The following is a 63,249-nucleotide window of genomic DNA, read 5'->3' as shown; positions in this document are numbered from 1 at the left end:
CATACACACATACACACGTATACACACGCACATACACACATACACACACGTACACACATGCACATACACACATACACACACGTACACACATGCATATACACATACACACACATGCATACACACACGCACACACATATACATACACACATACACGCACACACACACATATACATACACACACACACGCACACATGCAGGAGCTGTGAGAGTTGATCCCCTCTCATGTGAGAGGTGTGAGTACCAACGACACAAGGAACTAAGGCCAGAGAACACGTCTGCTAACATAGTATTTCCTAAGCCCTCGTGACCCCTCTGCAAGGACAAAGAGGTCATAATTCTTTGGGAATTGCTTTCTAGATTGATGGGGGACATGTAGAGTTCAGAGTAAAGAGATAAAAAGACACAAGCAGGCTAAATGGCACCCCAAGCTCATACAAGTCAGGGGTGCAGCCGAGGAGAGAACCACGGTCCCTGAGGACTGCTGGCTCACAGAGGACAACTGCTCTGCTCGGGTGTTAGGACGTGTTCACCCTCCACGATGATGGGAGTTCATAAGGAGGTGGTGACGACACATTACTCTCCAACTGTCCATCAGAACACTTCAACAGCGACATCAGCCAGGAGAAGGAAACACAGCAAAGAGGGATAAAGCAAGGAGAAGAAAAAATAGGGCAGAGTTAGTAACAAAGGCTACTCAGGCAAACAGAAACTTAATTGACATGATTACTTGATAATGTTTAAATGGGAAGTGAGAAAAAGAGAATAAAACCCAAAACACCTTGACTATAACCATAATAGAAATGTTTTCTTTTCTTTTCTTTTCTTTTTTGAGATGGAGTTTCACTCTGTTGCCCAGGTTGGAGTGCAGTGACCCAGTCTTGGCTCACTGCAACCTCTCCCTCCCAAGTTTAAACTATTCTCCTGCCTCAGTCTTCCAAGTAGCTGGGACTACCAGCACACGCCACCACGCCCAGCTAATTTTTGGTTTTTTGGTGGAGATAGGTTTATCACCATGTTGTCTGGGCTGGTCTCGAACTCCCGAACTCAAGTGATCCTCCCACCTCGGCCTTCTGAAGTGCTGGGATTACAGGCGTGAGCCACCGTGCCCAGCCCATAACAGAAATATTTTCTTTGTTGACATGTGCAAAATAAGGGTATTCAGTGGAAACCAAATGAAGCCTGAAAAAGGAAGTTGCACCCTTGTTTCAATGGGTGATGCTTCCTTCTACTGGGGGCTCATTTTATAGCAACTCCAGGCTGAAGTGGTACCTGACTCAAGCTCTGAGAACCATGAAAACAAACAACAAACGCTAACTTTATAAGGGCCTGTTTCCTCTATCGTTTGAGTGGATCACACTGGGTCACTAGAAATTATATTATTTGGAATTTTACATTATCAAAGCCTTGCATCTCCTCCACAGGACTGTCAGAAGAATTCGTGAAATTGGACGGATTCATAGAGAATTTTAAGTTTCGCCTGTGAAAACAGTGTGAGAAATACAAGATGATAATCATAAAAATAACTGTGGCTAGGATGGAAAAGGTGGGGATTGTATGTAATTTGAAAAAGCCTGCTCAAGATTATATTTATGTCAGGGACACTGGAAGTACTGTTTTGGGGATAAAACTATAAAAAGCACAGTTCAGCTGGGTGCAGTAATTCACGTCTGTGATCCCAATACTTTGAGAGGCTAAGGTGGAAGGATGACTTGAGCCCAGGAGTTCAAGACCAACCTGGGCAACACAGCAAGACCCCATCTCCACAAAAAATTAAAAAATTAGCTGGGTGTGGTGGTGCACACCTGTAGTCCCAACTACTCAGGAGGCTGCAGTGGGGGGCTCATTTGAGCCCAGGAGGTCAAGGCTGCAGTGAACTATGATCACACTGCTTCACTCCAGCCTGAGCAACAGAGCGAGACCCTGTCTCAAAAATAAATAAACAAATAAAAATAAAGAGCAAAATATGACCAGTTCTTTTTGGCTGATAGAGAGGAGGCCCAGAATATACTGGGATTCTTAACGGGAGGACAAGCCACCGTATCAGAGGCATACCAGAATCTGGAGAGGAAGGGGAGGGTGGATGACAAAGGACATATAACTTTTATATCTGCAAACCTCATATACATGTTTTAAAAGGTAAAAAAGCAAACAAGCAACCCCACCTCCCACAGCTGCTCAGGCTGTAGTCAAGACCGGCAGTGCGGGCATCCCCATGGAACTTGTTAGAAAGGGGGACTCTCAGGCCCACCCAGACCTGCAGAATCAGAATCTGCGTTTTGTCAAGATCCCCAGGAGATTCCTACGCACATGAATGTTTAAGAAACTTGGCTGGGTGCAGTGGCTCACACTTGTAATCCCGACACTTTGGGAGGCTGAGGCAGGCAGATCTCGTGAGCCCAGAAGTTCGAGGCCAGCCTAGGCAACTTGGCGAAATCCCATCTCTATAAAAAATTAGCCAGGCTTCATGGTGCATGCCTGTAGTCACAGCTACTTGGGAGGCTGAGGTGAGAGGATCACCTGAGCCTGGGAGGTGGAGGCTGCAGTGAGCCGTGATTGCACCACCTCATTCCAGCCTGGGCCACATAGCGAGACCCTGTCTCCGAAAAAAAAAAGAAAGTTTGAGAAACTTTAAAGACCGCTTGCAATACATTCACCCCACATCTACCACAGTGTATTGGAAAAGGAGCTTCACATCCAATGAAAATATTGGAAGCTAGGGTAATAGTCGACAAAAGCCGAGTGGCTTTTCCCAGTACAGCTTCCTTAAGTAACATGTCTTTCCTACGTTTTTATGCTGTGCACAGTCCTAAGTATTCTAACTACTTTGCACTAATTTGGGGATACATTATATCAGAAGTTTGCTCTATTGGGGCTGGGTGTAGTGGCTCATACCTGTAATCCCAGCACTTCGGGAGGCCAAGGCAGGAGGATCACTTGAAGTCGGGAGTTCAAGACCAGCCTGGGTAACATAGTGAAACTCTGTCTCTTAAAAAAAAATTAAATCTGAAAAAAAAAAAGTTTGCTGTTTTCCTTTTAAATTATGTGACTTGACATTTAGCCCTTTTTTATGTACATGTATGCCCTGAATGTCTTCCTATATAGGACACATGTACACCTATTGACATATGTATAATCAGTAGGTTTGCTTTTCTCATTTGTCATTGACACCCCCATTTTGCAGGTGTTGACAGGGTCCACCTGAGAATCTTTTTATGGCTGTGTCATAAACGACCCGTTCTGGCTCCTTTGCTGGACGGCTTCCCTGTCGTGGCCCTTTCTAATTCCTAATTTCTAATTCTCCACCACTACAAAGAGAGGAATTATGAATATTACTGTGCAGGTTACTGATGTTCCCCCTTCAGGTTATTTCCTGGGGGAACATCCCCAAAGAGATAAAGCACAGTTCCTGACTTGAGGAATCTTTCGTGGGCATATGGAAGTTGGCGTCCTGCAGGGCCACACACTTGGGCAAGTGTTGGACACACCCTCTGGCCCTCCAGGCACACTCTATCCTGCTCCAGCCCCAGGCCCCGCCTGGCCTTTAAGAACTCTCTCAAAGGGCTCATTTTCCTCCTGGCTTCCTGTAGGGCGGACTAGAAGGAGGCTCTAGGAGGACAAGAGAGAATGGGTGGAGACAAGGAAGACTCCCTCCCTGCCAGGCTACAGGTTGGCACAGGATCTGCGCCTTACCAATACTTCTGTCAGAAGGCTTCCCAGCACTCGAGCGACCCTTTCTTCTTGCCCCTTCAGGCTTCAGCTGGCCGTGGTTTCCCCAGTGCGAGCCACTTGGTTTCCCATAAACTTGCCTCCATCTTTGTGAAGAGGTTCTGAGGTTTTCCTGAATGGTCTATTTAGACCATACCTTCTTCTTGCCACCAGGAGCCTGCATGGGGCAACAGCGTGCCTTGGGACTATGATGAGAGTGTCTATTATTAATATTATTATTATTATTAATTTTAAGAGATGGGGTCTCACTATGTTGCCCAGGCTGGTCTCAAATTCCTGGCCTCAAGTGATCCTCCAGTCTCAGCCTCCAGAGTAACTGGGATTACTAGCATGAGCCACCAGGCCTGGCTAAGGAACTCTGACCAACAGGGATGGAGCTGGGGCAGTCTCTCTAGGAGAAATATCTGCTAAGCTGGAAGCTAAAAGGCAGGACAAGTTAGCCTGCCTGGGGCTACCAAAGGCAGAAATGTCGGGATCAAAACTGGGAAGGTGAGAAAGAAAGCCAGTGCTAGAGGCTCAGGATGGAAAGAAACATGGCTGGAGAGAAACAAGAGTGGTCATCTCAGATGCTACCACAAACCCAGGCACGTGCACAGGGGAATTTCATGGAGCTACTAAAAGTTATGTTCACCAGACTTTTTTTTTTTTTCTTTTTTATTTGAGATGGAGTCTCACTCTGTTACCCAAGCTGGAGTGCAGTGGCACGATCTTGGCTCACTGCAATCTCTGCCTCCCAGGTTTGAGTGATTTTCGTGCCTCAGCCTCCTGAGTAGCTGGAATTACAGACATGCACCACCACACCCAGCTAATTTTTGTATTTTTGGTATAGATAGGGTTTCACCATTTTGGCCAGACTGGTCTCAAACTCCCGACTTCAAATGATTCATCCACCTCGGCCTCCCAAAGTGCTGGGATTACAGGTGTGAGCCACCACACCCAGTCCACCAGACTTTTTTTTTTTCGAGACAGAGTCTCATTCTGTCGCCCAGGCTGGAGTGCAGTGGCACGATCTCAGCTCACGGCAAGCTCTGCCTCCCGGATTCACGCCATTCTCCTGCCTCAGCCTCCCAAGTAGCTGGGACTGCAGGTGCCCGCCACCTCGCCTGGCTAAATTTTTTTTTTTTTTTTTACTTTTAGTAGAGACAGGGTTTCACCGTGTTAGCCAGGATGGTCTCCATCTCCTGACTTCATGATCCACCTGCCTCAGCCCGCCAAAGTGCTGGGAATACAGGCGCAAGCCATCATACCAAGCCCACCAGAGTCTTTTTTAATGGCTGAAAACAAAGTTTTCAAACAAAAATGATGAGAGAGCTTGCCTCTCCGTGTATCAAAACTGACTATGAAAGCCATTGTAAACTCTATAGAATTGGCACAGAAACAGACAAATAGATTAATAAAAGAGAATAGAGAGCCTAGAAGTAGACTCAACAATCTATGGAAACTTAACTATATCATAAAGGAAGCACATCAACCTAAGGGGGGACAAAAACATTTATTTCATACATACTGTTGGCATGACTCGAAAGCATCTGAAAGGCGTGGCGCAGTGGCTCACGCCTGTAATCCCAGCACTTCAGGAGACCAAGGCTGGCAGATCATTTGAGGTCAAGAGTTCAAGACCAGTCTGGCCAACACAGCAAAACCCCATCTGCACTAAAAGTGGAAAAATTAGGTGGGCATGGTGGCGCATGCTTGTAATCCCATCAACTCTGGAGTCTGAGGCAGGAGAATCGCTTGAACCGCAGAGACAGAGGTTGCAGTAAGCCAAGATTGCACCACTGTACTCCAGCCTGGGCAACAGAGCACAACTCCGTCTCAAAAAAAAAAAAAAAGAAAGAAAGAAAAAAAGAAAAAGAAAGCATCTGCAAAATAAATTAATTAGATGCCTCCTTCTCCATACCATACGAAAAAATAAAGTCCAAGAGAGATGAAGTTGTAATGTCAAAAATAATCAGTGCAAGCTTTAGAAGGAAATACATGGGGGAAATGTTTTCTTGAAATAGAAAGGGTCTTAAGCAAAACCGAAATCTCAGAAGCCAAAGAAGAAAGATTGAGAGATGTCACTGCAAGAAAATTTTGCCATAGTGTCATGGTGTCTGCATGACAGAAAACACCCGCAAAATCAATAGATAAACAAGAGGCTAGAAGAAAATACTTCACACTATGATAATGTTTGGGTTAATATTAATATCTCTAATTTTATTTACTTTTTTAAAAATACGGGGTCTTGTGTTGCCCGAGCTGGAGTGCAGTGGCTATACACAGGTGTGATCCCACTACTGATCAGATCAGCACGGGAGTCCTGACCCGCTTCGTTTCCACCTGGGCCAGTTCACCCCTCCTCAGGCAACCTGGTGGTCCTCCACTCCCAGGAGGTCACCTTATTGATACTGAACTTAGTGTACACACCTGATCAGCATAGCACACTACAGCCCAGAACTCCTGGCCTCAATCAGTCCTCCTGCCTCAGTCTTGTAACTGGAACTATAAGCGTGCACCACTACACCCAGCTTAATATGTTTTAATCCTATAAATCAATAGAGAAACAACCCGAAGACATAGGACACATAATATATAGGCAGGCAACTCACACAAGAGGAAATGCAAATGACCAATAAGTTAATGAAAAAAAGGCTCAATCTCTCTAGTGATAAGGGAATTATAAATTAAAGCAATAATGAGGACCAGGTACGGTGGCTCAAGCCTGCAATACCAACACTTTGGGAGGCCGAGGCGGGCAGATCACGAGGTCAATAGATCAAGACCATCCTGGCCAACATGGTGAAACCCCATCTCTACTAAAAATACAAAAATTAGCTGGGCTTGGTGCTGCACACCTGTAGTCTCAGCTACTCAAGGGGCTGAGGCAGGAGAATCACTTGAACCGGGAGGTGAAGGTCGCAGTGAACTGAGATTAAGCCACTCCACTCCAGCCTGGTGACAGAGTGAGACTCTGTCTCAAAAAAAATAAATAAATACAATTTAAAGATAAAAATAAAAAATAGGCTGGGCACAGTGGCTCACGCCTGTAATCCCAGCACTTTGGGAGGCTGAGGCGGGCGGATCACAAGGTCAGGAGATCGAGACTGTCTTGACTAATATGGTGAAACCCCGTCTGTACTAAAAATACAAAAAGTTAGCCGGGCGCGGTGGCAGGCGCCTGTAGTCCCAGCTACTCGGGAGTCGGAGGCAGGAGAATGGCGGGAACCCGGAAGGAGGATCTTGCAGTGAGCCGAGATGGAGCACTGCACTCCAGCCTGGGCGACAGAGCAAGACTCTATCTCAAAAAATAAAATAAAATAAAATAAATAAGATATCGTTGACAAAAAGCTAAAACACTATCCGCATCTAGTCTTTGTGAAAATGTAGAGAAATGTGCACGCTCACACATTGCTGGTGGCAGTGTGAATTGCTCGATTTGCTCTATTGTTTGGAAATTAAACTGTCAATATGTGTTAAAATTAAAATTGGGCAAACCCAGTAATCCTACTTCAAGATATGTGTTCCACAGAAGTGAAAGCTTCAGTACTTACAGCTGCGTATCTATAATTCCAGCACTTTGGGAGGCTGAGGTGGGCAGATCACCTGAGGTCAGGAGTTCGAGACCAGCCTGGCTAACATGGTGAAATCCCGCCTCTACTGAAAATACAAAAATTAGCTGGGCATGGTTGTGGGCGCCTGTAATCCCAGCTACCCGGGAGGCTGAGTCAGGAGAATCACTTAAACCCAGGAGGCAGAGGTTGCAGTGAGCCGAGATCATGTCACTGTACTCCAGCCTGGGCAACAGAGTGAGACTCCATCTCAAAAAATTAAAAAATAATAAAAAAGCTTCAGTACTTAAATGTACAGGGTTTCAGTTGCAGTATTGTGCCCAAGAGTAAAAACTGGAAACAAGTTGAAAGTCTGTCAACTAGGGGAGTGGCTGAGCAAATATTTGTATACAATATTATGCAATGCTTAGAAGAGGTAAGTCTCAACATATTAATCCGGGAAGATATCCACAATATCCTCTTGAGTGGAAAACAATTTGCAAATTAATATGTATACTATGGCTCCACTTTTTAATATAAAACAATCTGATATCTGATTTGTGTTTCTAGAAAATAAGAAAACTGGCCAGCCTCGGTGGTTCACATCTGCAATCCCAGCACTTTGGGAGGCCGAGGCGGGCAGATCACCTGAGGTCAGGAGTTGGAGACCAGCCTGGCCATCATGGCAAAACCCCATCTCTACTAAAAATACAAAAATTAGCCAGGGGTGGTACATGCCTGTAGTCCCAGCTACTTGGGAGGCTGAGGCAGCAGGATGGCTTGAACCGGGGATGTGGAGGTTGCAGTGAGCTGAGATTGCATGACTGCACTCCAGCCTGGGAGACAGAGCAAGACACCATCACACACACACACACACACACACACACACACACACACACACACACACAAAGGAAAGCAAAGGATTCACTTGCAATTCCATGATGATGGGGCCTGGAGGGGTGTGGGGAGAAATCTAAAGGAAGGAAGGAGATCTAAGTGTTTTCTTTCTTTAAATTTTATTAATACCTTATTTTTGAGAAAGAAAGAGAAAGAGACTCTGTATTGCACCCAGGCTGGAATGCAGTGGTGTGATCATAGCTCACTGCAGCCTCAAACTCCTGGACTCAGGTGATTCTCTTGCCTCAGCCTTCTAAGTAGCTGGGACTACAGGCTTGTACCACCCCTGGCTAATTTTTGTATTTTTAGTAGAGATGGGGTTTTGCCATGATGGCCAGGCTGGTCTAATTTTCTTATTTTTTGTAGAGATGGGGTCTTGCTATGCTGCCCAGTCTGGTCTTGAACTCATGGCCTCACATGATCTCCTACCTTGGCCTCCCAAAGTGCTGGGATTACAGGGGTGAGGGACCTCACTCAGCCTTGTGTTTTCTTGATGCTGCTCTGTATTGTTTTAAATTGTTTTGATCAATATGTGGTACTTTTCTGATTTTTTTAAAATACCATAAAAAGCTGAGATAATTGTGTACCAGGTAGAAAGAGGACTGCACATTTTTTATACTCGTGATCCAAAGCAGCAGTGCACAGGCAGAGTGAAAAATCCAGCCACAGACAGCTGTGTGCGTGGGGAACAGAAGCCACAGTGGGACTGCAGTGTGGTCTCTGATTTAGAGGACAGTCCAATGCTCCATGTCCCTCGTGGTGTCAGACAGCAGCAGGTCACCAGCCCTAAATGCCCCAACAGTGCCTCTCTGGGTCTGCTGTGCTGAGAGGGGTACCTGTGTCCAGCTTCGGAGGCCCACTTTTCTACTCCAAGGTCACACTGCAGGTCCCCAGGCCTTTGGCCCCAGGTGCACCTGTCCTTTAACTTTCCCTTAAAATTAAATCTTAGGTTCTTACAAACCACTCCAATAAACTCAAACTTGTGTTATGAAATTCCTTTACTAGTAAATATGCTGTGACTTAGAGACATTTTGCTTGCTCAAGGCTGTGCATTGGCGAAAGGCCTTCGACTTATCCTTGCCATCTCTTCTTGAGGAATCACCTGCTGCAGACTTGGCTAATCATAAACCAAGGGGGAAAAAGTCAGAATTCACAACAGCGTTCACTTTAAATTAAAAAAAAAAAAAAATCGTGGGAGGAGAGGTGGGTATTACAATTTACCTCATCCACTTGATTATTCATTTGTTGAGTTTAAATTGAAGGGAAATTTGAGACTTGCACAGAGACAGGAACCTTTGATGGAGACTTCCATCTGGGGAGCAGATTTATGAGCCTTTGGAGATGCAGAATAACTTTCCTGTAATGAAGTGCAAGCAAGACCACCCCCTCCAAATGGCGTGTAGGGCCCAGGGAAAGCTAAAATGCACAAAGACACACAGACGGGAGGGTGTGAGAGGCGTTAGGGTTGAAACCTGAATAAAGCTAAACTTTTAAAAGTGAGTTTGTCGAAATGAGCTGTTCTGTATGTGCTGATTTTTTTTTTTTTTTTTTTTTAATGACTTCTCAACCAGGCTGCTGCTTGGAGCTTTGAAAGCTCAATTTGAAACACAGGGAAGGAAGTGACAGAGTGATGCTGCCGGGCAGGTGCCTGTCTCAAGTGGAACATGGGCAGACCGTTGCAGAAGAGCGGGAGGGCTGGCAGGAGCCCCAGCGTCGTGCCGGAGCGGCTGGCTGCTCTCTCCACAGCCTCCCCTACAAACCACATGTTGGCCAGTAAACAGAAAGACCAACCGCTTGACGTGCCCTGAAATGGAATTACCGGTGGGCGATATAATAGCAAGATTCAAAGCTGGAAGCAAATAGCTTTTTCTACAAGTTTATTGTCAGAAACATTTTTCCACTTTTTTTTCTCTTGCTTTACTTTTGCAATACAGTAATGAAAGAGGACCCCAAAATGCTATTCTGGGGAACTGGAAAGGGTATTAATTCTCAGTGCTAAAGATGACACAGAATGCAAAAATAAAAATAAAATATAAAAATAAATAGACAAGACTGAAAGAAGGAACTGGAATAGATATTTGTACCCCCGTGGTCATAGCAGCATTATTCACTACGCGGATGAACCTTGAAGACATTATGCTCAGTGAAACAAGCCAGTCACAAAAGCACAAATACTACGTGATTCCACTTGTAGGAGTAAACTCACGGAGACAGGAAGTAGAATGGTGGCTGCCAGGGGCTGGGGGAGTGAGAATGGGGAGTCAGTGTTTAATGGGTACACAGTTTCAGTTTGGAGACATGAAAAAGTTTCAGAGATGGATGGTGGCGATCGTTGCATAAAATGGTGAATGTACTTAATGCCACTGAGCTGTACACTCAAAACTGGTTAAGATGGTAAAATGCATGTTACATATGTTTTACCACAATAAAAAAAATAAGCAGGCCACGCACAGTGGTCATGCCTGTAATCCCAGCACTTGGAGAGGCCAAGATGGGAGGATTACTTGAACCCAGGAGGTCGAGACCAGCCTGGGCAACATAGGGAGACCTCGTCTCTACTTTTTTTTTTCACATTTTAAAACTAAATCTTTATTAAATAATTATTTCACAAGTTAGTAATATAATTATTGATATTCTTCTTCAGGGACTAGAGTTCCTATGCATCCTAAATGGACTTTTTTTTTTTACTATTATTATACTTTAAGTTCTAGGGTACATGTGCACAATGTGCAGGTTTGTTACATAGGTATACATGTGCCATGTTGGTTTGCTGCACCCATTAATTCATCATTTACATTAAGTATTTCTCCTAATGCTATCCCTCCCCCATTCCCCCACCCCACAACAGGCCCCAGTGTGTGATGTTCCCCTTCCTGTGTCCAAGTGTTCTCATTGTTTGATTCCCATCTATGAGTGAGAACATGCAGTGTTTGGTTTTCTGTCCTTGTGATAGTTTGCTCAGAATGATGGTTTCCAGCTTCATCCATGTCCCCACAAAGGACATGAACTCATCCTTTTTTGTGGCTGCATAGTATTCCGTGGTGTATATGTGCCACATTTTCTTAATCCAGGCTACCATTGATGGACATTTGGGTTGGTTCCAAGTCTTTGCTATTGTGAATAGTATCGCAATAAACATACGTGTGCATGTGTCTTTATAGCAGCATGATTTATAATCCTTTGGGTATATACCCAGTAATGGGATGGCTGGGTCAAATGGTATTTCTAGTTCTAGATCCTTGAGGAATCACCACACTGTCTTCCACAATGGTTGAACTAGTTTACACTCCCACCAACAGTGTAAAAGCATTTCTAGTTCTCCATATCCTCTCCAGCACCTATTTTTTTCTGACTTTTTAAAGATCGCCATTCTAACTGGTGTGAGATGATATCTCATTGTGGTTTTGATTTGCATTTCTCTGATGGCCAGTGATGATGAGCATTTTTTAATGTGTCTGTTGACTATATAAATGTCTTCTTTTGAGAAGTGTCTGTTCACATCCTTTGCCCACTTTTTGATGGAGTTGTTAGATTTTTTTCTTGTAAATTTGTTTGAGTTCTCTGTAGATTCTGGATATTAGCCCTTTGTCAGATGGGTAGATTGCAAAAATTTTCTCCCATTCTGTAGGTTGCCTGTTCACTCTGATGGTAGTTTCTTTTGCTGTGCAGAAGCTCTTTAGTTTAATTAGATCCCGTTTGTCTATTTTGGCTTTTGTTGCCATTGCTTTTGGTGTTTTAGTCATGAAGTCCTTGCCCATGCCTATGTCCTGAATGGTATTGCCTATGTTTTCTTCTAGGGTTTTTATGGTTTTAGGTCTAACATTTAAGTCTTTAATCCATCTTGAATTAATTTTTGTATAAGGTATAAGGAAGGGATCCAGCTTCAGCTTTCTACATATGGCTAGCCAGTTTTCCCAGCACCATTTATTAAATAGGGAATCCTTTCCCCATTTCTTGTTTTGGTCAGGTTTGTCAAAGATCAGACGGCTGTAGATGTGTGGTGTTATTTCTGAGGCCTCTGTTCTATTCCATTGGTCTATATCTCTGTTTTGGTACCAGTACCATGCTGTTTTGGTTACTGTAGCCTTGTAGTACAGTTTGAAGTCAGGTAGCATGATCCTTCCAGCTTTGTTCTTTTTGTTTAGTATTGTCTTGGCAATGTGGGCTCTTTTTTGCTTCCATATGAACGTTAAAGTAGTTTTTTCCAATTCTGTGAAGAAAGTCATTGGTAGCTTGATGGGGATGGCATTGAAATTATCAATTACCTTGGGCAGTATGGTCATTTTCACAATATTGATTCTTCCTATCCGTGAGCATGGAATGTTCTTCCATTTGTTTGTGTCCTCTTTTATTTTGTTGAGCAGTGGTTTGTAGCTCTCCTTGAAGATATCTTTCACATCCCTTGTTGGATTCCTAGGTATGTTATTCTCTTTTATCTATTGCGAATGAGAATTCGCTCATGATTTGGCTCTCTGCTTATCTGTTATTGGTGTATAAGAATGCTTGTGATTTTTGTACATTGTTTTTGTATCCTGAGACTTTGCTGAAGTTGCTTATCAACTTAAGGAGATTTGGGGCTGGATCTCATCTCTACTTTTGAAAAATAATAATTAATTAATGTAAAAATAAGCAGGGAAGAATACCTCTTACATGAATTCATCAAGCACTATGTGAGCATCTATTCCACGTTGAGTGCATACAAGCAAGCCAAGCCATGCATTGAGAAAACAGGACTAGTAATCTGATTCAGGTTTGGCTCACATGCTGCCAAACATCTCAATGAAAACAAAAGAAGGTACACTCAATTATGTAACTATCTCCCTCCCAAAGTTGGGAATCCTGAAGACAGAATACATGCTCCAAATAACTGATTTGTTTCTGTGCTAATTTCCAGGCTTTCATCATTTTTGCCTGTGGCCAAAAATGTGTTTGCAAATAATCAATAAAAATGCATTGAGGGTAGCAGGCACACTCTGTGTTAAATATAACCGTGACCCCAGGTACCTTCAGAAGATACTGAGCACCTTGGAGCCTTGCCCCTTCAGTCTGAGAGACTGGACCACATGCAGATCCGGCTTTCTTCAGTAGAAGGAGAAAAATGCAAAAGACTGAGAAGGTAGGGTCCGAGGGTGATTCCATAAGTCAACAGTTGAGTTAAAAATGAATCTAGTTCTCTTTAAGTTCCGGTTCACAAAAGAGCGTACGGCAGTGTGTTGTAGTGGGAAAAGCTAGACAGAAGTGAGTTATAATCTTAACTCCACCATGTAATTAATTATACGATCTTGGGTAAGGGCAAGTTTCTGAACCTTGTAGTCTCAGACTTCAAATGGGAAAAATACAGCTGACCCTTGAACAACACAGGTTTGAACTGTGTGGGTCCACTTACATGCAAATTTTTTTGCAATAAAAGTTATCCCGAGTGTGCCTGCCTCTCCTGCCTCCCCTTCCACCTCCTCCACCTTTTCCACCTCTGCCACCCGAGACAGCAAGACCGACACCTCCTCCCCCTCCTCCCCCACAGACTACTCAACATCGTGAAGACAAGGTTGAAGGCCTTGATGATGATCCATTTCCATTTAAAGAATAGTAAATATATGTTTTCTTCCTTATACTTTTCTTAATAATGTTTTGATTTCTGTAGCTTACTTCATTGGAAGAATATAGTATATAGTACCCATAACATGCAAAATAGGTGTTAATCATTTATGTCATCAGTCAGACTTCAATCAGCAGCAGGCAATCAGTAGTTAAATCTGGAGAGAGTCAAATCAGATATTCACATTATTTACCTTGCAGGGGTGGGGTCAATGCCGCTGACTCTTATGTTGTTCAAGGGTCAACTGCATTTTTCTTTTGTTGAAACAGGGTCTCCCTATGTTGCCCAGGCTGGAGTGCAATAGTATGATCATGGCTCACTGCAGCCTCAACTTGGACTCAAGCCATCCTCCCACCTCTGCCTCCTGAGGAGCTGGGCCCACAGGTGCATGAAACCATTCCCAGCTAATTGCTGTGTGTGTGTGTGTGTGTGTGTGTGTGTGTAAAGTCTTGCTATGTTGTCCAGGCTAGTCTAGAATTCCTGGGCTCAAGCAATCCTCCTGCCTTGGCCTCCCAAAGTACTGAGATTACAGGCATGAGCCACTGCACCTGGCCTGGTCAACTGTAATTATAAAAGAATGATAGATTATTTTATAATATATATAGAACATATATATAATAATAATAATATAATCTAGAATTATAAAAGAATTATTATTTCATAGGGCAGAGTTCTCAATGTGGGGGACTAGGGAAGGTAGACTGCACTTTCACCTCCCCACCTCTTCACAGAAGTCCTGCTGGGGGTGGAGGGGCAGATTGCAAATGACATGACCTCTATATTTTTAACACTCCCCCCCCAAGTAATTATAATATACAACAGAGGATCATTATCACGGTAACTTTGGGAGGATCTAATGTGGAAAGATGTTGAATGCATCTGGCAGAGCACCTAATAAGCAATCAATATTATTTATATTAGCTTCTTGCAGGCCTCTAAACAAAGTGCTTCTGAGTGAAGTCACTTCTGGTCAGGGTCTATCGTTCTTTTCTGTACATCTTCAAATCTCTCCCTTCCAAGCTCTTTGGCGTTCATCATGCATGTATTTGCTCCCAAGTTATATTTCTTGAGCATCTCGTATGATGAGTTGGGTGGGCCGTGGCGGCCTCCTGTTGGCTGTTGAAACTGTGGAAACTGGACAAGGAGCAGATTTACTTCTCAAGGACCAAGCATGCGGGCATGGCCCATCCCCGAGCCACCCTTAGCTGAGTAGCCTTATCTGCTGAGGGTTGCTCTGGCCACAGGTCTTCGGGCATTCCTCCATGTGGAATGAGCTCCGCCCTGGGAGCTTGTCTCCTCACTCTGTTGTAGCTATAACTGATATTTCCATTGTATTTTGGGGTGGCTTGGAAATAAACCAAACTGGAAGTAACTTGGGCAGAGCCTGAGAGATCATTCTTGCCTACCTTTGAATCCAGAACTGAGCTTAGACCCCAAGGGGAGTAGACACATTAAAAACCTGAGGAGGCAACTTAGCATAATGGTAACAAGCATAAACACAAATATTAGCAGGACATGGGTTTAAATATTGGCTGCGTACTTTAAGAGGCCATGGCAGGAGTGCAGTGATCACCTCAGTCTGTCACCCAGGCTGGAGTGCAGTGGTGTGATCTTGGCTCACTGCAAACTTTGCCTCATGGGCTCCATCAATCCTCCCACCTCAGTCTCCTACGTAGCTGGGACTATAGGTATACCCCACCACATCTGGCTAATTTTTGTATTTTCTGTAGAAACGAGGTCTTGCCATGTTGCCCAGGCTGGTCTCAGACTCCTGGGCTCAAGCAATCCTCCCACCTCAGCCTCCCAAAGTGCTGGGATGACAGGTGTGAGCCACCACATCTGGCTTGGGAGCTTAACCTTTCTGGGTCAAGGTTTCCTCATCTATAAAATAAAAATAACTGGGTGAAGTGGCTCACACCTGTCATCCCAGCACTTTGGGAGGCTGAGGTAGGTGGATCATGAGGTCAGGAGATTGAGACCATCCTGGCTAATACAATGAAACCCCATCTCTACTAAAAATACAAAAAATTATCTGGATGTGGTGGCGTGCACCTGTAGTCCCAGCTATTCAGGAGGCTGAGGCAGGAGAATCAACTTGAACCCAGGAGGCGGAGCTTGCAGTGAGCCGAGATCACGCCACTGCACTCCAGCCTGGGCAACAGAGCGAGACTCCATCTCAAAAATAAATAAAGAAATAAAAAATTTTTAAAAAGCTCACAGGGTTTTGTGAAGGGTAACTGAGGTGAAGCACACAGCACAAGGCTTAGCATATAGTAATTGCTCAATAAATAATAATGAGTGCTATCAGAGGAGTAAGACTCAGGCTTTGTGCTTACAGTAATAATGCTAACATTTATTGGGCATTTGTTATGTGAAAGATACTGTGTTAAAGCTCTATTTATATATATACACACAAAAATTGTTTGAGGTATTATCTTCTTTTTGAAGATGAAAAAAACCCAAAGCTTGGAGAGGTCAAGTAGCCTGCATAAGGCTGCAGACAGAGTAGTGAGCAGACCAGCTGTTCTGTAACACTGGAAACCACTATTCCATATCCACCGAGGCAAGGTGTTTAATCCTTACCACCAAATGAGTATATAATGGTAATGCCCACTTGACTTCCCTTGCCAAGGGTCAAATATGATGGATAAGGAAGGCTCAGTCTCTCTAAAGAGGTGTACACATGCAAGACGAAGCCATTATTAGAGATGTGAACTCTGCTTAAATAACCCACAGTCTCGCAGGGGAAGACAGACAAGTACACAAATAACTATGACCCAATGTAGGAGATGACCCACCATAACAGCAGTACCCACGGAGGTTAAAAAAGAATACGCTTGCTTTTATTTTAGTTAGCCGTGGTATGAGAGGCCTTTTTTTTTTTTTTTTTTTTTTGAGACAGGGTCTCATTCTATCACCAAGGTTGGAGTGCAGTGGCGTGATCATGGCTCCCTGCAGCCTCAACCTCCTGGGTTTAGGTGATCCTCCCCTTCCAACCTCCCGTGTAGCTGGGGCCACAAGTGTGCACCACCACGCCTGGCTAGTTTTTTGTTTTTTTTGGCGGGGGAGGAGGGGTAGAGTAGGGGTCTCACCATGTTGCCCAGGCTGGTCTGAACTCCTGGGCTCAAGCAATTACCTGCCTTGGCCTCTCAGAGTAATGGGATTACAGGTGTGAGCCATTGGGCCCAGTGGTATGAGAGGCTTTAGGAGAAACAGCCATAATGTTCACATATAGTTTATTTCCTTTGTATTTGTTTTGAATTTTTTACAACTGTAGCAATAGTTGACAAATAAAAAATGCATACATTCAAGGTATTCAATGTGATGCTATGCTACATGTATTCATTGCAAAATGATTACACAATCAAGCTAATTAACACATTTATTATCTCACATAGTTATTTTGTAGTGAAAACTCTTAAGATCTACTGTCTTGGTAAATTTCAAGTAGACAATACAGCATTATTGACTATAGTCATCATGCTGTACATTAGCTCTCCAAGACTTACTCATCTTATAACTGAAAGTCTGTATTCTTTGACCAACATGTCCCCATTTCCCAGTTCCCAGCCTCTGGGAACCACCCTTCTCCGCGTCTGTGAGTCTGACCTTTTTAGATTCTACATACAAGTGAGATCATGCAGTATGAAACCACCAGAAGACCCTGAATAGTCAAAGCAATCCTGAACAAAGCTGGAGACACCACACTTTTTTATTTCAAACTATACCACAAAACAATAGTAATCAAAACAGTATAGTAGTGGCATAAAAACAGACATGACACATAGACCAATGAAACAGAGTAAAGAGCCCAGAAATAAACCCAAGCATTTGCAGTCAACATCCACAATGGGGAAAAGATAGTCTCTTAATAAATAGTTCTGGGAAAACAGGATATTCATAAACAAATGAATGAACTTGGACCCTTATAATGAAAGTGACCCAATAGTTCCATAGACAGTTCTTTTTGATAAACATAGAAATTGACACTTCTGGCCTTAAAGCTTGAAATTTATATTTGAAATTTTAAAAAAGATAAACTTTTTTTTAATCTAAGTTTCTTCTTCAGGAAACTACCTTCAGCCCTCTCAAAAAAAAAGTATGGAAGGACTAAAACTCACCAGATCACGGAATCCAGACAATGAGACTTCTCATTCATCAGGATTGCTCCCTTGCTTCTCCTTAGTTTCTATTTTCTCACATGTTGTTACATTTCTTCCCTGCTATTAAAAAACCCCTAATTTTAGTCAGTCAGGGAGACAGATTTGAGGCTGAGCTCCCATCTCATCGGCTTCAGCACCCAATTAAAGTCTTCCTTGGCAGTACTTGTCGGCTCAGTCATTGGCTTTCTGTGCTTCAGGCAGCAGGACCTAGACCAAACCCTTGATGTTTCAGTAACAATACCATACACACAAACTACGATTTATTCAGCCAATTGTACATCTTGAATAAGTTGACGTTTACCTAAGGAACAGCTGGGAACTCAACAGAATTCTCTTTTTCTAGGCCCCTCCTGCTCCTGACAGGAGGGGATGGGGGCAGCCTTATGAACAGCAGGCGGGACACAGACAGGACCTGGGACGTACGATACCATACAGGGTCAGAACAAGGATGGTCCTCAAAGGCCAAGTGGTCCAACCCCGAACCTCACCCCATCAGCAGCAGAACTGGTCAGTGATTCCTCAGCCTCTTCTGGAATATTCTCAGGGGACTTGCGAGCTGTTGCCCACCTTCTCCTTCCATGAAGCTGCAGTCCCTACCCTGCGGCTTCTGACCATTTAACCTCTGGTGGAAATCTCCTTAAGGGTGGCCTTAGGAGAGTGTTCGTGGATTAGGTTCTTGTACAGCATTTAGGAATGTACATCTAAGAATGGAATTCTGTTCCTTGGTAATGGGTCCTAACAGTACGTGTTATGTGCAGATGCCCCTTTCTGTGTAGTCATGGTGTTTTCCTGGCTTGCTGCACATGGGTCCATCTATACTTGCCTTGGTCAGTCTGTCACTGTCCCTAGCCCTCCTACCCTCCCAACTGGGTCCATGGACCCTTCCCTGCCTACCCTTAGCATCCAGGATCAGAGGAGACAGGACCAGCTGCAGGCAAGAGGGATTTATGAACCATCAGCTCACCCCTCTGGCACTCGGCATCCTCTCTGTCAAATCTCATCCAATTCTATTATTTCACCTGACTGTGGTCTTGTGTCTGCTCCAGACCCCACACCCCTACCCTACATTTCAGTTCTGGAAAATGAAATCTCATCTCATTCCCCTCGTCTGGAGATTTCTGGAAATAGGCTTCGTATCCCAGGCCTTCCAAACTTCCCCCTGGTAGGGGCTCTACTTTGCTTTCACAAGGGTATGGGGCATGCCACTCAGAGCCTGCGCACCCACCACCCCTGCTGAACAAAGCCCCAGGCAGCCAGAGACTCCTGCTCTTCACCATCTCACCTTGCCATCTTGATCTCAGCTCACTGACCAGAGAGCAGACACTACCCAAAAGTAGCCACCTAAAGACCAGCCTAGGAGAAAATGGCGACCCCACCCCCATCCCCATCCTCAAATCATGTCTTTACACTTAAGAGTTTTAAATGCGATCAGGTGCAGTGGCTCATGCCTGTAATCCCAGCACTTTTGGAGGCTGAGGTGGGAGGATCACTTGCAGCCAGAAGTTCAAGATCAGCCTGGGCAATACAGCAAGACCCTGTCTCTACAAAACAATTCTAAAAATTAGCGAGGCATGATGGGGGGCACCTTTAACCCTAATTGGGAAGCTGGGGTAGGAGGATCGCTTGAGCCCACGAGTTTGAGGCTGCAATGAGCCACAATTGCACCACTGCACTCCAGCTTGGGTGACAGAGTGAGACCCTGTCTCAAAACAAACAAACAAACAAACAAATAAATAAATGCAAATAGAATCAAAAGATAGGCCTGGCATGGTGGCTCACACCTGTAATCCCTGCACTTTGGGAGGCTGGGGCAGGTGGATCACTTGCGGCCAGGAGTTTAAGACCAGCCTGGCCAACATGGTGAAATCCCAACTCTACTAAAAATACAAAAATTAGCCAGGTGTGGTGGTGTGAGCCTGTAATCCCAGCTACTCGGGAAGCTGAGGTAGGAGAATCACTTGAACCGGAGAGGCGGAGGTCGCAGTGAGCAGAGATCTTGTCACTGTACTCCAGCCTGGGTGACAGAGCGAGACTCCATCTCTAAAAGAAAAGAAAAGAAAAAAGCTAGTTGATGGCAGACAGAAGTGGTGACAATGCAAACAATGGTAGCATGCAGAAACCATGAGGCAGAAGGAGGAAGCTAGTGGGAAGCAGCAGGCGAGTGGGAGCAAAGGCGGAGGGAACTGGCCTACCATAATCAAGGGAAATGAGGGGAAGGGGCAGGCCCAGCTTTGCCCCACTGCCAGGGGAGAACGACTGGTTGTGAGTATAGCACTAGAACAAACTTCCATGAGGTTCCCTATCTTCCTTCCTGGCCACCCTCCACCCAACCCCCATCCCTGTGGCAACCTGCCTTGCCCTCTGCTCTCCACTACCTGAAACAGCTGAACTAACTCAGCCAGGATTCACTCCAGGACCAGACTCCACCCTTAAGGCATGACCCAGCCATCCCACCCTCCTGTGTCCACTGAGCATGGCAACCTGTGGCCCTCCCCAACTCCCGGAAACAGCACCGGCCTCCCAGCCGGAAGACCTGAGCTCTGCAGCTGTCCCGTCCTCTTCGGGCACATTGGGCAATTTTCTCTGTGGTTAATTTCCTCATCTGTAAGCTGAAAGTGATGGTACCTACTCCACATACCCACAGGGAGGCTGGGGGGATCAGCTGAGGTGATGGGAGGGCTCACTGTTAGGAAGACCAGAGACCAGCGGTTGCAGGCAAGTGGGAGGTAGTATTAATATGTTTGTGATAAATCACTATCTACCTGTCAATGCATCAAGCTCCACACATGTCCATCCCTCGACTGTCCTTCACCTCTGCCCTCTCAGGGCTCCTGCCCTGCGCCCCATCCTTATGTTCAAGCTCCTTTGCTCCACAGGGCAAACTCCCAAACCTTGTTCTCACTGAATCCCTCTTCTTCACTTTTGTAGAAGCTGAACTTTTCCAGCAAATCCAGTTTCCTTGGGGTCATCGCCATCACCCAGAGAGCCAGCGGCGTCTTCCACCGCCCACAGGTTGCACAGGTAAACAAGGAGGGGTGGGCTCAAACCTCAAGGATTTGTCCTTTGAGTCCATCACATTGTCACCTTTCCCCTCTTTTAAACTGTCACACCCTGGACTTCCTCAATCACAGGCACCTTGGTCAACTGCACATGCTGGCTCCAACTGACTTCACTTTTCTTCAGGGAGTTTGAAGGAATATGGTTCTCAAATGGAGGTCCCTGGACCAGCATCAGCACACCCTGGGAACTTGTTAGAGATGCAAATTATCTGGTCCCAGCCCAGACCTTCTGAGTATAAAATTCTGGGGTGGAGCCCAGAGCCAACTCTCTGGGTTTAACAAGCCCTTAAGGTGGCTCCGACGCACACTGAAGCTTGAGTTTTAGAGTTTTAATTTTAGTCCTAGGTTTTAATTTTGTCATCTCCCAACTGTACAAAGTCCACCCCGTGCCTCTTGGGCTCCCACCCTTGCTCAGTTGGAGACGTCCCTTTCAGGCAACTAGGATCCGATCCATGTCAGCCTTAAGAAGCCCAAATACAAGCTGACTCCAGCCACTGATGCCTCCCTCCGCTGTCCCTGGACTAAGTTCCCATAATAGCATCCCTAGATGCCCTCCTTCCTCCCTGAGCTCTCGTTCCTCCTCACCCTCCCTTTCAAAGATAGTAAAGTGCTCTCATGTCCTGGTGAAGACTGCTGGGGTGCAAAAAGCCGGGCTCTGGGCTCAGAGTCAGTGGCCCTAGACCCCACCACTTGCTGGTGTATGAGCTAAGGACAGCCAGTTAAATGAGCAGCAGGCATGAAGTACCTGACCCAGGGCTCAAAGCCTCTCCACACATCGTGCCCAGTCCCTCTTCCCTTCTCTGAGCATCCCTTATCTCTAAAACCAGGATGGTGCCACCCACCTCACACAGGCCACATCTTCAGTCACATGCAAAACAAGACGGTGGACACTTTATAAATGTCAAGACTTGCCATCCAAAGTGTGGCTTATGGCCGGGCGCAGTGGCTCATGCTGTAATCCTAGCACTTTGGGAGGCCAAGGCAGGTACATCAACTGAGGTCAGGGGTTGGAGACTAGCCTGGTCAACATGGTGAAACCCCGTCTCTATTAAATACAAAAATTGGCCGGGCACGGTGGCTCACACCTATAATCCCAGCACTTTGGGAGGCTGAGGCAGGCAGATCACCTGAGGTCAGGAATTCAAGTGCAGCCTGACCAACATGGAGAAACTCCATCTCTACTAAAAATACAAAATTAACCAGGAGTGGTGGCGCATGCCTGTAATCCCAGCTACTTGGAAGGCTGAGGCAGAAGAATTGCTTGAACCCAGTAGTGGAGGCTGCAGTGAGCCAAGATCACACCATTGCACTCTAGTCTGGGCAGGAAGAGCAAAACTCCATGTCAAAAAAAAAACAAAAATTGTCTGGGCATGGTGGTGCACACCTGTAATCCCAACTACTCGAGAGGCTGAGGTGGGAGGATCACGTGGGCCCAAGAAGCGGAGGTTACAGTGAGCCACAACCGTGCCACTGCACTCTAGTCCAGGTGACAGACGGAGACCCTACCTCAAAAAAAAAAAACAAATACAAAACAGAGTATGGCTTGTGGGTCAGCAGCAGTGGTATCCCCTGGGAGTCTGTTAGGAATGCAGAGTCTCAGGCCACTCAGGCCCCTGAATGAGAATCTGCATTTTAACAAGGTCCCAGGGGATGCATCTGTAAAGGCTGAGAGGCACTGATGTAAAGAACTAGGAGAATGGGAGACACTGCATATGTATCAATCTTCAAGCTCTTCCATCAAGCCCCTCCCTCTCAGTGCTCTTTCCCACCCCAGAAGAAACACTGTCCTCTCCCTTGTCTAGAGCAGTCATTCCTCATCAGCTGGCCCATGAGAATCCCCTGCACCAACGTTTAAACCAGACCCCAGGAGAATTAAATTAGAATATCTCAGAGAGGGCCCCACATAAGGAATTTTTTTTTTTTTTTTTTTTTTGAGACGGAATCTTGCTCTGTTGCCCAGGCTGGAGTGCAGTGGCACAGTCTCCTCTCACTGCAACCTCCACCTCTTGGGTTCAAGTGATTCTCCTGCCTCAGCCTCCGGAGTAGCTCGGAGTACAGGCACGCATCACCACACCCAGTTAATTTTTGTATTTTTGGTAGAGATGGGGTGTCACCATGTTGACCAGGCTGGTCTTGAACTCCTGACCTCAAGTCATCCACCCACCTCTGAAAAGGAAAAAGCTCCCTTTTCCCCCTCGCAGGGTGTGTGACAGGGGGAGTGGCTCACTTCTTCAGGGCCCAGCTGCTCATACCTCTAGGGGAGCATAGAGGTGGGCAGGTTGTGGGGCTCCCAGCCCATGGCAGTGTCTAGGGGTGAATGTTTATGGCTCCTGAAGCCCCAGTGGGCGTGGGCGCTTTTAGTTTAGCCGTCTAGAGGCGGCTTATGTTAACCAGCTCAATTTGACCCTCTTCTTGTGGAAAGGACAGAGGGCTTTCTGTGTCTGAGTTCTTGCCTTGGTATACCAGAAGAATCAGATCACACGTGGGCTTGGAGAACGGGTGCAAGGTTTTATTGAGTGGAAGTAGCTCTCAGCAGATGGGGGAGCCAGAAGGGAGATGATGTGCCTCTGAAGTCGAGCCGCTCAGTGGTCCTGACCGCCCCAGCCAAACTCTGTGTGGTTTCGCGGGTGGAAGTCCTGCAGACGTGCCGGCGTGCTCCCCTCGGAGGCCTGTCAATGTCGAGCCGCTTGCGTCTTCTTCCGTCGATGTGTTCCTGGCCACGTTCAGCCACTTGTGTGCTTGCCTGCTAGGGTCTCGGGTTTTTACAGGCACAGGATGGGGGCATGGCAGGCCAGGATGGTCTTGGGAAATGCAACATCGGGACATGAAGGCAGGAGTGCCTGTCCTCACCTAGTCAGTGGGCCCAGGCCCAGGGGTGGAGCCCCCGCCGGAGACCTGCCCTTCTCCTCCCAGCACTTCCCTGCCCCCTTCCCTATCACCTCGGCCTCCTAAAGTGTTGGTATTACAGGCGTGAGCCACTGCGCCTGGACCACATTCGGATATTTTTTAATTCCCTAGATCATTCTCATGTGGGTCCAGGGTAAAAGCTCCCACAAGCCAACCCCACTATGGTTCCACCCCTCAATTCCACCATCTCCCAGGGAGCTCCTTGCCACACCATTTGCCTCACCTCTGCCTCTCCGCACCTATACCTCTCCACTCTCCACTCACCGCCCTCCCCACTGCATCTCCAAGCACCCCTCACCCCATCATGCCTGGCTGGCCTTTCCCTTTGGCTGCTAGAATAGTCCTGTGGCTTTCACTTGACCAGAATTCAGAGAAAACCCTGATATGGATTTTGAACCTCACCCAGGGACAGAGTTCTCTCCACCGGGATGTGCCAAACGTCCACTTCTCTGTCCTCCTTCCACCTCTCATCCTGCCTCGTTTTCTCTGCTCTCCAATTCCACAAGCAAGTGGTCCCTGCCTGCAGCCCCCATTTCTGCCACAGTGTGACACCTACTCGTTAGATGTTAAAAGGCCTCTCCCAACACCTCTCCAAGGCAACAGCACCACAGCCTTCAGACTACCTGTGCGCAATGCCTGCGGGAGAACACTGGTAAAAGACAGTTTACTCGAGGACTTCACTGCTATTGGGTAAACAAAGGAGGATTTTTCAAGAAACCTCCAATATCCGTCAGACAATAGATCAAAGAGGAGCCCAGATAAGCCAAGGGAGGCCCAGTGAAGAAGAAAGCGCTGGCTCTGTTCCACCTGGGAAGCACCTGCCCAAGAACTGGGGATCTGAAGGGATCTTTTTCCTTCGGTGGCAAAGCTGGAAGTTCCTCCAGGGCCTGAAGCAGAAGGCAGACGGGACCAGGAGAACATGCATGCTTCTCAAGAAACACAGAGAGCAGTCCCGTGGGCTGGACCCTGTAACCGAAGAAAGGGGTCAGGAGCTTATTGCTCTTAAGAGTCCTTGCTGAAGCGGCATAATGTTGTAGGGACGATCATGGCCCTGTGTTGTACCCTCACATATCCGCACCTATGGCATGCTGGTGGTGTTGAATTCTAGAAGCCAGACTTGAAAATAAATTGTTGCTCATCCTCCCATCATTCACTCATCAAATACGTCATCAATGCCTGCTGCATGCTAAGAGTTAGAGAAACACACACCATGAGGGCTGGGTGCGGTGGCTCATGCCTGTAATCCCAGCACTGTGGGAGGCCAAAGCGGGTGGATCACAAGGTCAGGAGTTCAAGACCAGCCTGGCCAATATGGTGGAACTCCAACTCTACTAAAAATACAAAAATTAGCCGGGTGTGGTGGCGCATGCCTCTAGTTCCAGCTACTCGGGAGGCTGAGGCAGGAGAATCGCTTGAACCTGGGAAGTAGAGGTTGCAGTGAGACGAGATCACGTCACTGACTCCAGCCTGGTGACACAGCAAGACTCTGAAAGAAAGAAAGAAAGAAAGAAAGAAAGAAAGAAAGAAAGAAAGAAAGAAAGAAAGAAAGAAACGGAAACACACAACACAACACGTGACACAGCCCTTGGAGAGGCCAAAGTCTAGAGAAAACCAAACTGACAGATCATAAAGTGATGCCTGTGATTTTAAAAACAAAAATAAATAGAAGAGAATGCAGGTAACCAGTGTTTTGGGAACCCAGAAGGAATCCTTCTGTGGGGCTAGGAGATAAGGCAAGGTTGACGGTCCTGAGGATGCCGAAAGCCGAAAGCTTCAGGGATGAAAGCAGGGACTCCTGCCTCACAAAATCTGATTGATCCCTTTCACTTCTTTGTTTCATCCCCAAACAGCTCACTTTGCTGAAACTGACATCAAAGCCCCTGTTTTTAAGGTTTGGCATCAGAATTGTGAAATGGTTGTCTAGAGAGGTACTGACCCTGCTGGACAATGAGACAATGTCTATTTCTCCAAACCCTTTAGAAACCCGAACACTCTCACTGAAACAATGAGAAGGTCACTCTGATAGGTAAAAACGGAATTAAATGGTTGTGCTGATCTACATTTCTTAGATTACTAGTAAAACTAAACATGCTTTCAAGATGAATGACATGGAATCTGTCTTTAATTGACTCCTTCTTTGTCCCCTGCCCCGGGGCCATGTTGTTTTTTCTTTGCTGTCTCTACTTTGTCCCTGTCTCTCCATCTCTGATGTCCTCCGCCCAGTCCAGGCCCACATCACTGCTCCCTATTTTCCTGGACTAACTTGTCCCCCCGGCCCCAGTCCTCCAACCTGCTCCGTGCACCTGTGTCTCCTGCTAGGACAGCCCTTCCATCAGATCACCCGCCCCTTTAGAAGCTCTGAGGCTCCTGGCTGCTCAACAGATCGAGTCTTCTGCTAGCTTTCCAGGCTGTCCATAAAGGGGACCCTTCCTGCCTGTCTAATACCCAACCACCCCTTGTCTCAGCCCAGCCGCTTCCCATCCCTGCTTCCTCACCCAACACCACTCTCCCTTTAAGGCATCACACTTCGGAGCGCTCGGCACCTTTTCCTGGTTACAGGACAGGAAATCTACAACCTGTCCTCCTAATTTCAATGTAAGTTAGCCATTTGTGACCAAGAGCCCAGTTTCCTCTAGAAACATGTTAACGACTGACAGCCTGTAACACAAAAGCAGCTTAAACCCAGAGCTGAACCACAGTGCTGACGGTCCCTTCCCACATTCGGGATCTGGGGAGGCATGATGCTTCCAGAAACGGCACATCACATCAAAGAGACCGCAGCTCAGTAAAGTCTCTGCCCTACCACCTGCTTAGAAGGAATTTGGGAAGGTTGTCTCACTCCCTAAACTTTATTTTCCTTGGTATTGTAAGTTGGGGGTTCCAGGAGAAAGACACTGAGGTGGAGTCTGGCTTGCAGGATATTTATTAGAAATCAACATTTACAGAAAAGAGGTGGAAGGATCACAGCTGGGCAGAGGGAACAAGCCTCAGCCAACACAGTGGAAAACTCTGGGGCCTATGTGACCATCAAAGTTGTCCCCTGTTGGCCAGAATGGCCAAGGCTTTATCCCCCTGCCTGGATCAGTCATCGACGTAGACAGCCCAGCGTGTACACTTCATAGAAGGAGCCGACTGCTGGAGGCTCTGGGCTGCACATCTCCATGCCCACTGCACTTGTTTGTAGAAGGAGGTAATAATAACAGGACCTACCCTATGTTGTTGCAATGATGAAATAAATGAAACATTTAGCACACAGCGTGTCCGGCACAGAAGAGGAATTCAATAAATGCTTGCCGTTACTGTCATTGTCATCACAGGTCGAGTAAGAGCTGGAGGAAGAGTCCTCCCTTTAGGAATTCACCGAGCGCACACATTGAGCACTTATGTGCCAGGCACAGTTCAAGGATCAGGAGTGCTGCTCTGAGGTTACGGGTGTTCAGTAGGTGGCCATGACGGGCCTCGCCCAGAAAAGAAAACTTGAGCAAAGACTTGAGGAGGCTAGAAACAGAGGAGACAGCCGTGCAACCGCCCTAGAGAAGGAGCAGGCCTAGAATGTTCCAGGCCAGAGGGGCTGAACAAAGTGAGCCAGAGGGCATGGGATGGGAGTAAACGTCAGACAGGCAAGACTGTTTCTGGGGTGGAGGGACAAGTGTCAAAATAAACCAAACTCAGATCTGATCAAGTCTCACCATCAACTTAAAGGTACGGAAATACAGGGGCAGAGCAACATGGTAATAGAGAGCAACATGGTAACACCTTGGGAATACCATCAGCAAAAGTAAGGCTGTGGGACAGTCTGTGGGAAAAGTGCCCTAGTTCCTTCAAAAACAGCCAAAAACGGAAAAATTGCAAGAAAAAGGTGATGAAGAGGCTCCTATGGATTAAGACTTGAACAGATTGACAAATCCCACTATAGAAACCTTATTTGGATCCCAATTCCAACCAGCAAACTGTCTTACAACGATTCATCAGCATCTTATAACTGAGAAAATATAAACAATGGCTGGACATTTAGCAAAAATAAAGAATTGCTACAAATGACTTTTAGGCATCGTAATGAAATTGCTTTGTAGGCTTTTTTGAGTCTTTATCTTTGAGAGATAAGTACTGAAATCGTTATGGATAAAATGATAGGATGCCTGAAATTTGCTTCAGAAATAATCAGGGGGTGGGGGAAAGGAGGTAGAGGTGAAAAAAAACTGTCTATATTTGGCAACTGTTGAAGCTGCCATGGGTACGTAAAGATGTATTACGCTGTTCCCTCTACTACATTGTTTTATGTACATTTGCAATTTCCCATAATAAAAGGTTGCAAATACACCAGCCAATGATACTGAAGCATTGCCTCAAACCCCTCCAGGACACTCCCTCCACAATTACTACGTTGACTGGAATCCACCCATCCTCTACCTGAATCTCTTGGACATCCTCAGACCCTCCAATGATCACTGAATGGAATGCTGATTTTCTCCAGCACTTAAAGCCAAAAGCAGGTTTTTCCAGGCCCACCTGACCTTCCACAGCTTGAGGGCATCCAGCCAAAGTGCCTGACTGTGGATGGTAAACAACCAGTGAGCTGACAATTTCTAAGGGCTAGAGACCCAAGAAAATCTCGTGTGTGTGTGCAACAGAAGACTCTTTTTTTTTTTTTTTTTTTTTTTTTTTTGGAGACGGAATCTCGCTCTGTCGCCCAGGCTGGACTGCAGTGGCCAGATCTCAGCTCACTGCAAGCTCCGCCTCCCGGGTTCACGCCATTCTCCTGCCTCAGCCTCCCGAGTAGCTGGGACTACAGGCGCCTGCCATCTCGCCTGGCTAGTTTTTTGTATTGTTTAGTAGAGACGGGGTTTCACCGTGTTAGCCAGGATGGTCTCGATCTCCTGACCTCGTGATCCGCCTGTCTCAACCTCCCAAAGTGCTGGGATTACAGGCTTGAGCCACCGCGCCCGGCCAAGACTCTTTATAAGAATGTTTATAGTTGCTATATTCCTAATTACCAAAAATGGAAACACCCAAATGTCTATCCCCAACAGACACGTAAATAAGGCATGGTATAATTGTGTGATGGAATACTACACAGCCCTGAAAAAGATCAAACTTCACATACATGCTGCTACAAAGATGAATTTCACAGACAAAATGTTGAGTGATGGAAGCTGGAGACAAAAGACTACATGTTACCTGATTCTGTTCATACGAAGCCAAAATTAGTGTGTTACAGGAAGGAAGGGCTACTTACCAGAAAGAGGCATGAGGGTTTTTGGGGATGCTGGAAATGTTTTATACCTTGTGGTTACTTGGAAAACATGTATGTTAAATTTGATCAACTATACGCTTAAGATTTGTGTGCTCTACTGTAAGTTATATTTCAAGCTTGTGGGTTTTTTTTATTTAAGAAAAAAAATTTTATTATTCCCATCACCATGAAATGAAGGCAAAAAATAAACACAGGAAAGAAAAAAATTTTTCTAAGAGAGTCTTTTTTTAATTACTCTTTTTCTGAGACAGTGTCTTGCTCTGTTGCCCAAGCTGGAGTGCAGTGGCTCAATCACAGCTCACTGCAGCCTTGATTTCCCAGACTCAAGTGATCCTCCCCCCTCAGCCTCCTGAGTAGCTGGGACCACAGACAGGCACCACCGTGCCCCGCTAATTTATTTATTTATTTATTTATTTATTTATTTATTTATTTATTTATTTAATAGTAATGGGGTGTTGCCCAGGCTGGTCTCAAACTCCTGGGCCCAAGCGATCCTCCCGCCTCCCAAAGTGCTGAGACTACAGGTGTGAGCCATCACACCCTGCCATTCTCAGGGAGTCTTATGTGTTGGATAATCATATAACATATTAGCCAAATTTGGAGAGTTCTAAGAGTAAAAACAAGTGCTATTAAGAAATATGTCAGGATGGGCATGGTGGCTCACGCCTGCAATCTCAGCACTTAGGGATGCTGAGGTGGGAGGATTGCTTGAGCCCAGGAGTTCAAGACCAGCCTGGGCAACAAAGTAAGATCCCATCTCTCGAAAAAAAAAAAAAAAAAATTATTAAAAAAAGCAATATGTCAGAACAACAGGCCTAAGCCAGGCTGTGTGGCTACCCTGATTTAATTTATTGGATATTAACTTCTGGGATCCCTTTCCTGCTCACACCAGCACCTCTTAACCAGTCTACATGGTCCAATCTCCTCTGCAGTTTTTAAGACTCCCCTGCTTGGGAATGTTGTTTTCCTTGGGAATTGTGATTTACTTGGTGGAGAAGAGGGCCTGGTTGTCCACTTTTTTTTTTTTTCTTTTAACTCTCCAAGTAGTTCTAATGTACAACGTTGCCTCAGGCTCCTGGGCTCAAGCGATAGTCCACCAAAAGGCTCAGTGTGTCCCATCAGCTGGCAAATTAAGAAATAATAATACTAAGGCTGTGTAGAGAAGATGAAGGGACAGTTTTCTTCTGTATGAGTTTCGCTTTTAGCTCTGACACTGATGTTGGATGTTTTTAATTTGGTTATTGAAATTATCTTAGTTGTCCAGACAAGATGACCAACCATCCCAGTTTGCCTGGACTGCCCTGGTTTTCACCTCAGAAGTCCCACATCCCAGGAAACCTGTGTCTCTGGCAAACGGGGATGGCTGGTCACTCGCAGTAAAACACATTATTCTGGAATAGTTCCAGTGGCCACATGATTTAAGGAAATTAGATTGTGGGTCTGGAAACTGCTAAGAATTCAAGAAAATCTCCAGCCCCAGCATTGCAGACACAATTTAGATAATCACTCTCTTCCACTTTTCCAAATTCCTGTTCACTGTGTGTGGGAAGCTCAGCCTCAGGTCACACTGGTCAGTACAGCTGACAGGACCAGGGACATTCCTGTCCTCTCCCATCTCACCTCCCTTCCTTCCAATATTGTGTGAGCACCAAGATAACTCATGCACCTCCGCTTCCCACCCTGTGCACAGCAGAGAAACATCGCTGGCATCTCTCTGCCTTTAACAGGCCAGCCTTTGCTTCCAGCTCTGAGAAAGCACGTTATCCGTGTGCTCAGCTCCTGAACCTGGGCACTCCCCTGCTTTGGTCTCTAACCTGACTGGAAGACGGTCTCTTCACCCCGCCATTTCTGGTTTTTTTTTAAATTCCTTTTACACACACCCACACATACACCACACACAATTTTGTTTTAATCTGACCAACGGATTCACATCACATAATTTTTCCTCTCAAAGGTTCACACTCAATCTTCTTTGCAAGCCAAATACTTTGCATATCTGAAAGCACATCCTTAGATCATGTGGAGTGTTTTTTTAAAGTATTATAAAAAGAGATTTCTGGACCGGGAGCGGTGGCTCATGCCTATAATCCCAGCACTTTGGGAGGTCGAGGCAGGTGGATCACCTGAGGTCAGGAGTTCAAGATCAGCCTGACCAACACGGAGAAACCCGGTCTCTACTAAAAATGCAAAATTAGTCAGGCATGGTGGTGCCTGCCTGTAATCCCAGCTACTCAGGAGGCTGAGGCAGGAGAATCGCTTGAACCTGGAGGCAGAAGTTGTGGTGAGCCAAGATCACGCCATTGCACTCCAGCCTGGGCAACAAGAATGAAACTCTGTCTCAAAAAAAAAAAGAAGGGATTTCTGAATTAGATGATTGCTACTGATACTTTGCTGCCGTTTCTGAAAGGATTGGAAAACAGAAAATGTATAGCTGCTGTAAGCTTCACAAGTGAACAGTGAGCCAATTAACAGCCCCCTCCCCTTTTTAAAAATACGAATCCCAGCCAGGCGCGGTGGCTCACATCTATAATCCCAGCACTTTGGGAGGCCAAGGAGGGTGGATCACTTGAGGTCAGGAGTTTGAGACCTGCCTGGCCAACATGGTAAAACCCATCTCTACTAAAAATACAAAAATTAGCCAGGCATGGTGGCGGACGCCTATAATCCCAGCTACTGGGGTGCTGAGGCAGGGGAATCACTTGAACTCAGAAGGTGTAGGCTGCAGTAAGCTGAGATTGCACCACCGTGCTCCAGCTCTGGGTCACAGAGCCAGACTCCATCTCAAAAAAAAAAAAAAGGGTGCAAATCTCTTTCTTTCATCAACATATGATGCCCCTTTTCCTGCAAAACCTACTCATTTTCACCGACTTAATATGTCTGAGAAATGGTGCTTCACTTTATGCCCGGTAGGTAACATGCCTCGAGAGCCATTCCCACGTGGCTGGGAAAGCTTACCTCTTCCCCTTGCAGACGGATGTACATTGCTAGCTGTTAAACGGATGAAGAAGCCACAGTACCCAGAAAAGAAAAACCAATGACACTCCTCACAAACGTGAGGAACAGCAGGCAGAGAAAAAATGCCTGCCCTAGAACCAATTTTCAGAACTGCTACTAGCCAGCTATGCCTCTCAGAGCCTTAGTTTCTCATCCATAAAATAAGGCATTTGCACAAAATTGTCTCCACAACCTTCTTTCTGCTCCAAAACGCTATGATCTTCCTTACCGCATTATTCTTTATTTCTCCTTCATCATTTACTTCCAAAGCATAGTTCACAGGGGTCAAGTCTACGCTGAAAAAAATAAGATAATGAATAATTACAATCAGTACATATTAAAGATTAAATAAGCCAGTTTTTAAAATACAAATGGTAAATATATACATTGCAGAGAAAAAATACAAATGGCTGATAAATATATCAAAAGATGGCTAACCTCACTAGCAATCAGAAAAATTAAAATTAAAATGAGATGCCGTTTTTTTCTCCATTGAATTGGTAAAAAGGTAAAGGAATGACAATGTCAGTCGTTGGCAACGATGTGGGGAAATAGGAGTGAAACTCAGCACAGACTCCTTAGGGACAATTTCACATTGTCCACAAACATGTAGAAGTTTAGGTACCTTTCATCTGAATCTATAAACCTATACTGCAGAATACTCATGTATGTTGCACCACTGTGTGCACCTTTAGAACATCAAATACAAACTAAAGGCCTTTCTACAGAAGAGCTGGTTGAATATGCTTCATCCAAACATAGATTAAAGGCATTTAGCCTTCCCTTAGGAATCTGTCCATTGGACTTCAGGATTAAAAATAAATAAATAAATAAATAAACAAACAGTTAAGGGTAACTCTTCTCTCAGCCAAGAACTATAATTTGCATTTGGCGTCTGCCACTTAGAGTGAGTAGCTTTTACCTTTCTTGCATTGGGCACAGAGATCGCATTTGAAGGTGGAAGTTTGTTTCTCTACCTTCTATGCCGTTCTTCAAAATGGTAGTGAGAAATCGGGAGGAAATCAGGCATGTAAAAAGAGCAACCCTGTGACAAGGTTGTCCCTCTGAGCTGAGAGTATCTTTCATGGCTGCAAGGCACACATGTGAGTCAGCCTGAAAAACATCCCAAATAATCGGAAAAGTCCAGGTATCTCCACTACAGGTAACTTCAGTCTGAATTTCAGTATTTCTTGGGGTCAAAAAAGCCACCATAGAAGGCGAAAAAAATTCAGACCAGCTGTAGTATGAGGAAGCCTAGGCCAAAAACAAGCTCATCAAGACAGAGGAAGCAATTCTGTCTTCTTCAAGTTGAAACAAGACCTGCACTCCTCAAAAGGGACACTGCCCAATAAAGAAAGCACAGGGGGTGTAAGAAAACCTCACTCCTTATAAGAACATGCATTTCAAAACGGAATATGAGGCCGGGCGCAGTGGCTCACAAGTGCCAAGGCGGGAGGATCACCTGAGGTCAGGAGTTCGAGACCAGCCTGGCCAACATGGTGAAACCCCATCTCTCCTAAAAAATACAAAAATTAGTCGGGTGTGGTGGTGCATGCCTGTAATTCCAGCTACTCTGGAGGCTGAGACAGGAGAATCGCTTGAACCCAGGAGGTGGAGGTTGCAGTGAGCCGAGATCACAACACTGCACCCCAGCCTGGGAGACAGAGCAAGAGTTCATCTCAAAAAAAAAAAAAAAAAAAAAAACGGGAAGATGAAGGGTTCAAAGAGTTTTCGAGATGATGGACACTTCTCATACACAGCACAAACCTTTAGTTAAAAATGTGCAGCCTTCCCAAGTACATTAAAAATTAACTAAAAGAAGAAAAAGTTGTATTGAACCCACTCTTGTTTGGGAAATTTCATTACCCTGAAGTTTCCAAACATACTATTCTCTACATAAACAAAAGAGAAGACAGTCTATCTAAAAGTAAGTACAATGTATTTTTGTGGAAATAAACTAGACACAGATTCTGGCTAAATAGCTAATCATTAAATACACACACAGAGTCCTGGCCATTGCCACACCAGTGACTAAATGCCTTTAACAATCAACTTCCTGGAGGTCTGAACATTTCCTCCAGTGGCCTAGTGTTTTTATAGACACCATCTCATTTCTGTACATAACATTCTCAGGATGTTCCCAGACTATCCCCACTTTGTAAGTATAAAAAGTAAGATGCCAAAACCTACCTAACTGACCTGCCTAAGGTCACAGAGCCATTAGCCAGGGCCTTGATGCCAGGCCTGCAGAGCACACAGCAAACGATCTGTGCCTCCTGGGGGCCAGCATCACAAAAATTATATTTGAACCTTTCAATATTTTGGACACGATCTTTCTCCAAACCACATTGTAATAAAGTTGTCACTTCGGTTCCAAGAATACTCTTTGATGGCGAAGAGTTCAGCAAGCCTCTTCCTCTATCAAAACTGGTTTGCCCAGATGTCCTAGCTCAACAGGTGGGAGGAAGGGCAAATCTGGGAACCAGGACCTGCAAACAGAGCCAACTCAAAACAGAATCCAATCATCACCCTAGCAAGTTTCCTCAACCTGGGTGTGAGATTAATTCCCATTCTGGACATAAGTCAGAACCTTCACTCTCAGTGTAAACAGCAACCAACCAGCAAAATCTTAAGACATTTTCTCAGCATCCCTTAAAATGTATTGCTCGGCCGGGCGCGGTGGCTCAAGCCTGTAATCCCAGCACTTTGGGAGGCCGAGACGGGTGGATCACAAGGTCAGGAGATCGAGACCATCCTGGCTAACATGGTGAAACCCCATCTCTACTAAAAAATACAAAAAAACTAGCCGGGCGAGGTGGCGGGCACCTGTAGTCCCAGCTACTCGGGAGGCTGAGGCAGGAGAATGGCGTAACCTGGGAGGCGGAGCTTGCAGTGAGCTGAAATCCGGCCACTGCACTCCAGCCTGGGCGACAGAGCGAGACTCCGTCTCAAAAAAAAAAAAAAAAAGTATTGCTCATTTATTCCCACAAGGCCCTTCAGGTTCCTATCTCAGTTCTTGGCCCCAGGCATCTTGAACTAATACTAGCCAGGGAATGTTCTGTGCTCTCTCTCACCTCTGGGTCTTTGCACATTCGTGTCTCTATCCAGAAAACTGTCTTCTTGGTACCCTTGTCTACAGCACTCCTTACCCACCCAGCTTCTTCCCATCTCAGAGGTCACTTCTTCCAGGAAGCCCTCCTGGCCTCTCTCAGTTATGTGTTTCTGTATCACCCTGTATTTCTCCTATGATCATAGGACACAAAATGACCCTCCACGTGTAATTACCTGGTAACTTGTCTGCCTCCTCTATTTAAACTATAAACTCCATGAGGGTGGGAGCGGGGTCTGTCTTCTTAGCCATTGTATTTCTAGCACCCTGCATAGCATCTGGTTGTGGATAAATAAGCAAGTGAATACATGAAATTAACAAACATCTATGGTTTACCATTACAGTAGGCCTGTTGCTGGACACAGGATAGAAAGATAAACTTATGCCCTCTGCCTTCAGATAAATTGTCATCTATTAATCCATAATGATTTCTTATCTTATTTCACATATAGACAGACTCTTATAAAAACACAGCTACCCAACATGAGCCCTGAAGCTGATTCTCACTAGAATGAGAATGTCCTTCTCTGTGCTATCAGTGGTGTCTCTGAAATGTTTAGACCCAGATCTGCCCTTTAAACTCCTGCTTTGTGAGAACCAACAAATAGATGAGAATACTCTGTATTACAAGCAAGCATCGTGCCTGCTGGCTTCAGGATCCCCAGAGAAATGAGGTTCCAGAAATTCATCTGTTTCAGGATTTTTTCTGTTTTGTTCTGCTGTTTTGTTTTGTTTTGTTTTCTTGGAGAAAGGGTCTCGCTCTGTCACCTGGCTGAAGTGCAGTGGTGAGCCTCCAATTCATAGACTCAAGCAGTCCTCCTGCCTCAGCCTCCCGGGTAACTGGGACCACATGTGCGTGCCACCATGCCCAGCTCATTTGTTTTTATTTTTTGCAGAGACAGGATCTCCCTATGTTGCCCAGTCTGATCTTAAACTCTTGGCCTCAAGAGATTCTCCTGCCTCAGCCTCTCAGACTGCTAGGATTACAGGCATGAGCTACCACTCCCAGCCTCAGAAGCTGCTCTGAATAGGAATAAACATAGAGTGAGAAGTGAGACAGAGGTTTTCGTTTTGTTTGCAGCTGCCCTTTCCACAAAAGAACTACAAAGAACTACAAAAAGCACAGTACCTCCATCCCTTCTGCCTCCTAAACTAAAAAGGAACACAGTCCACAGGCCCTTGACTTTATCTTTCTGAGCTGTTTTGAAACTAGGTGCCACCCCACCCAACCCCTTGATGCCATTACCCAAGTCTGTGGTTCTCAAAGGTGGTCCAAGGACCAGCAGCATCAGCATCATCTAAGAACTTGCGAGAAATGCCGATTCTCAGGCCCCACTCCGACACACTGAATCAGAAATACTGGGGTGGGGCCGGCCATCAGTGTTTTATCAAGGGCTCTAGGGAATTCTAATACGCACTCAAATTTGAAAGCAACTGCCTAGTTCCTTATCACAGCACTTACTGCAAGCTGAGTTGTCTTGTTTATTTAAATGTCTTATTTGTTGTCCTCCTTAGCTGGAGGATTTCAGCTACATGAAAGCTGGGACCTTGTCCATGTGGCTCAGGGCTCTGCACCTTCTGTGACTTAGAAAGGGGCCATCACGTAATAGGTGCACAGTAAATATTTTTCGAATAAACAAACAAATCTTCCTATATTTGCTTGTTTTCCTCAATGTCCAAGGAGCTGGCCCTGAACAATCCCAGAAGTTAAAGCACCCTCGTGAGTCATCTGGGCAAGCGGCTGGTTATCTATTGGGTGATAAGGCTCCAAGGACAGGAGGTGAATACTGCACAGCCTGACTGCGCGTCCCCTTCGCCCAAATCCCCAAGGCTGGAGTGCCCCCTCACAAACATGCTGAACTCACCTTTCCCTATTTCAGAGGCCTGATGTTGTGCCACCACCAAGACATCCTGGACTCACAAATGGATTCAGGATCACCAAGGAGATTCCCTGTACAGGTGGATCAACTCTTGGCTGCCCATCCCTCTGCAGAGTCCTCCCTCCCTCAGGGCACCCTCCCCTTCTCCACTAACTACCACACCCAGGGAAGCAGAAGCCGTTGTCATTACGATGCATAAAGTCCCATCTCCAGGTTACTCAGCAGAATTGTTTGAGAAGTTCTTCCCTTATTAGTCGAAAGGGCAGGAAAGGCAGATCTTGGGGGAAGAGACAAGAGAAACAGCCATTCAGAAAAAGGAAAGATCATCACTGCTTCTCACACCAACCGGTGCTCATTTTATCCCAGGGAACCCTCATAAGCCTAAAATGTACTCATCATGACGACCGTTCCTCAAAATAAGGAAACTAAGGCTTAGAGAGTAACTTTTACAGCCAGGTGTGTGGTGGCTCACACCTGTAATCCCAGCGCTTTGGGAGGCCGAGGCAGGTGGATCACTAGAGGCCAGGAGTTCAAGACCAGCCTGGACAACATAGTGAAACCCTGTCTCTACCAAAAATACAAAAATTAGCCGGGCATGCTACTCGGGAGGCTGAGGCAGAAGAATCGCTTGAAACCCGGAGGCGGAGACTGCAGTGAGCAGAGAACATGCCTCTGCACTCCAGCTTGGGCGACAGAGCAAGCCTCTGTCTCAAAAACACAAAAGAGAATATCTTTTCCAAGATCTTACAGTGGACCATAACCCGAACTCGGCTCTGACTCCAAAGCCTCTCTAATCTCTGGCCCCTCCCTTCCACGGCCCTGCCAGCAGCAGTTCACCCAAATAGGGAAAGAGAAAATGCATTTTCAGGAGGGAATAAGCCAGGTGACTTGAAGAGCCAAGAGGACACCTGGCTGCTGGCGTCTCCCCCCACCGCCCTGCCCCGAGGCTGCCACGCCTCTCTTCCTGGATGTGCCCTGGGCTGCCTGGGACGGTTAATATTAAAGGGCACTGAGCACCTTCCGGTTCCTGAGGCCCCTGTGGAAGGTGGGACGCTGACTCACAGCCTACGTGGCAGCCACATGTTTCCACAGCTCCCAGCAGCAGCAGCCAGCAGGCGCCTCCTGTGTCCTACGGGCCAACAGGAGGAGACCCCTGATTAGGGCAAGGAAGGGGAGGCGGCTGTTTTCAGTGTCTCCATTGGAGGAGGGAGGCTGGAGGGGCTGTTAACGATGGAGGGAGAAGGAATTCTGACCAGCTTCACTAAGTATCCATGAGATGGCTTCCCACTGTCCCCTCTGCCTTTTACGTCTCTAAAGGATTGATCCGCTTTTACCCAATCACACCAACTAACGCGCAAGGGGAGGTTGGGATGCTGTGGCATGAAGATTTACAAAAAGCACACTGGCACAAACGAGGAAGAGCTTGATGCTACCCTGCAGGATGCTCAGGACCTCCAAAGAGAGCCTGAGGATTCCAAAGGCCAAGGCCCCAGGTCAATCCACCCTCACCCTCTGTCCAAACAGCACCTGGTGCTTTCAGGTTGAAAGATCTCTAGGTGAGGATGGGGAACCTGGGCTCCCTTCCTCCTGCCCCTGTGTGCCTCCCATCAAAACCAAATGAAAACGTGATGTGCAGTCACAAACAGGAGACAGAGTAGGACCAACAAACTTAACTCTCATTATCCTGAATGGAAGCTTGCCCTGCTTCTCGCAGATGCCTTTAAATCGAAGAGACTGGGTGATGCTGAGACAGGCATGGGTATGTTGGCGTGCGTGCAGCCATCTTCTCTACTCTGATGTTCCCAAGAGTGTTCGAAACTTCCGTGAGTTCCAAGAAAGTCACTCCCACCCCCGAGCAAGGAGTACTGGAGGACAGTGAAATCGGCGCAGGGGTAGTTCAGGGAGCAAAGCGAGAACCACCCCTGGGCAGAAGGGAGGGTGCCAGGCACCAGCCACAGTCAATCCAGCCCTCAGCCACAACCCTGAAATAAAGCCCCGGCTTTCGGGAGCTGGAACTCACATCGCCTCTGCGCCGCTGCAACATGCCTGGATGCTCTGCGCTGTGGGCGCTGGCTCCTCGCCCCTCTGATTCACACCGTTATTAAACCAGCACTTGGGCAAGAAGCGAAATCAGCCAGGGCCCAGCACTCTGGGCAGAAAATGAAGAGCACGCAACCTCGGAATACACAGATGGATGGGGAAACAAATGGTGTGGCTGCTCAGCCCACTTTCTGTTCCAAACGACGCCTGCATGTCCCCCTGGAGCAGAGGAAAGCCACAGGTGGAGAAGCCGAGCTTTCTCTGGACTACATTGGCTTCTCCCTGGTATCACCTTTTCTCATTGCCGTGACACCCTGACTTAGGCACCAGAACTAACCCACAGAGCTGCAGCATCCCCGCCAGCCCGTGCCCCAGCTGTGGGTCACATCACGTGGCTGACATCAGGCCCGCAGTCTGGGTTAGCTGTGCTGGGGGCCCAGAGGCTGTGGCTGCCTCGCATGACCCTGGTTTCAACAGCGGGTTAAAGTTCAGAAGCGGCCTGGTAAAAACATCCCTGGCAATAAGTTGCACCTTTCCTGGCAGACAACCCCAGCGTGAGCGAAACATTTTACGACACCTCTGAGCTGTTTTTCCAGCAGCCTCACTCATGAAGGCCTCTAACCAGTCCTTCTGTGCTGATCACCAGTGACAACTGCATTAACAGAATTTTAACATTTTTTTCCAAACTAAACAATGAGCTTGGCGTTTGATTTTCCAATACACTGCTTCAATATCTAGCTTATTTTTAGTGAAATAAACCACCCATCTTCCAAGTAGTGTTTTCAGAGGTAAAGTCAAGGAGAATTTTCTGCTTTCGGGCTGCTCTTGGAATCAGGGTTTGGGATTCACGAAGCAGACCCAGGAAATGTTGATGTTCAGAGTCACCCCGGAGCTCCAGTTCCTGGCACTGGGGAGACAGGTGTAGGGCTCTTCCAAGGGGACCTGAACTTTGTCGTCTAGCCAAAACGTTCAACCAGACCTAGAATCTTTTTTTTTTTTTTTTTTTTTTGGGACGGAGTCTCCCCCTTTCACCCAAAAGGGGGGGCGGCGGTGACATCTCAGCTCACTGCAAGCTCCGCCTCCCGGGTTCACACCATTCTCCTGCCTCAGCCTCCCGAGTAGCTGGGACTACAGGCGCCCGCCACCTCGCCCGGCTAGTTTTTTGTATTTTTTAGTAGAGACGGGGTTTCACCGGGTTAGCCAGGATGGTCTCGATCTCCTGACCTCGTGATCCACCCGTCTCGGCCTCCCAAAGTGCTGGGATTACAGTTTTGAGCCACCGCGCCTGGCCCAGACCTAGAATCTTTAAGGATCCTCTAGCATGAGCCATGAAAACATCCAAACGGGAGACTGTTACTAGCTGTAGCTGACTTGGGGTAAGGGAGTACAGGATACAAAAATGCAACCCAAGCCTTTGTGAGCTTCCAGGAGACTTCAGAAGACAAGAGCGAAACACAGAAAAGGTAACAGAAGTACAGAGTTGTTGGACCCAAGGCCTCTCCAGTATGGTCACTGTTTAGGTGGAAAGCGAGCAGCTTAGAATTTTAAAAGCGGGTTGGGTGGTTGCACAGAAGACAAGGCAGGCCAGGAGCGGTGGCTGTCACTTGCAATCCTGGCACTTTGGGAGGCCAAGGTGGGAGGATCACTTGAGCCCAGGACACGGAGAGATTCCATCTCTCTAAAAGAAATAAAAAATCTTTTTAATTAAAAAAATAATAGAGAAGACAGAGTAATCATTGTGGGCTGTGGGTTTGGAAAGGGATAGTGAGACAGAGAACTTACTAAAGAGGCTTTGAATCAGAATGGAAACAGCTGTTACTCTCCCAACTGCATCCTAGCCTCCTGACTCTCTTGCTCCACACTCCCCCTGGGCAATCTCACCCACAGCTTCAACTGCTACCTCGACAGGATGACTCACAAATCTTTATCTCCAGTCTGGCCCTTTCTCCTCAACACCAGACTCCAGTGCTCTATGAAGTAACTTCCCTCCATCCCAACTAAAGACTCTAACTCACCGTCTTTTTTCTCTCCGCTGTGCCTGCTTTGGCTACCCTCCTATCTCCCATTGCTATGCACCTACCAAAGGGAGAAGCCCACACAGACAACCTGGGTTCATCCTAGACTCCTCTTCCCTACTGCCCTGTGTCCCAGCCCAGCCCACTGTACCATCTAATTGACTCACAGCCCTGCCCTCCTGTCCACCCCAGGCGCATGTTGTCTTAGTCTCAAGTCCTCATTATTTCTGTTGCCTTCTCCCAGGTTGCCCAGACTCTAGTCTCGGTGCCCTCTGACTTTTCATAACAGGTCAGTCTTGCTAAAACAGTCTTCTACTTGGCCAGACATGGTGCCTCATGCCTGTAATCCTAACAGTTTGGGAGGCCAAGGCAGAAGGATCTCTTAAGACCAGGAGTTCAAGACCAACATAGCAAGACCCCATCTCTACCAAAAAATAAAAAACTATCTGGGCACAGTGGCATGCACCTGTAGTCCCAGCCACTCAGGAGGCTCAGGCAGGAGGATTGTTTGAGCCCAGGAGTTTGAGGCTGCAGTGAGCTATGATCATGTCACTGCACTCCAGCCTGAGAAACAGAGCAAGACCCTGTCTGCAAACAACAATAACACCAAACAAACAAACAAACAAACAAACAAACAATCTTCTACTAAACCCTTCGGTGGTGAATGCACATGAAACTCTCTCTTCAAACACGGCCATAAACTGAGAGACCTGGGCTTTGCCCCAGGGCGCTGAACTGTAGTGTGCACAGCGTTTTAAAATAATGATTTTAAAAGCTTAGCGTGTACTCAACAAGACTAATTAGTTAAAATAGGAAGCTGCCAGATGGTGCATATTATTAATGACATCCACTGGAAGGCCACCCAAGAACGCTCCGAGTTGATTTGAAAGTGCTGTTTCCTGTTGCTGCCTCTGCACCCACGTAGTTCATCTGGGATCTGCAGATGAGACTTTCAAGGTCAGGCCCAGCTACCTTCCAGCCTACAGGTACACCAAGTTCCACTCACTTTTGATCCACTTGAGGGTGTTGGAATGGACCATGCTCTCTCCTCCCTCCATGCCTGACCACGATGTGGTCCCCTCTGATTTCCCCGGTGACCCAGTGATTCTCCATCAGGGCCAATTTTGTCTCCCAGCAATGCCTGGAGACTTTTTTAATGGACACAACCTGGAGAATGCAGAGTTGCTATCACCAGCATCTAGTGAGTAGAGGCCAGGGATGCTGCTAAACATCCTACAATGCACGGGGCAGCCCCCACAACAGAGAATCATCCAGCCCAGAATGTCAATAGTGCCGAGGGGGAGAACCCTGGTCCAGATTCAGCTTAACTCCCCCTAACCCGGCTATTCAGAAGTTTTCTTCTCCGTGAAACCAAGAGCAGCAGACTTCCTGCTTCAGGTCCAAAACTCTCCTGCAGCAACGATCACATTGATGTGACTGTTTTCTTCTCAGGCCCTTTCCTAAGTTCCTTGAGGGCAAGAAATGGGTCTTCTTAATGTCTTTATGAAGCAGAACATAACACATCGTAAGGTCTCAGTGACTGACATGCAAAGAAAAAAATGACTGCGTCTGTTCAAGGCCAGAATTATATAATGCATCTAAGAATAACGTCTACCCCAAGATTCACACACTCTCTTATTTACACTATCACGAGTGACAAGCAACTTATAATCACTAGTGACATTTAACATATGAAGACTGCCATGTGCTAAGTATCCCAAAGAACATAGATTTTAAACACGATTGGTTTTCACTTCCGCTTACACATTAAAACTAGCTGGTAAGTCAGTATATTCAAGGTCAAAAGAGTATTTCAAATGCCAACTATTGCTCTTAGCCAACCACAAAAAGTACATATCAGTGCTCAGTGCATGTGCTGCCTTGAGAAAAGTGAGGAAATGGAGACGGGGACATCAGTCAGAAGAACATATTCTTGGGAAGACTGTATAAAAGAAAAAGCCCTCAACCCTAGGAGGGCTTATGTCTGTAATCCCAGCACTTTGGGAGGCAGAGTGGGGCAGATCACTTGAAGTCAGGAGTTCGAGACCAGCCTGGTCAACATGATAAAACCCCATCTCTACTAAAAATACAAAAATTAGCCGGGGGTGATGGCGGGCGCCTGTAATTCCAGCTGCTCAGGAGACTGAGGCAGGAGAATCGCTTGAGCTCCAGAGGCAGAGGTTGTAGTGAGCCGAGATCACGCCACTGCACTCCAGCCTGTATGACAGAGTGAGACACTGTCTCAAAAAAAAAAAAAAAAAAAAGGAAGCCTAGGAGGAGCTACCCTCCCACTTGACCACAAAGCAGACACCAAACCTGTAGAAGGAAAAGGGCAAAATTTCCCCAAAGCAAAGCATCCTCTGCATAGCTGACTTACCCAGATTCCAACGGCTAATTCAAGTCTATTGGTAGGGAAGCCCGTGTGAGAAAAATGGAGGAAAATGTAAAACAAATCTGCTCTGGTCCCACCTGGCTTAACCAAATGTCTTCTTTTAAATTACTTTATTTTTTTTCTGTTTTAAAAATTTAACCAGAAAGGACTCTTCTCTGACTGAGAGTGGAACCCAGGCCGTTGCCATGAAAGGACAAAACTTTAGCGACTGGACTACAGCAAGGGCAGTCCACCTGTCTTCTTGATGCCACCAAGAAGAATTCTGGACTGGGTGTGGTGGCTCACACCTATAATCCCAGCACTTTGGGAAGCTAAGGCAGGCGGATGACTTGAGGTCAGGAGTTCAAGACCAGCCTGACCAATATGGTGAAACACCCTCTCTACTAAAAATTCAAAAATTAGCTGGGTGTGGTGGCAGCGCCTGTAGTCCCAGCTACTCGGAAGGCTGAGACAGGAGAATTGCTTGAACCCGGGAGGCAGAGGTTGCAATCAGCCGAGATGGCACCATTACACTCCAGCCAGGGCAACAGAGCGAGACCCCATCTCAGAAAAAAAGAAAAGAATTCTGAAGATGCTGGTACCCCCAAGCCTCAACATAAATACTGTCAGCATAAAAAATGCCCTTTATCCAAGTGACTGGATAACAATGCAGTGACCCAGAGGAGTGGATAAGAAAGGGCAGACATTAAGCTCAAAAAATGAAGTCAATGAGCAGGAGGAAAAAGACAAACAGACTCAACACCAAAGAAGCTCTTTGGAGACCACACACCTTCCCTTTCACCAGGCATGGGTTTCATCTTCGTTTTGCAAAGGGATCATGAAGAGAGGCCTATGCCTGTCGTCAAGAGCCTCGAGGTTACTGCTGGTCCCAGCCGCCCATGTGGAAGTCACGTAGAAGGGCTATGAATGGGGCCATGCGCTCTCCTCCCTGAGGGGTGCAGCTTCATCACAAGTCTCTGCTCATGAAGTAACCACCACAGGCTACCATGAGCCTCTTTAGGAACACGTGTGTTTGCCGGGCGCGGTGGCTCATGCCTGCAGTCCCAACACTTTGGGAGGCAGAGGTGGGCAGATCACCTGAGGTCAGGAGTTTGAGACCAGCCTGACCAACATAGAGAAACCGTGTCTCTACTAAAAATACAAAATTAGCCAGGCAAGGTGGCACATGCCTATAATCCTAGCTACTCGGGAGGCTAAGGCAGGAAAACCACGTGAATCCAGGAGGTGGAAGTTGCGGTGAGCTGAGATCGTGACATTGCACTCCAGCCTGGGCAACAAGAGCAAGACTCTTCTAAAAACAAAAAACCAAAAAAACACACGTGTGGTAGCAAAAGACTAATGTTGTGCTGTTATTGCTGTGCTTGGTATAGCATTAGATAGGGAAACCACACCATACTATAATAAATACCCCTAAAGATTAAGATCATGATTGAGGCCGGGCGCGGTGGCTCAAGCCTGTAATCCCAGCACTTTGGGAGGCCGAGACGGGCGGATCACGAGGTCAGGAGATTGAGACCATCCTGGCTAACACGGTGAAACCCCGTCTCTACTAAAAAACACAAAAAAAAAACTAGCCGGGCGAGGTGGCAGGCGCCTGTAGTCCCAGCTACTCGGGAGGCTGAGGCAGGAGAATGGCGTAAACCCGGGAGGCGGAGCTTGCAGTGAGCTGAGATCCGGCCACTGCACACTCCAGCCTGGGTGACAGAGCGAGACTCCGTCTCAAAAAAAAAAAAAAAGATCATGATTGAGCAGGGTTGTGCCAGTGCATCAGGGTTGCCCATGCACACACAGGAAAACAATTTTTTTTTTTTTTTTTTTTAGCAACGGGGTCTCACTATGTTGCCCAGGCTGAATTCAAACTCCTGGGCCCAAGCGATCCTCCTGCCTTAGCCTCCTGAGTAGCTAGGACTACAGGTGCATGCCAGCATGTCCACAAGAACAATTTTTTGCTCCAGGTGTGGCAGCAAGTCCTGGGATAGAGCAACCACTGCTGCTGCTACTGTTGCTGTTGGAAAAGGGGCTGCCCCTGCTACTTCTGCCCAAAAACCAAGGATTCATTTGTTCTTATGGGCCTCCAACCCTCTTCTCCTGGCTTCTAAGCTGTCTTGTTAGTGTAGAGAAGGGTCATTTTAGAAGCTGGAACTTCCTGTGGCTGGTCCTTCCTGGACCCTGACGAGATCACCCAGACTTCAGCTACCTCTGGGCCACCTATCCTGGTTTCTCCTCATATCCTCCCCAAAATGCCAACCTTCCATCGTCTTCAAGGTTTCTTTGTGGAGCACAGGTGACAAACCAGGTACGGCAGTGAAACCCAGGTCAATGATGAACAAGATGGGATTTGGAGGGCCAAAAAGTGAGGCCTACGTACCCCAGGAGAAGCGGGGTGTGGGTAGTCATCCAGATGATGCCAGCCAAAGCGACTGGCCGTCACACTCTGCCACTGATTGTGTGGATGGGTAAGAGGAAAGGATGTCTAATACAGTGGATCTCAGAGGGGAAGCCCAGGATCACCGCCGTGTCCTGGGAACTTATCAGAAATGCAAATTCTTCAGCCCTGCCTTGGACAGACACACTAAATCAGAAGCTCTGGGGAAGGCCCCAGCAAACTATTTGAACAAGCCCTCCAGGTGATGCTGACGCAAGCCACGGTGTGAGATCCGCACCTCCAATACATCTGGACCCGATCCTCAATTTCCCTCCAAAGAGTTTTTTTTGCTTGCAGTTTTGGAGTCTATGCCCAGAGTAGCCATTTGTCTTTTCAAGTCCTTCTAGCAGAACTAGGAGTAAGGATGGAATAAAGACAGGTAAAGAAGAGAGGAAAGCAGGAAATGGTGAGAGAAAGAAAATCCCAGAGATGGGAGAAGGGACCTCCCTAACACGCGATAGGCACCAACCAGGTGGGAAGTGGGTGAGCCACAGCTTCTGCCTCTTTTCCAGGCCTTGACCCTGACCATGCCTCCACCTCCCTCAGGAAGATTAACACACCCTCAGTACCATCAATCTCTTCTTTTTAAAGCTTATACCAGCCCTTGACAGTGGAGGAGGTCAAGGGAGGTGTATAGAAAAAAAAGAGTTTCATTAGAATCCATATGTGCCCTGCGTTTTAGAAATGAGTTTAATGCTCACGAGAATGAGATGATGGACGTAAAGTCTAGACAAACCATCAAGTGCCGAGGGGTATGTTATAATTATTATCTCTGTATCTTTAGAACTTAACACTGTTCATAGTAGGTAGTTTTTTAATGTCTGTTGAATAAATTAATAAATGTTTTTACTCATCTAAAAAAATTATTACTACAGCATTTTGCAAGGCTGTCTCTCCTGGTTTCTCCCAACCTACCTCCACACTCCCCTTCTCCCTGCCCCTTTCTTCCTCTTTGGAATTCAGACATGATACCTGGAGCCACAGCATTATGATGAAAGCCAATGGACTGAGAATGGCAAAATGAAAAAGCAGAAAGACCCCAATCCCTGGTGGTTATGTGGAATAGATGTGCCAGCTCTGGTCTGCCCCCTTCATACTTCTTTTTAAGTGGGAAAAAAGAAACCCTAATGTGAGGCAGGAACTATAGTTGGGTTTTTTCTGTTACTTGCAGCTAAATGCACTCTTAACTGATGCATTGCTCTTTCAGAATTCAGACACAATTAGATGGGGTGAAAAATATACTGAGGATGAAATGAGGAGTCGTTATTTAAAAGGCGTCAAAAAGAGGACAACAAAGTGACAACAGTGGCCAGGGCTTTGCACAACTCATGTCTCCATAGCCAATGAGTATAAGAAGAAGATGCTGAAACACGAAGTACAGGAAAGTTACCTAGAAGTTCTTGAACTTAAAAATCTTTCCTGGATGATTGCCCTAATGTGATATGGTGCAAAGTTGGTGCCTATTGACCAAAGGGGAATTGCCTACAGTTCTGCAGGTCAAGGCCATGAACTTCCTCTCCACCATTTCTAGTCCAAATTAGGTTGCTCCATGCAATCCTGGAACACAACCTATTTTAGATTCTTCTGGTTCCAGTTTCTTTTTTTGATTTGAGACCAAGTTCCATAGCAGTAGATACAGAGTTGCAAAAGAATCCTCAACCCTTGTCTTTTAGTCCCCAAATTAGACTGGGCCTAACCTCCTTGGTGGCTTCTTAAGTACCATTATCAAAGAGACAAATAAGAAACCTCAGGCTGAAGGCAGATTCACACACTGAGCCAAAGTTACCATCGGAAGTGGCATTCTTTCTCGTGGGAGGACCAGGGCAGTAAAGGGTCAGGAGCAGGAAGCTCCTGTAACAAGAACCTTGTTCTGGCTTCACCACTGCTAGTAGAGAAACATAGGGCACCTGCACACAGCCCACTGTGTTTGGCACAGGGCTTTCTTGTGCATCATCAACTTTTTTTTAAAGCCTCTCAGCTTCCCTTGATAAATACAACGCAGTCAGCGCCGTGTGATGGAATCACCTGGAAACAAGCAGAGGGTAACTTCAAAAACAAGTGTTCCAACTAGGTGCGGTTGCTCACACCTGTAATCCCACACTTTGGGAGGCTGAGGTGGGCGGTTCACTTGAGTCCAGAAGTTTGAGACCAGCCTAGGCAACACAGTAAAATCCCAACTCTACAAAAAATTAGCTGGCGGTGGTCATGTGCACCTGTAGTCCCAGCTACTCAGGAGGCTGAGGTAAGAGGATCCATTGAGCCCAGTAGTCTAAAGCTGCAGTGAGCTGTGATCATGCTACTGCACTCCAGCTTGTACAACAGAGCAAGACTCTGGCTCCATCAATCAATCTTTATTTTATTTTATTTTTTTATTTTTTTGAGATGGAGTCTCACTCTGTTGCCCAGGCTGGAGTGCAGTGGTGCAATCTCGGCTCACTGCAAGCTCCGCCTCCCAGGTTCACACCATTCTCCTGCCTCAGCCTCCCCAGTAGCTGGGACTACAGGTGCCCACCACCACACCTGGCTAATTTTTTGTATTTTTAGTAGAGATGGGGTTTCACTGTGTTAGCCAGGATGGTCTTGATCTCCTGACCTCATGATCCGCCTGCCTCAGCCTCCCAAAGTGCTGGGATTACAGGCGTGAGCCACCACGCCTGGTCCATCAATCAATCGATTTTTTAAAAAATGTTCTGCTTGTCACTGGCAAGCACATCATCAGTCACACTTTAAAAATCTCCCTAGGCCGGGCGCGGTGGCTCAAGCCTGTAATCCCAGCACTTTGGGAGGCCGAGACGGGCGGATCACGAGGTCAGGATATCAAGACCATCCTGGCTAACACGGTGAAGCCCCGTCTCTACTAAAAATACAAAAAAAAAAAAAAAAAAAAAAAAACTAGCCGGGCGAGGTGGCGGGCGCCTATAGTCCCAGCTACTCAGGAGGCTGAGGCAGGAGAATGGCATAAACCCAGGAGGCGGAGCTTGCAGTGAGCTGAGATCCGGCCACTGCACTCCAGCCTGGGCGACAGAGCGAGACTCCACCTCAAAAAAAAAAAAAAAAAAATCTCTCTAAAACACCCACATGGGACTAAATTCTCCCTTTCTTCTACCCCAGAACTTTAGGGGAAGAGAGGAGGTGATGTACCACTGTTTCCAAAACCTAATCAGAAAGAATCTGTTCCTAGGCCAGGCAAGGTGGCTCAGGCTTGTTAATCCTAGCACTTTGGGAGGCTAAGGCGGGCAGATGGCTTGAGCTCAAGAGTTCAAGACTAGCCTGGCCAACATCGTGAAACCCTGTCTCTACTAAAACTACAAAAAATTACCTGGGCATGGTGGCGCGTGCCTGTAATCCCAGCTACCCAGGAGGCTGAGGCAGGAGAATTGCTTTAACCCAGAAGGCAGAGGTCGCAGTGAGCCAAGATTATGCCACTGCACTCCAGCCTGGGTGACAGAGTAAGATTCTGTCTCAAAAAAAAAAAAAAGAATCTGTTCCATTGTCAGACACTTACTGAGCACCTTTACATACTACTTTCCAGATGCCTGCACCTTTTGTTATAAGAATTTTAACTTGAATAATAAGTATATATTTATTTGATTTCAAAGCAAAGGGTAAAAAGTTAGATTAAGGAATAATTTTTCCTAATAAGCTCAACAAACATATGGAGTAAGTGAGGAAATTAACTTTGTTATTGAATATATAACTGCTATGTCACATTTGCACAGAAAGCCACAAGTCTGGTCCAAGGAATTTATTTGTTAGAAGATCACTTTCAATAGAGCAGGGAGAGTTTGGTTTCTCTTTGGTCAAATATTTCTATGTATTAAAGTTCAAAATGGGCACAGTGTCTCACTCCTGTAATCCCCACATTTTGGGAGGCTGAGGTGGGAGAATCTCTTGAGCCCAGAGTTTGAGACCAGCCTGGGCAACACAGCGAAACCCCAACTCTACAAAAAAAAAAAAAGTTAGCTGGGCATAGTGGCACATGCCTATAGTTTCAGCTACTCAGGAGGCTGAAGTGGGAGGATCAGTTGGGCCCAGGAGGTTGAGACTGCACTGAGCCATGATTGTGCCACTGCACTCCAGCCTGAGCAACAGAGTGAGACCCTGTCTTTAAAAAAAAAAAAAAAAGTTCAAAATGAATCCTAAACCTAAAACTGTTTGGATGAGAAAACTTGAAGAAAATAGATTTTTGTTTGGCACATATCACATTACATATGGCCATTGCACATTTTAGATGCTGTTCCTGCTGTTTCCCTATAGCTTTAATTGAGCAGCTGAAGGTGCCCAGTAAATTGCCACACATATTAAAAAGGTGCCTACCATTGTGGGTGGGAATGCAAAATGGCCCAGCCTCTGTGGAAACCAGTGTGAGGTTCCTCAAAAAGTTAAACAGAGAATTACCATATGACTCAGCAATTCTCCTCTGGGTGTACACCCAAGGGAATTTGAAAGCAGAGATTTGAACAGATGCTTCAAGTCTGTGTGAACAGTACACCCATGTTCACAGCAGCACTACTGGCAATAGCCAAAAGATGGACCCAAACCAGGTGTCCATCGGCAGGTGAATGGATGAAGAAAATGTGGTCCATCCACACCACGGAATATGATTCAGCCTTAACAAGGAAGGACATCTGGACCCATGCTACAGCATGCATGCGTCTCAAAGACATTATGTGCAGTGAAATAAGTCAGACACCAAAGGACGAATGTCCTTCCACTCACACAAGGCACCTACGTTCATCAAATTCCTAGAGACAGAAAATAGAATGGTGGTTGCCAGGGGCTGGAGGGAGGGAAAAATGGGAAGCAATTGTTTAATGGGGACAGAGTTTCAGTTTGGGAAGATGAAGAAGTCCTACAGATGAATGGTGGTGATAGTGGCAGGACAACATGAATGCCTTTAATGCCACTGAGTTGGAAGAATAGTTGAAATGGTAAATGTTACGTATATTTTACTATAATAAAGGGAAAGAAAAGCAGAGCCTGCCCTGAGGATAATCCAACCCTCAAAACCCTTAATGCCTGGGGCCACTCAGGCCCTGATCCTTCCTACCCGGACCTTAAAAACCGACACTCTCATAGGCAACAGGGAGATGCTCAGAGGCTTTGGAGGATGGGAATTTACCCCAGCTGGACAAGATTAACACATTTCATAAAGGAGAAAGAAAGGGCTTGAAGAGACCTTGTTTTCCAAGAGTGAACTCATAACCTCAATGGTGTGGATATAAGCCAAAGTGTGTAAGTACCTGGTGTATCTCACTGGTAGGACAAAGGTGACACTTTCTTTCTACCTCTTCCAGGACCTTCTGAAGTATGGGGACAGGAGATAGTCCCTCACCTCCAGGTGCCCATGGTTCTTACTAAAACTATGAGGGAGAGGAAGGAGTTTATGTGCAGCAAAAGGAAAAGTGTCAGTAGAGCGCAAAGAGGAAGGGAGGAAAGGTAAATTCGTGTTAACAACTGGGACCAAAAAGCTGGTACCAAAGCACAACGACTGTGTCTGTGATTCACTAATCCAAGAAGTCAGGATTAGGGCATGGAAGGAGGAATTCATGTTTCTGGAAGTCCTTCCACAAAATTGTAGCCTCTTGTCTTGAAGCAGCATTGCACACCGTTTATCACAACTGGAAAAAAAATTATATCAACCCCAGAAGTACTAGCAATATGCAGGGAAGCACAGATAAGGAGATTTAGGGAAAACAGCACAAGGAGCTTCTCCCAAGGAATACCTAGTGTACTGCACTTTTAGCTGCACTACTTAATTGTCAAACATTTCCACCTGCTTTATAGAATGCAAACCCATTCTCAATAGCACTTCATGATGCAAGAAATGTATGCACTTAATTAAAATAGATTTCATCCAGGTGTGATAGCTCATGCCTGTAATCCCAACACTTTGGGAGGCCAAGGCAGGAGGATCACTTGAACCCAGGAGTTTGAGACCAGCCTGGGCAACATAGTAGGACTTGCTGCCCTGACCCCCGGCACCCACTCCCCACCATTTCCAGTCTCTATAAAAAAAATTTTTTTAAGTTTTTAAAAACAAAATAGATTTTACATGCTACCTGACAGTATTTTGTTACCCCTTTAACAAAACATAACAATTTTTAAAAGAAGTTGCACAAAGAAAGTATTCTGCAAGCTTTAAATTGCTATGTAACTTGTAATTGTTAGTTAACTTGTTTATCAGTCTGCTAGGGCTGCCAGAACAGAAGCCCACAGGCTGGGTGACTTAAACAGCAGAAATTTATTTTGTCACAGTTTGGAGGCTGGAGGTCCAAGATCAAGGTGCCAGCAGGGCTGGTTCCTGGTGAGGCCTCTCTTCCTGGCCTGCAGATGGCTAGGCGGTCTTCTCACTGCATCCTCACGTGGTCTTTCAGAGACTACTGGTGATTGTGCAGAGAGAGATTACTGGTGTCTCCTCTTCTTATAAAGATGCAAATTCTGTCAGATTAGGGCCCCACCCTTCTTATCTCATTTAATCATAATTATCTTTTTTAAAGCCCGCCTCCAAATACAGTCACATTGGGGGCTGGAGCTTCAGCATAGGAACTTTGGGGAAACCCAATCCAATCCATAACAACTTGCTGCACTATTTACCTTGCAGTTTACACTTTTCAAAGCACTCTCATATTTCATTTATTTTCCTTGCAACACATCTGGAGATAGACAAGCACGCATTGCCCCATTATACAGAGGAGGAATCCAAGGGCCAGAGGATTCCACAACTCACCAGGGATACGAAACTTTTAAGCAGCAGAGCAAGAAATCAAATCCAGGTCTGTGGGACTCCAAGATCCTTCACAAAAATAAAAAAGTCACTGGTTCCAGTAAAATCATATATAATGTACTTAGTACTTGGGTGGCACATCACGGGGGGGGAGTACAAAAGCGGGAGGCCCCACTGGAAGGAAAAGCAGGTGGCCTTGGGAGTCAGAAACACAAGCGCCTGTGCCCATGCATCCACAATGCCACACTTCCCTGGCTTCTTGCCTTCTCTCATATACAGCTTCCCTTCTGTAGAGAAGTCAGGTGACCCCTGCTCCCCCAAGGCCTCATAGCCCATGATGAGTACCCTCTTCCGAGATGTGTCTACCACTGGCTTGAACACAAATCCTTTTCTGCCTAGAGAGTGGTTCAGTTTCATGGATCTCAGTCATCCCTGCTCGCACCTAAGTCTGATTCTGTTCTGCACTTTCTCTGCTTGCCACAATAGTTCCAGATTTTCTGTTTGTTTGGGGTTTTTTGTTTTGTTTTGTTTTGTTTTGAGATGAAGTCTCGTTCTGTCGCCCAGGCTGGAGTGCAGTGGCGCAATCTCAGCTCACTGCAGCCTCAACCTCCTGGGCTCAAGTGATCCTCCTGCCTCAGCTTCCCAAGTAGCTGGGACTACAGGTGCCCACCACCATGCCTCATTCATTTTTTGTATTTTTTGTAGAGGCAGAGTTTCACCGTGTTGCCCAGGCTGGTCTCAAACTCCTGGGCTCAAGTGATCCATCTGCCTTGGCCTCCCAAAGTGCTGGAATTTCTGGCGTGAGCCAACAAGCCCAGCCCAGATTTGTTTTTAAAAGTCTTCCCCCGAAAATAGAAAATTGAAAAAAAAAAAAAATTAGAAAAGACAAAACAAAACAAGAAAAAGAAAAAACATAAAATAAAATAATAAAAATGTAACAAATAAGTCTTCCCCAAACTTTACATATCTATGGAGAAGAAATCATTTTATTGATAACAGCCTAAATCTTGGTGATATTGCAACATCCTTCTCCCAAGGCTGAAAAAACACGAAGCAAAGAACTACAAATCTCTGCCGTCTGAAAGCCAGAAGGCCACGTCTCCCTCGCCCAGGGCATGCGTTCCTGTGCAAGAAGAATGGAAAGTGTTCCTTGTTTTTGGTTTGGCTTTCTTCTAGGAGATTTTCCAAAATAAAGAGATCCTGCAAGCTGGCACTTCCTGAGTATGGGGAGATGGAGTAAACGCCACTCCCATAGTGCAGTATTGTGTGTTACATACGTTCTAGGAACACAGTGCCCGAGGCAGTAGTGATTTGACAGTGTGTTAAATTCCAGACAGGAACGTATGCGTTACTGGACTCTCTGGGGAGGTGGGCTCTGACCCCTTCGCAATCCAGCTTAGTCCAAACCCTGATGCTCTGACAAATAGACATGCAGCTGGTGGATACTATGGACAGGCATACTCTACACAAGCTGTACTTTTTAAACATTTACCTCCTTTGGGTTAATACGCGCACTTCGAGATGACAATATCATTGTTTCAATGGGCAAACTAAATGCAAGAGGGTCTTCTAATTAAAACAGGCTGTGTTTTTCAAAGTTGTCTTTAAGTTTTAGGCTAACGATCCTAGTTTGTACAGAATTGGAGGGGGTTTCTCAGGATGCAGAACTTCAGGTGGTAAAACTGGCAGAGTCCCAGGCAAATGGGGACAGTGGGTTACCCAGTTCCATGATGGGATACCTGTTAAGCATTGTGAAGTGCATGGCTTTTGGGGGTGGAGGGTTTCTTCTTAAGTCACTTCATTTTTCTGCACTTCTTTCTGCATTTGTCCTGAAGCAGGGATACTATCACGAGCCTCAGAGCTCCTCTGTGAGGGTTAAGGGATTCCCTCTGTGTGAGCGTGCAGAGCCAGTACTTTGCCGCATCAGGAGGGGTGATGGGCGGGTGTGATGAGCCAAGGTGCGGCTGGTCCGTTCCGGTCTTCACACCTTGGCCCTGTGTCGAGTTCCACTTTGACGAGGTAGCCATGCCAAGAAGGGTTATGCCATGAGTCATGAGAGCAAAGCTGAGGTCAGGGTCTGGAACACCACATTGGGCTCAGGGACATGAACAAGTTTCAATATAGAAGCAGGAGACTGAGGTCAGTGCTGAAGATGCTAAGCAAAAGGAGAACGGGCCGGGCACGGAGGGCGTGCAGCCTGGGGCAGGCAGAGAGACAAGCAAGCCGGCTGGTGGGCATGGGAGGCCTGTCTGCAGAGCAGCAGGAAGTCGGAGCTCAGACACCCAAACTGCCTAGAGGGTGCCATCCAGGAGCCATTTCAGCCATGGGAACATAGCTGAGAAACTCACAATACGAAGGGAAGAAAAGGCCTCAGAGGAGGCCAAATCCACATTACAGTCCTCATACAAGAGCCCCTCTTAGACCATGCCTCGGATCATGATCCTAAAACGTTTTGTGATCTGTCTTCCATTGCAACACAGACGCCAAAAATTAGCATGAGAAGTGCCATCACAGGCACTCTGAGAAGAAAGGTGTATTAACCATCAGTCAATGGAGAAGACAAATACAACAGAAAGAACAGATGGGTCTGGGGCCGTTTACCATAGAGCTGTTTACCTAGACCTCGAGGGTCCGAGATCAGAGCCAGACAGACCGTTCCGCTCTCACGGATCCATCCTCCAAGTTTGCAGGATGGCTTGAGCCTTACAGATGTTCAAGATCCCTCCGTCCCTCACCCACACACCCACTCATCCTGGGAGAATGGGTGAATGAACTGTGGTGCGCTGATACAATGAACTACTCAGCAGCAAAAAGGAACAAACCATGGCTAAGCAGAACCATCTCAAAAACATTGTGATGTGGGGGGAAGGGGAAGATGTAAAAGAATTTATACGGTATGATTCCATTAGCATGAAATTCTAGAACAGGCAAAACTAACTTGTGATGGCAGGAAGCAGAAAGTGAGCCATGCTGGAGGGCATGAAGGATTCGACTGGAAAGGTGACATGCAAAGAATTTCTACAGTAGCAGAAGCAGCTGAGCATGGTGGTGCACACTGCTAGTCTCAGCCCCTTGGGAGACTAAGGTGGGAGGATCCCTTGAGGCCAAGAGTTGGAGACTGTAGGAAGCTATGAGCCCACCACTGCATTCCAACCTGGGTGACAAAGCAAGACCCTGTCTCAAAATAAAATAAAATGACAGAAGCATTCTGTCTTGCTTGTGGTGGTTACACAGGTGCATGCCAATTTGCAAAACATATCAAACTAAACACGAGGTCTGTGCGTTTTATTGTCTATGGTATTTGGTTTTCGATTTTTTCAGATGGAGTCTTGCTCTGTCACCCAGGCTGGAGTGCAGTGACGTGATCTCAGGTCGCTGCAATTTTCACCTCCCGGGTTCAAGCGATTCTCCTGCCTCAGCCTCCCGAGTTACTGGGACTATAGGCGCACACCACCATGTCCAGCTTTTTTTTTTTTTTTTTTTTTTTTGTATTCTTAGTGGAGGTAGGGTTTCACTGTGTTGGCCAGGCTGGTCTCGAACTCCTGGTCTCAAGTGATCCACCAGCCTTGGCCTCCCAAAATGCTGAGATTATAGGCATGAGCCACTGTGCTCAGCCATTTTACTGTCTATTAATTTCACACCATTTAAAAACAGTTTCGCTGTCTGGGCACAGTGGCTCAAGCCTATAATCCCAGCACTTTGGGAGGCCGAGGTGGGCAAATGGCTTGAGCACAGGAGTCTGAGATCAGGCTGCGCAACATGGCGAAACCCCGTCTCCACAAATGATACAAAACTTAGCCAGGTGTGGTGGTGCACGTCTATAGTCCCAGCAACTCAGGAGGCTGAGGGTGGGAGGATCGCTTAAGCCTGGGAGGCAAGGTTGCAGTGAGCCAAGATTACACTGTTACACTCCAGCCTGGGATACAGAGCCAGACCCTATCTCAAAATATATATATATATATATGTGTATGTGTGTGTGTGTGTGTGTGTATATATATAACATTTTGAAATGCATCTACTGACAGCATTTTTTTCTGATTTAAAAGGACTGCATGTGTCAATTCTCTGTTTGAAAATTCAAAAATCAAAATAACTTTAAAAGTTATTTTATTTGGAATGAACTATATAGTCATTCCAAATGTTACACACACACTTCATTCACCCCTTCTGTGTGCCTGGCATCGTGCTAGTCACTGGGAATACAAACGTGAAGAACCATGATCCAACCGCGGACAGATAAGACACTTGACCCAATGCTTACAAGCTAGTGTGATAGGTAACGAGTAAAAAGAGGTCAGGAGGTGGGTGGGTGGGAGTCTGGGAAAAAGTCCAGGCACTGCCAATGTTGTAGCTGAGTCTTGGAGAATGCATATGTAACTAAGCGGATGGAGCAGGGCAACATGACGGATTCCAGGCTGAAATAGCACATGCACAGAGAGGCTTCAAGGGTACGTGTATTGGGAAACGCTGATGCGTGGCGTACAGTTGGAAAAGGAAAGGAGATGAAGCTGCGAAGGCAGAATGCGGCCAGATGGCACAAGGTGTTTGGACTTTGTCCTGTGGCAAACAGGGAGCCCATGGAGATTTTATGGAGGTTTTGAGCAGGAGAATGGTCAGGATTGTCTTATCAATGGATAACTCTGCAGTGGGGTGGAGCATGGCCTGGAAGAAGAGAATGTAGGGCAAAGAGACCCAGTTCCACAGCTGTGGAAGCCAACAGACGTGGCCAAGGGACACACAAAGGCAGAAGTCTAAGGGATCCAGCTTTTCCGGGGAAAGGAAGAAGAAAGAAGAAAGAAGAAGAGAGAAGAAGGAGAAGAAGGAGAAGAAGGAGGAGGAGGAGGAGGAGAAGAAAGCAGAGAGGAGAAGAGGAAGAAGAAGAGGAAGAGGAAGAAGAAGAAGGAGAAGGAGAAGGAGAAGGAGAAGGAGAAGAAGAAGAAGAAGAAGAAGAAGAAGAAGAAGAAGAAGAAGAAGAAGAAGTCGTCCATAGGATTCAGTGAGATTTGGTGATGTTGAAAACAAGAGACAGGAAAGAGCTAAGACAACTTTAAGACACTCAGCTGAGGCGTTTGGCCCAGAGGTGACCCTTTAACCAAGATCATGGCAAATTGCTAGAGAGGGGACAATGGGCCTGAGGTGCCTGCAGAACTTCCAGGAACATTTGTCCAGTTGGTTTCCAGAAATAAATGTCTGGAGTTCAGAATAGAGTTCTGGGCTAGACATCCTCCCAAGCGCAAAGAAGTCCAGGCAGAACACAAAATGTTGCAGGTAGGGGGTGTGAATCTGGGCTAATTCAACATCGCTAAGACATTTGGAAGTCTGAAGCACACCTTTCTGTCCAGAGGTATCCTTAGTGAGGAGAGCATGAGCTCAGGAACCAGGATAACTGGGTCCCAATTCCAGAATTCTTCCTCCACACCTTATACACTCCAGTATGGTGAGGGCAGGAAGAGTTGGAGGGAAAGGAAGCATAGATGGAGAGAAAGAGGTGTAGGCCAGGAGCGGGGTGAAGCTAGCACCTACAGAAATTCCTTCCAACCTCCTTCTTGCCCCATGGTTATCTTCCTCCTGCTCAGGAAACACCCTGCATCACGTGGCAGAGCTGCTCAGCCTGCCTCTTAAGGTCTGGGAGGTTGAACACAGTCAGCACCACCATAGAAAGAGCCATGGGCATTTAGTAAGTGAAAACGGCAGTGGTTTGGTTAGTGCTGCACCATTTCTGGGGCTCACTGCAAAATAAAAATGCAAAGCCTCCTCTAAAAAAAAAAAAAAAAAAAAGGTGGCCAGGGACATGGTGGCTCACATCTGTAATCCCAGCACTTTGGGAGGCTGAAGCAGGCAGATGGCTTGAGCCCAGGAGTTTCAGACCAGCCTGGGCAACATGGTGAAACCCCGTCTCAGTGACAACAAAAAAGAATTTCAAGACTGTGATAGTAGAGCCTTAACCCAGAGACCGAGATGTTCTAAGTGCAGGAACCGGTGCATTGCCCACGAAGCTGCCCCTGCCTTTCAGCTCTGAGGCCCAGGGTAATGTAGCCATTTAGAGTCTGGACTTAGGAATCAGCTAGAGCTGGATTTGAATTTCGCTTCTGTCACTCGCCAGGTGTGTGAGCTCACACAGTTTCATTTCTCCAGGCTTTAACGTGCTCCTCTGTAAAGTGAAGCTAATAATATTTGTTTTGTGATGTTCTAGGGAGAATTAAAGGTAAGCATGTGTATACAGTGAACCTGACTCATGCACTAGGAGCTCAATACCTGATAGGATTTTTCATCCACTGCTCAGCTCCATCTGCTCTCAGAAGCAATAGCGATCTCCACTGCAGGGAAGCAACAGCTCCTTAGAAGACAGTCAGTGGTAGTCCTGGCTTGTCTTGGTGAAAAACATTTTCAGACTAGGCACTCATAAAATGACATGCTTTGGACACTTTTTGTAAATATAGCAGCAAAACAGGAAACAAGGCAATGTTAAAGGAAGCCTCTCTCTCCCAAGAATGAACTTGCATTCATCATGTTTCATTGCCCACATGGGACTGGGAGGCACATGTATGTGGTGCTATAAATAACATGTTCTACCAGGAAACCTTGGCTGGTGCAGAAATGAGTGGTCCATCTACTGAAAGGGATTAGATAGATGTCATACATTGAAAACTTGTTGATTTCATCTCCAGGATGCTTATTTAATCCCTATGAACTTAGGCCATTATGATGAAAGGATTAAAGAAATCTTGCGTGCTTTAGTTAACTGGCAGATAAATACAGATTTTAAATGTATTTTCCTAAATGTCTTGATTTATAAGCTGTAAGAGTTTATCCAAAGCACGTTAGGACCCCTGTGGCAGGCCAGTGGGGAAGCTAAACATGTTGGGATATGCCAAGGAAGGGTGAAAATTAATTGAACTGCAGTACTAGCACAAACAAGAAAGATGACCAGAACTACAACATGCAGGGTCCTAAGAGAAGCAGACTGGTTGGTCCCCAGTCCGCAGAAATATTCAAGATTTCTACGGTACAAGAGTCAACTCAAGGTGCTTCTGTTAATCTCTAGAGTCAAAAGTTCTGTGTATACACACAGCTGATTTATGAGGCTCAAGTCAATCCAAAAACCAATTGTCACAAAGACTAGTTTATGAGATGAACATTTAACTGGCTTCCCAGTCCTCTGATCAGATAAACCAACCTAACCTCCTAAATATCATAATTTCATTAATAAAAAGAAATTTGGAATCTTTAATAGATAATATCTTTATCCTAGGAGTAACTCTATCGTCCCTCATCTCTGGGAAGTTATTAGGACAAATATTTTAGGCAGTTGGAAACTTTGAGGCCCTTCAAATGACACCACAAAGGCACCAACCTGGTTTATGTGTGCAAAAGCCAAGCCTGGGCAGATAGATCCACAGTGGATATATGTCATGCATTTTCAATATCCTTCCATGTTAGGGCATTTCCAAATCTATGAGCCCCGCTTTCCCAGGGTGGAAACCGGCCTCCTTCCTCTGCAACTAGGGCAAAAACATGCGTTTTTAACCTCAACCAATCAGATTTACCTGCATGCCTTACCAATCAGATATACCTGCATGCCTTATGTTTCCACTTGTGTTACAAAATGTTCCAAACAGGAATAATGTGGAGAGAGAAATTCGGAGACGATGGAGGCAGGGGCAGTTTGTTCATCTCTCTGAATCCCCACAAAACAAACAAACAAACGAACAAACAAAAAGAGATAAAGCAACCGGAAAGCACAAGCAAGATACCGTGAACAATTACAACAAAATCAGATCAAAACATTTTCCCCACAGACCCCAAAATACAAGCTCATGAGGATACAGCACCGGTAGTCACATCAGCTGCATCGTCTCTGTGGGAGGAAGCAGAGCAACACAAAAGGGTGTTCCAGTGGGTCTGAAAACTGGAGAACCTGAAAGTAGCCGTGGTATTTAACAGAGAGCTCAGTGAGGCCATCTGGGAACAGCAGCTGAACTGGAAGGGCTTTCGCTGAGTAGGTGAGTGTAAGAGGCTTTCAATAAAGATCCATGGGTCTGCAGAAATCCTGCTCCTGTAAATTCGAGAAACCAGCAAGTCAGGCTCACTTTCAGGTCAGGACTTCCCACTGAGACACTTCTGGGAGTGGAATTTTTTTTTAAAAGGACAGAGGAAAGAGTCCAGTTAAAAGTGAGAAAGATACTTACCTGGCAGGGGAGATACCATGATCACGAAGGTGGTTTTCCCAGGGCGAGGCTTATCCATCGCACTCCGGATGTGCTGACCCCTGCGATTTCCCCAAATGTGGGAAACTCGACTGCATAATTTGTGGTAGAAAAAAAAAAAAAAAAAGTGAGAAAGAAGAAGAGAGTCAGGAAATCTTGGGAAACGAAACTAGCACATTTGTAAATGCTACATGAAAATAGCCGAAAGGCCTAGCGTGCTGGCCCACGCCTGTAATCCCAGCTCTTCGGGAGGCCAAGGCGGGCAGATCACGAGGTCAGGAGTTCAAAAGCAGTCTCAGCCTCCCCAAGTGCTGGGATTACAGGTGTGAGCCACCATGCCCGGCCTCATATTCTACTTATTTTTCTTTATCTTTGACTTTGTGCGCGTGTGTGTTTGTGTGAGATAAGGCTTGCTCTGTCACCCAGGCTGCAGTGCAGTGGCATGAACACGCCTCATTGCAGCCGACCTCCTGGGCTCAAGTGATCCTCCTGCCTTAGCCTCCTCATGCACTTGGGACCATAGGCACGTGCTACCATGTCTGGCTAATTTTAAAATTATTTTGTAGAGATGGGGAGATGTGGTTTCCCTATGTTGCCCAGGCTGGTCTCGAACCCCTGGGCTCCAGTGATCCTCTCATTTTGGTCTCTCCAAGTGCTGGGATTACAGGCTCAATCTTGGCTCACTGCAACCTCTGCCTTGTGGGTTTAAGCGATTCTCCTGCCTCAGCCTCCCAAGTAGCTGGGACACAAGCATGTACCATGCCCAGCTAATTTTTGTATCTTTGGTAGAGACAGGGTTTCACCGTTTTTACCAGGCTGGTCTCAAATGCCTGACCTCATTCAGTGATCCGCCTGCCTCGGCCTCCCAGAGTGCTGGGATTACAGCGGTGATCCACTGCTCCCAGCCCCCACGTATTTTTGAGGACGAAGATTTTCAGTACAAAAGAAAAGATTCTTAGATTTAATACAGAAAAGGCAAAAGTTAAACACCTAATCTAGATCTGAATTGGAAATATCGGTATAAACCCATCCATTGTTTAATCTTTCACCTTAAAATATATATAATTGTGTATATATGCACACATATACACATGTATGTATACACGCATATATGTGTATACGCATCAATCAGCCTGAAACTTCTTGTCATACCAGATAGTGAGGAAACCATTGAAGACCACCAAGAGCTGGGTTCAGTGGCTAATGCCTGTAATCCCAGCACTGTGGGAGGCCCAGGCGGGAGGACTGCTTCAGCCCAGGAGGTCAACATCAGCTTTAGCAATCTGGTAAGACACCATCTCTCCAAAAAAAATAAAAATTAGATGGGCAGATCACCTGAGGTCAGGAGATCGAGACCAGCTTGGCCAACATGATAAAACTCCATCTCTGCTAAAAAATGCAAAAATTAGCTGGTCGTGGTGTGTGCTCATGTAGTCCCAGCTACTGGAGAGGCTGAGGTGGGAAGATCCCTTGAGATCAGGAGGTCAAGGATGCAGTAAGCTCTGACCATGCCACCGCACTCCAACCTGGGGACAGAGCAAGACCCTGTCTCTAAAAAATATTTTTAAAATAAAAATAATTCTTAAAAATAAAGACCGCAGCCCAGGCGCAGTGGCTCATGCATGTAATCCCAGCACTTTGGGAGGCTGAGGCAAGCAGATCATGAGGTCAAGAGACTGAGACCATCCTGGCCAAGATGGTGAAACCCCATTTCTACTAAAAATACAAAAAATTAACTGGACGTGGTGTCACGGGCCTGTAATCCTAGCTACTTGGGAGGCTGAGGCAGGAGGATCGCTTGAACCCAGGAGACAGAGGTTGCAGTGAGCCAAAATCGTGCTACTTTACTCCAGCCTGGCGATAGAGGGAGACTCCGTCTCAAAAAACAAACAAAAAATAAAGACCACAAAAGTCATGTCAAAAGAACTCAAGAACCAAATTAAAGTGGTTTCCACTAGAAAAAGATAGAACAATTTGAGCCTCAAAAATGAACTACAACTAGGGCTGGGCATGGTGGCTCATGCCTGTAATCCCAGCACTTTGGGAGGTGAAGGCGGGCAGATCACTTGAGGTCAGGAGTTTGAGACCAGCCTGGCCAACATGGCAAAACTCTGTCTCTTTTAAAAATATAAGAAAAGTAGCTGGGCATGGTGGTGCTTGCCTGTAATCTCAGCTACTTGGGAGGCTGAGGCAGAAGAATCACTTGAACCCAGGAGGCAGAAGTTGTGGTGAGCCGAGATCATGCCACTGCACTCCAGCCTGGGTGACAGAGCAAGACTGTAAAGAAAGGAGAGAAGGAAGGAAGGAAGGAAGGAAGGAAGGAAGGAA

General features: G+C 46.2%; 1 long non-coding RNA gene and 1 pseudogene across 1 annotated transcript; one reads left to right on the top strand and one right to left on the bottom strand.

Moving 5' to 3' along the window:
• Positions 1-23,459: 23,459 nt before the first annotated feature.
• On the bottom strand, positions 23,460-37,263 carry LOC111548633. Its single transcript, XR_002733483.3, has 3 exons — positions 37,101-37,263; positions 32,356-32,422; positions 23,460-24,844 (listed from the first exon to the last, which is right to left on the bottom strand). It is a non-coding gene; the product is annotated as an uncharacterized LOC111548633 (long non-coding RNA).
• A 23,632-nt stretch (positions 37,264-60,895) lies between these two features.
• LOC111548643 lies at positions 60,896-61,035 on the top strand (annotated as a pseudogene).
• The last annotated feature ends 2,214 nt before the right edge of the window (positions 61,036-63,249 follow it).

Source organism: Piliocolobus tephrosceles, chromosome 5 (assembly GCF_002776525.5).
Source record: "Piliocolobus tephrosceles isolate RC106 chromosome 5, ASM277652v3, whole genome shotgun sequence".
NCBI lineage: Eukaryota > Metazoa > Chordata > Mammalia > Primates > Cercopithecidae > Piliocolobus > Piliocolobus tephrosceles.
The sequence above is the reverse complement of the archived record's forward strand: the minus strand, read 5'-3'. Positions and strand labels throughout refer to the sequence as shown.